Genomic DNA, 72,089 nt, shown 5'->3' with positions numbered 1-72,089 from the left:
ATCCCCTAATCTCGGAATTCCTTCCTCATTATCCTCCAAGCGAGATCTTCTCCTGAATATCTGGAATTTAATTATTTCAATCCTAAATTTTTAGGGACCGAGCACGATCTTTGAACCGTAACCTCTGTCCTTAAATCGTAGGCTTCTAATACGAATTTCCTTGGAAGTGGTTGATATATGAGTTTCCAGGCCTTTGTTGGCTAAATTGAATCTCGGTCCCATGATGTCTACATTCTTGGAATCCAATCTGACTATATCTTCTGTTTTGTATTCTTGAAAATAACTACTTAGTGTCTATCTCCAGGGATGAGATTATCCCGGGAGTCCTATTATCTTGGATACTTTGTATCTATTGTATATGTTGTTTCTCCTTCTTGAGCTGGTACTGACTTGAAGGTTGGTTTGAACATAATTATTCCCAACAATGCTTATTCTCAAACAATGGCTTATTCTGAGCCATATTTTGTACTTCAAATTCTTTTTTGACAAAGATTTTTTTTTCAAACTAGATTGGAGGAACTCCTCCAACCTAACCTGTTAAAAAGCATGTGAGATGCACATGTTTTTTTTTCTACATATAAATTAGAAGTTCAAATCCTTTATTTTTTGTCCATTATTTTCCTTTATTTGCTCGCAAAAATTTTCCCCTGTTTTGCAGTATATTTTGCATGTCGTATTTACTTGGATAGGTGGACTTACTTCCCCATTCATGCTTGAGAAGAAGCCAACAAGAACCAGATACGTACCAAATGCCACCTAGAGTCAATTCCTCGCAATTTGAAATCCTTGAAAAATTGGGAATTATTTTTAGGAGTTGACAATCAGATAAATCCATAATTCTCATGCTTTCAAAATTCAGTCGAAGAAAAAGGCTTTATGAGAGAACTTAAAGGAGGAAATTTTAAAATCAGAGAAATTAAGTTTGTAAGAATATTCGGTATTCGGTTAGGGCCTTCGGCCTTGAGTTTATGAATCAGCCCTAATGGGCTGAGCTGTTAGAAGGTTAGTTGCACTAGAGTTAGTGGGTTGGGTTGTTAGTAGTTAGTAGTTAGTGGGTAGTTACAACTTACAACTGAGAGGTTGTATTTAACCCAAGCCCACAAGTAAATCTGTATCGAATTTGTCAAATGTGTAATTGTTTCCTTGGAGTTTAAGCTTTTTTTGAATAAAGCCTTGGAGATTTTAGACCTCTCAAAGTGTTCAGACTTGTGTTTCTTGTTAATCTTTCTTCTATATTCAGTATTCAATATTACAAAAACAAGAAATACATTACAAGTGGTATCAGTTTAGTCACCGATCTCGGAGAAAAATGGCAGACGTCACTCGTGTATCTGAGCTGGCAGAAACTAAGAACAAAAACAAGAAATACATTACAGTCTTCTCTTCTGTTGTGACGCCTCCAACAAGATACATATGACCAAGTCTCTAGACTTTACACATTTTCAGTCTTCTCTTTGAATCTTTTAGCTGGATGGATATCCCTACATCAGAACACCCAAGTGACCAAGTCTTTGGGGGTGACGGTGAGATATATCCCTAGACCAAGAGCACCCAAGCGGCCAAGTCTATGCACAATAAAATAAAGCTACATTTTTTCTTGTTTATATTTTAAAAAGTTTATCACAGTAGGAATTGGCCTGCGCATTACCTCGATCAACGCAATTTTCATTATTGTTGTGCTTATTAGTTTTCATTGCTAATTATATAACATCACGAGATAGGTCTTCCTTACATTGTTGATGTGAGCATTAAAATTGATTAAATGGTTAAATTTATTATTTATTATCAGATTAATAATAAATAATAATTTAATATGGTATGAAAGTTAAAAGTCCTAAGTTCAAATATTGTCTCAATCGTTCATCAACATTTCAATTAAATATTCTACGCGTTAAATCTCACGTATTAAAAGAGATTTTGAAACCACACGTGAAAAAATTTGAAATGGAGGGGAATTGGTCTTTTACTTTTAGAAAAAAAAAAAAAAAAAAAAAAAATGCCTCTTACACTGCAAGCGGCATAAATTTATGCCATTTATTTACGAGCAACACAAATCACAAAATTAGTGCCATTTACTATGAAAACAGCATAAATTACTGCCGTTTGCACAGTAAATGATATTAAATTTAATGCCGCTTCCTTTGAAAGCAATATAAATTTATGCCGTTTATTTACAAGCAGCACAAATTACAAATCGTTTAACATAAAAACAGTATAAATTACAGTTGCTTGCACAATAAATGGTATTAAATATAATGATGCTTACTGTGCAATTGGCATAAATTTATACCGTTAATTTACAAGCAACACAAATCACAAAATTGGTGCTGTTTAATATGAAAACGGCATAAATTGCTGCCGTTTGCACAGTACACATCATTAAGTTTAATGATGTTTACTTTTCAAGCAGCACAAAATTTATGCCGTTTATTTTGCCAGCGATACAAATTACAAAATTGATGTCATTTAATAGGAAAACGACATAAATCATTGTTGTTTGTACAATAAATAATATTAAATTTTCGCATAAATTTATGTAGTTTGCTGGAAAATAAAATAAAATTTCCGCCCTTTTTTTCCCCTTTTTTCTTTTTCTCACTTCATTTCTCCCGTCCTTTCTTCTTCTTCTTTATTTCGTTTCTTTCCTTTCTTCCATCCGACCAGAACGAGAGAGAGAGAGAGAGAAACCGAGAGAGATGGAGAGAATCAGAAAGAACTTGAGGGAGATGTGCGGTGGTCTAGCCAATGTTTGGGGCGGACGACGGCGCCGGAACCGGTGGGTAACGGCCCGACCCCGGTGAAGCCAAGGAGCTTATTTCTGGCGTTTTCTCGGTACCCAAACGAGTAGAAATCCATTTTTGGGTAAGGCTTTGATTTCCATTTTTTTAGTTTGTTTTGGAGTTTTTTTTCTTAAGAAAACCGAATGAGTATTTTGATTTGGGGTTGTTTTGTGAAGGGTTTTTGTAGATAACAAAATGGGTATCCATTTTTTTGGGTTGTTTATGAAGAATTCGGTAGAACAACCGAATGAGTAGGCGATTTTGTTTAGGTTTTCTTTTCTTTGTTGACAGAAAAGTTTCGAAATGGTTTTATTTTTTTTAATTTTTTTTGAACGGAATAGCATGTGCTACCTATAGATAAAACAGCCCGAAGGTGTACATGATGAGAAATGAGGGACAGACCCCTCACACTCTAAGCCAGAAGGATCTAGCTTAAAAACAGCTGCATAGCAGAATCACAAATTTCACTAGAATTACAATAAAGCCCCTAACTAAAAAATTCTAGTAAAACTTGAGGCACACAAAGGCAAACTATACATAGAAATAAGAGAAAATACAACACAAAGGCAGAAAACCCTAAATAAGTCGCCAGCAGTGGATAAGGGAGGCTGCTTCACCGGAGTGACGGCGCGTGTAGGACACGCGCCGCATCCGGACGCACCCGGCCGTAGATCCAACGCCGGAGACCCCAGACGCTGCCAAGCACGGCCAGAAAGTGCGGAGCGTGGCCTGCACGTGCAGATAGAAAACAAAGACGCCCTGGCGCGTGAGGGCCACGCGCCGAGCTCCGAGGACCCGCACGACCGCAACTTCCAGCACCCAGGGCGGAACACGGCAGGGACCTCGGCTAGGTAGCGCGTGTCCACCAGGAGTCAACGGACATGCGTAGATCTGGCTTCGAAAATTAGAGAAAAACCAAGAAAGTCCGGCCAGAAACACGCCGTCGACGACACCGAAACCGGCCTCACTCCACCTTCGACTTCTCTGTGAAGTTTTTGGTTGGTGGAAAAAAAGATTAAAGTTTAGGAAAAATGGGAGAAAATGGTTTGAAACGTTTCTGACATGTTAGGAAGACAAATAGATAGTCCACTAAAAGAGCAATTTTAAGAGTGGGTTAATTTATATCCTTTTAATCGGTATTTTGAATACAAACACCAACATATATTTCAGTTTGTTAAAGCTTGGATTATGAGTGGTTATTAAAATTGGGAATAATGATTATTTGGTCTTAATTACGTACACAAATCATAGTTAGCATGGTCTCAGAAAGATTTATTGAAACTCTCCTAAATTGTAGAACCCTCTGCCTCTAATTGTTTAACTAGTAAGATCAAACTTATGCTCTTCTTTTGATTTTAATTTTTATACATGTCATATATAAAAATATACTACAAATCATACATAATAACAATAAGAGATTGAGAATCACCATCAATCTAAAGCTCCAATACACCTAAATTTCACTATCACACAATAGAAATTATATATTCCTCAAATGAAAAAACAAATTAAAAAGAAAAAACAAGAATACAAACTTCACTTTTATTAGAAATAAATGGCAGTTGGTATCTCTTTTTTCCTCTCAATATTTCATGGTCACTCTCGGTCGACTCTTTTGTTGCGGCGCCTCCAACAATACACATATGTATTTCTTGTGTGATCCCAAAATCCAACGAATAAGCACTAAGCAGTGCCTCTCTCTTCTTTTACTCTTATCGCACAACCCTCTCCTTTTTCTCTCTTGTCACGAACTCTTCGAAAACCAAGAAGAAACAAGTCCTTTTTATAAGAGTTAAAGTTGATCACAATTTTCACTCTCCAACTTGGAGAAGGAAAACCAAATTAGATAGGACACAAATTCTCGTAGGGCCAACACACTTAATTAATGAAAAGGTCATTATACGTCAACAAATCTTCACCTTGATTTGAAACCCATCAAGTTTAACAATACGAATCTCCTTTAAATGTTTTTGTCAAAGTCCCTAAGGGCAATCACAATATTTATTTAGAGGTACCATTCAAGTTTAAGCATCTCTGGGACTCAAGCATAGTGGTTTAGATAGAACCCCACGCTTGTAATGCCTCGAGAATTTAGTTATCCGATGTTTAACCCACAACACGTCTCTTAGTCTTACTAGCTGAGGAATAAAACCACATAGATCTATATGACCTTCTTCAGAGAGCTTACAACGAAAGACCTTATCTCTTTTAATAACAATATGATAGGCAATTTATATCACCGTAAATACCACCAAAACATTTATAAACGTCAATTAAGACTATATAAAACCCACCAAAACTGCAAAAGACATATGGAGTATGTGTGGTAGTAAGATTCAAAAACATTGTATTGCAAATGAAGAGTTTATGTTTATTGTTAAGGAGCTCCAACGGCATGCGGATATGGACAACAGGGAGCTAATAGGAGTTTGGCAAGAAATTTGAGGCTATAATGGAATGCAGGGGTCTATGGGAAAACGGTTAGCCCTTACACTACATTGGTAAGTAATGCATATGACTCACTGGTTGCTTTTCGAGATGTTAATTCTAGAAAATATTCAGACAAATTGGCAGAGAATTTGGAGATTCGTTGGAAAGCTTCTCTAGAAGGTTTTGACAATGTCAATTGGGATGCTCCTATCAATAGAAATAAAATGAAGATGAGTATTAGTGTTATTATTAGAGATAAATGGGCGAAGAGCTGGCCACACTGTTAGAGCTAAAAGATTACATCATTGCACCAGATATTGCAGAAGCCATGGTGGCGTTAAGGACAACCAATTCAATAGTGAATTGGGGTTCTATAAAGTATTTCTAGAACGTGATGCTCTCCAAATAGTGGAAGAGCTGAAAAAAGAAGAGAAAAATACGAGTAAATATGGCCATCTCATTAAGGACATTCAAGGTATACTGAAAGGTTTGCAAAATTGGCAGGTTAATCATAATAGTCGTAATTTAAATGGTACGACTCACTAGATTGCTAAGCATGTATTATACTTGAGTGAAGAGCAATGTTTTCTTGAGGAAACCACCCATATATTTCTGATATTATTTCTGCACATCAATGTAATTAAATTGATTATTTATATAAGTTGTGCTCGATTCCAACAATAATAACCCAACAAAACTTATTAGTAAAAACTCTTCCTCATATATTAAAATACTCTAAACTGGTAAATACAATAAATCAAAAATTTTGAATTTGTCTCTAAGATATATTCATCCAGCAACATAATCAGGGTCCAACATATTTAGAACTTATAAACTCAAAAGTCTCAAAATACAAAATCTCGCACTTCTAATTAGACTCCAGAAACTTTCTCCCACAAGCAGCTACTTGAGTATCTTAACTCGAGAGACCACCTGCTCATTCTGAAAAATTTAAAAGAAATAAGGATGAGCTAAACCTAATAAGTAGCATAGCATAGATAATGGGGTTGCAGGAATTGAAATTTTAAACAAAATAATGTTTCATATTCCAAATTACTGTGAGCAAACAAAATCCTTATAAAATAATAATTTTTTAAGCATTTATCCAAGGTTACGTACATGATAAGGTAATCACTATTATGCCACAAAGACATCAGTTATGCTACCGAAAATATGCCACAAAGACACATCAATTATCACATGCAGACCAAGGATATATTTACGAAATACTCACATGTTTAACTTTAAATTTAAAAATCCATCAAGAATATTGATAAATTATATTCTCATTAAACTTCGATAATATCCAATCCTCAAAATAAAAATCAAACAATTCCCCCAAAAATACAAAGCAATGTATTAACCAAGTGCATATCAATTTTTGTAACAAGTAAAAGAAAAATCCGACAATATATTCATAAAGAATTTAATTCATACACAAGGTTCTCAAAATGATACTTAACAAAAGTATAAATAATTTTCCAGAAATTCCATTAGTTAATTAAGCTACTTACCTCGTTTGCTAATAAACCAAGTCATCCCCGAAAATTGCAACAAGTCACTTAGTGCCTCTCTACTATGCTAAAAATATGCACTCTCTAAAGTTTTCTAAAGTTTGCTTTTAACTTTTAATTTTCTAGGTTTTGTCTTGCATTTAAGATATTAAAAACACAAATATAAAAGCTTGACGAAAGACCAAAGTGGGGTGAAATAGGTGCTAGAGTTTAGGATTCATTTAATGTCTTAATTGTTATTTGTTTAACCTTTGTCTTTTGGTTTTTCTATATAAAAGAGGAAGAGAATATAAGGTTATGTTTGGTACATGGAATAGGATCCTAATGAAATGGATACTATCCATTTTAAATGAATAGTTTGTATTGAAAATGGAAGAATGTGAAATGAAATAGCCTTGAAGGAATTCATTCCTTCATGAGCAATGTGAATGGCTATTCCAAGTATTGGATCCTATCATATATATATACTACAACACTGACGCTATTACATTCTACCATCTTCCATTCCTAATAAAAGCTATTCATTTTTTTTAATGGAATAATCATTTCTCGTACCAAAGAATCAATAATAAAAGTCAACCCTTTAATTATAGAATTGAAGTCTAAAATAGTTAGGTCAATGGTAAGCCCAATTGAAACACTTATATTATTATAACCAAAGTATTGGTGTAGTTAAGATTCACCCGGTTGCATATCCTCTGCATTTGAAAATCTACTGCCCAAGGTTGAAGAATGCCTCTTTTGGTGTTGGTACCAATTGGATTCCAAGTTTCCATCTTCAACACGAGGTCTCTTAGTAACTTGAATATCATCTATTAAATCTATCTTCTTCTCTTCATACCTACGTATCAGATGGAATCCCCAGTTTTTAATAAACCTTGAATTTGAAGCTTCCTCTAAATGAAACTGAACTCGCAGACGATCATTATGCTTAAAAAATGTTGGACCATGGAAATGCATAAAAACATGATCTGTGTCCTTCACAAGCGTTCGATTAATGTTGCCATTATAGATTTTTACACCACCACGGATGACACCAAAATAAATATTGAGATCACCATTACATTTATATTCCTCTGTTCCAACAACAGCAACCGCGAAGGCAATTCCTGTGATCTCCCCATCCACGTCTACAGGCACATCAATATCTATTTCATACTTATCAGAATTACTAATTGAAACATCTTCACGATAGTTGAACCAATGTGGAATCTCATTTCCCGAAATCCAAATGTTAAAGCCAAAAGATTCCTGTTACACAAATATGACAAAAATTTAGTGATACAGAATCAAGAAATTTTAATCCATCAAGGAAAGAAGTTACGTACCCTCCATGGCTGAGGTGTTTGCAGAGCTTGCACATTCTGATAGGTTGCAGTAGAAGCATCAACACCAACATGAGCTTTGCGATCTGGAGTTATGTTATTGACAGAAGATGGAGATCCCTCTGGTTCTATACCGCTGCCCATAGGGCTTGGTGCCGAAAATACTGTTTCAACCCGTACAAGCTTCGGTAAGCACCATGTATTAAATACTTGTGATATTTGTGATTCTTCGAAAAATGTTTCCAATGACGTGCACCCCGTTGCATTCAGACGGAAATTATTTGGTGTAAGTGCTGAAATTTCTCTAAGTTTCTTGCAATTATGCAAGTTGAGTGTCTCCAAGCAAACAAATCTTTTGATGCACGCAGGAATGGTAACAATATCACTCCCAGATAGATCTAATTCTTCCAATGTGGAGGAGCAGTTAAATATCTTAAAGATATTTGATTCTGATAGGACACAATTTCTCAGATTCAATGTTATTAGTGCCGGAAAAACTACCGAAGAAGAACCATCATTAGAAACACTTGAGTTTGTAGGAGGTGGCAATGGAGGCAATTCTAGACATGGTGAAATTTCCGATTCCTTTTTAGATACAATAGAAGGCATGGATTGTTTGTTGTCCCCCATCTTCTCAGGAAACTTAACCAGTTTAAAACAACTGTTGAGATTAAGAGACTCTAAATGTTCCAACTGATAAATGCGACTTGAAAGATTCGTAAGGTTTATGCTTTCTACTAGATTTAAAGTTTTCAGTGAACTAGCAAACCGGAAGGATGAAGGCAGTTCTTTTATACGAGTTGTTAGGAAGATGTGTCTCAAACGCTCCATCTCACATTCAATTTCTGGAAAGTGGTTAAGCTTTGAGCAAAAAGAAAGTCCCAAGTATTCTAGAGATCTCAACCGGAGGCGTCTTGGAAAACTGTTAAGGTTATAGCAAATGTTAAGATTCAACTTAACTAGCTTATCAAGAAATCCAACAGATTGATGAACCTCAACTAAATTTGTACACGCTTCAAGATTCAACTCCTCTAAATTTGAAATATTTGAAACATCAGGGATCATTTCTAAGAATTGACAGTAAGAGAAATCCATAATTCTCATGCTTCGAAAATTCTGTCAAAACAGAATAGGAAATAAATTAGTTCAAAAGAAATTTACAACATAATTTAAAGGAAAAGATTTTAAAATCAAGGGAAATTATGACTCAACCCGCTCATGCTTTCGCACTTTTTGGCATTGAAACCTAGTTTCCAGTTTGTTGAATTTTAGACTAGTGCTAATTTGTAAATCGAGACCTCCAAAGTGTTTTCATTAAATAGTAAGCAAAAATAATACAAAAATACATTTATTCCACTCATACAAAAAAAATAAAATAAAAGTGAATTTGGTTGTGGTTCGGTGAAAGCACCTAGCCCTAGCTAGGGCATGTGATTGTGGCATCCAGCCCTAGTCGTGGCATGTGGCAATAGTTAGGCTTGTGGCACAAAGACCGGTGATGGATGGGTACGGTGTTGTCAGCTAACCACAACCAACCACTTTTTAAATTAAAAAAAAAAAAAAAAAAGCTAGAGGCATAAATGTATTTTAACACCATTTATGTTTATCTATTTGACAAAAAACACTAATTGAGGTCTCTATTCACAAATTTCCAAAATACAAAAATAAAATTCATTAAATTGGAAAAAGTCTCAATGTCCAAAAAATTCAAACCAAAACAAAAAGGCAGAATCACGATAGGATGGTGACATAATTTTCCAAAAACAGTAATTGTACCTCAACTCCTTTCAAGCTCTTGAGGGCGCTCACCCGCATTCTTAAAATAACGAGCTTCTTTCCTTGAAAATTGGATGGAAAAGATTCTAAAGGATACTTAGGCCAGACCAACATTATTAACTCCTCGGGAAGAAAAGTAGGTCCTCCTCTCGAAAAGCATAAAGTAGGTTCACTAGGAACGCATCCTCCATGAAAGTATTTGTTAAATTTAACTATAAGCACTCTAAGCATTTCCATGTTCTTGAAGGCCTCGGAACTCAAGTGCACCTTGTCTCCTGGAGGAAAATCTACCAATATGCCTTGAATTTTGTTTGTTCCCTAGTAAGGCAATGAACCAGTACACGCCAGCAAATTAAATCATATATAAACTTCTCTACAATTTTTTTTTTTTTGCAAGTACAATACAAAACACCAAACCGTCCATCTACAATCCGAAGTTTCCGAGTTCTCTAAATTTTAGCACTTTCTAGAATTATAGCTTGTATCTATATGCATATATAAAATACTTTGTAAAAAGGAAAAAAAAACTTACATTCCATCTATCTGTCTTTTAATGTTTCTTTTCCTTTTTATATTTTTAAAATAGGTAATTTTATTTTTATCTATTATAATGTTCCAGAGTGATCCTCATGTTCGGAAGGTCAAATATTTGACTTTCTTATTTTTTATTTTTACCAATTATTCTTATCTATTAAAAGACTATGCGGACCTTTGAAATAGAATAAAGGACAATTGTGTACAACGATTTTAATTATCTTAATTACAATAATTTTGCTTATTTTTTATATACTTGTATATAAATATATGTACTATATATTATATCTGCAGATATATTTGTGTATGGGTGTATAATTCTTCTTCATTTTTTTACAAAGAAAAAAAGTCAATATTTTTTTTAGCATGTTTACAAGTGAAAAAGAAACAAATATAAAATTAAAAGTCTCTTCTTACCGCATTATTCTCAAGGACACGACGAACATCTTCATGAAACCATAACCTACTGCGTTTGCTAGGGTCTTCAGGTGATTCTTGTCGAACAATTTCTCTACCCATGTCGCGCAATAAGTTGTGCATTTCAATTCTGTTCCAACCACGGGTTATGAGAGACCTCTCTTTAAGCACACCGATACCATCAACTGAGGAGTAATCAGAACTATCTAGCTTTTTAATATCATCTTCCCAGGAGCGAAAAGATATAAAATGTAAGAAAATACATGCAATGTCAAGAAAAATCTTCCTCTCATTTTCATGCAGTCCATCATAACTTATTCTAAGTCTTCCTAGGATATCTTGGTGAGGAATGCTTTTGTACTTATTCAATGCACTTTTCCATCGATTTATATCTTTTATAGAATACAGATATGAACCTAGTACTTCCAAAGCTAGCGGAAGGCCCCCAACATAACTTATTGCACCTTTCATTAGTTCCAGAAAATCATCAGTAGGTTCGTCATCTCTGAAAGCATTCCAACGAAAGAGCGCAAGAGCCTCCTTGAAGTCCAATTCCTTCACCTCATATATTAGATCATCATCTACTTCGTGGTCAGTCAATACTTTCCTGTCTCTGGTCGTTATGATGATCCTACTTCCTAAACCAAACCAATCAACTTCTCCGGCCAACATACGCAATTGGTACAAGTGATCCACATCATCAAGAATAAGGAGTACCCTTATAGAGCAAAGCCTATCCTTTATTACCATAACTCCTCGATCAACACTGTGAACCTCCATGTTACATCCTAGGATTTCCGAAAGAAGATTATTTTGTAGTATGAGACAAGTAGTTTCTCTAACGTTCGAAAGAAAACAACTACCTTCAAACTGATAAGCAATCGAGTTGAAGATATCTTTGGCAATACTTGTCTTACCAATTCCGCCGGCTCCTAAGATCCCTACCATAAATGATCTATCTTTCATCTCAATACTTAAAAGTGAATTGATCCACTGTACACGAGACTTTATTCCAACTGGATGCTTGGCAACGAATAAGTATGTGCGACTTACGATTCTTGAGACATTCTGAACGATATTGTCAATAAAATCAGCTTCATTCCTACCAAATACAAAATATTAGAAACATCTAATTATGAGTCGAATATATATATATATATATATATATATATATAGATATGTTTTTTTTTTTTTTGAAAAAAAAAAGATATATGTATGTACGTAATTGGAATCAGAAAAAAAGCAAAATCTATATCGAATGAACGAACTGATAAGAAATACCTGTTATTCTCTAAATGCCACCCGGACAAATTGGCGACTTGTGTTAGGGCTGCCTTCCACCTCTGCAGTTTGATGTCATCCTTAAACCTTTCTTCATGTTTAGCAAATGCTTCTTCAAAACTCTTCTTTTGATGTCGTACATCCGATGGGTCCACCTTGTAAAACACTGGTAGAACAATTTGTCCCTTTGTTTCTTTACACTCAAGGATTTTCAGTAGCTCATCCAAGCACCATCTGGATGATGCATAGGTTTGAGAGAACACAACGATTGAAATCCTCGACTGTTCAATGGCTTTGAGAAGTGCTGGAGAAATTTCCTCTCCCCTTCTTAGCTCCTCATCATCTATAAACGTGTTTATTCCCTTATAAAGCAAATTCCGGTATAGATGGGCAGTAAAATTGAGGCGGGTATCTTCGCCTCTAAAACTCAAGAATACTTTGTGCGTCCATCCAACGGTGGAAGAAGACGAGGAAGAGACTCCTTGGAAGGCCATGGAAGAAGACGTCCGATCCTCTCACTTGTACCTCGTAGAGATAATTGGCTTGAAGAAGCAGTTAATCGATACAGCAGTGTGTTGCCAGAATTTTGTTTTTTGCTGATAATGTGGTGGAGCAGGAGAAGTGTCCAATCGTCTCTACATAATTGCGTTGCAGAACCACTTTGGATGCTTCTTTGCATCATCAAAAGAATAGAAAACGCGTTTGTCACAGTGCATTTTGATTGATGGGGTAAAAAATGACCGTCTTGCCTTCTCGAATTTATCTGGCCATTTTTGTCTTTTGCTAGAAAAGTTAATAATAAGGGGGCTTGGGAAGAAGGTTAAGAAGCTTCATGGAAACTTTCCTAAAGGTACCCCGCAGGGTATATCTTCAATCAGGTTGCGGTAGAAACTATGATTTTTTTTTTGCCTTTTCAACGAGAGCTTGACACATCAATTTAGAAGAAGAAAATAAAATAAAACCAAAACACCCGATTATCTCATTTCTTCAACGTATGCTACAAAACAAAAATAATAATAATAATAATAATAAACTTCGATCATCTCCTCATATTCTCCCATTCTCTTTATATTTTTCAATAAATAATAACTTTTTATTTTTATTTTTCTTTTAAAAAAAAAAACCAAATAAACTTAGGGTTAACAAATCAAATAATTATATCTGGTTTGAACAACCCGATTAACCTACTCGTCAACTTATTAACTCCTTTAACTTAAACTTGACCCCATAATTTTGAATAGTATCAAATTCACAGATTGACTTGTTTATAAACGTATCACTAAATAGGTTAACTCATCAATTTCTTTAACTTAAATATAAATCTTATAATTTTATATAGTATTCTTATCAAATTACAGTTGTGTCAAAAACTTAATTTAATTTTTCTTCTTTGTTCATTGTCACCGACTTGTGACGACACATTCAATTGCAAAAAAGCATTCAAAGACTTGGACCTGCTTTAAAAATGACTTTCGATCGTTGTGTCCAGCACATACTTCCACTTCTTTCTTCCTCTTTTTTTTTTTTTTTCTCCTCTAAACACCTACAATTACACAACCGACAATAATGCCATTAAGCTATCCCTATCTTTCTTTTTCCCTATCTTTCTTTTTTTCTTTTTTTTAACAGAGCTATCCCTATCTTTCAATATGAAGTCTTAAAATTAATACAATATTTTTATTTATAAGCTATGATGTAATTCATTTTTTTTTTTTTTTTTGTATTTCTATCTTAAAAACGGACTTGCACTTGCTTTTAGCCTATTTATCTAGGCTAAGTATAAAATTTTCCCTATCAAAGAATGGGGGTTGCTACACTAAAATAAATACTGGTATTCCAAGAATAAAATTTATGATGTGTAGTTGAAACAAGCAATTATTCCAAATTTTACTTTCTAATTGAAACATAAAGCACAATTGAGGATTTCTAAAGTAATAAATGAAAAGATAATAAATTTGAACGGTTTAAATGTTAAAAAAATCTACATGTTATTTAAAGACGTTGGTCACGTTCACCGGATATGATAGTAGTCTTATTAATCTATATTGATATGCCCGCTGTAATATCGACTTTACTTTCATTTTTCTTAACAGGTGTGGAGTTCCAAATTTCCAATATAAAATTGCAAAAGATAATGATAAAGAATGAAAAGGCACGTTATATCAAACGTTTTGTTTTTCATCACTCTTTGTTTTTCCTTTTTTTTTTTTATTAAAAAAAAAAAATACTCCATCCATCAATCTATTGAACCGGCTGGAGAGTGAAGCCAAATTGGCTTGAGTCTAATCATGACCCCACTTGAGGAAAAGGAGTGGTTGTTCACACACCAAACTCACCAGGGTGGTAGGGTGCTACCTACGTGGAGAAATGCTAGAAATGCACCACTCATCCTTCCTTTGTCTCCTTTTTTTCCTTAAAAAAATTGATTCTAATGTCACATCAGAGACAACTTTTTCCTTCAAACCAATTTTTTTATTATAAAGAGAGGATGAAGGGAGATGAAGAGTGCATGTGTATCATCCTCTACCTACATGAGATAATTACCCTGCAGAACTACTTTTAGCTCCTCCTGATTCAATGTTCTGATTCATCGAAAGGAGAGAAAACGAGTTGGCTGTCCCTACTCCCACGTTCTGAACTTCTGATGGCCAAGTTGACGGTCAAGTCTTTCCTCAAGTTTGAAATGGTGGTTCTTCTCTCTCTCCTAACCTGTATTATAAAAAAAAATTATAGCATGAATTGGCAATCAAAACACACACATATTTCTATTAAGGATATAGTTTGGAATTCGAATTCATCATTTAATATAATGTTTATTATAGAATTCCATTTTTGAAAAATAAGTCTGACATTAATTAATGCTTAAGAATTTTTTATCCGTACCTTTTTTATTTTTTAGGAGTAGGGATTTGTTGGATGTTTTAAAAAATGATTCGAAAGATTTTACGAATGATTTAAATATATAGCATGCTCTCAAAAAGCAAATAAATTTTAGACCTTTATTCGATTTTTTATTTTTTATTTTTTTGAAGTTCATTAAAGTTTTTATTAATTGAAATTTCCAGTTATCTTGTAGAAATTTTGATATATTTTTTCCGTGACATGTATAACGTACCTCCTCTTCCAAGTCCACTCACAAGGAAAACAGAAACCTAAATTTGCTTTATATGGTATCAAACGCGAATTTGAACCAAGTACAGAATCCAAGCAGGGATGCCTAGGAATTAGGGGTGGGTGCGGGCTGAATTGGGTCGGATTTGCATGTTTCACACAACTCGCTCCGCAATAAACGGGTTTGAAAATCAAGATCTGTAACTCGCATAGTGAATGATCAACCCCCTGGGCCTTGGGTAGTGCGGATCAGGACAGGTTCATGCGGGTTCGGGTTTTTTTTTATTATTTTTTTTATGGGCCCAAAACCAGAAAAATAATTCACAATCTTGTTAACCCGGCCAATTCAAAATTTGAAAATCCCAATTAAATCAACCTCACCAGCAAACAATAACAAGAAGAAAGAACTAGAAATACCAACAAACCTAACTGAAAATAACTTTTTTATTCTTTTATGTGATTGTAGATTGAATGAGTATGTGTATGTGAGAATATAGAGATGAAAGTGTATATAAAAATGGAATAAGAATAGAGATGAAATGGATAGTACAGAATTGAATGAAATCAAAGGTACACAATATCGGCAATTTGTGAGTCTTATAATTTTTTTGGAGAAAATTTGATGAAATCAAATACACACTCCTAGTCATAATTCTTATAATTTATTTGAGAAAAATTTGATGATACGAGTATAAAGGGATTGCGGGGCGGGGTGGGTGTACGGATGAGAAAAAATTTAATACTGCAACCCGCCCCATAAATCACAGGTTGGCATATTTAGAATCCGCACTTTTTTAGAAATGTCTTATATCCGTTATTGACGGGGCGGATTAGTGCGGGGCGGGGTAGGTTCACGGCTGCGGGTGGGTTTTGCACACCCCTACTACGAATTGGTTTGAAGAGCATACATGTAAAGATATGAGAACAATGAACCAAATTAACAGGAATTGATTTATTGAAATTTTTGCACCAATTAAGAAGTAATTAATAAACGTGGCATGTGCCAAATACGTTATATTAAGTTCAGATTATGAGAAAAAAAATAGAAAAATCTTCTACTGCCCATGCATACACCCACATAATTAAGGACATATATACAATATCCATTCAGGGTTAATCAGATTCTTACCGCTTGTAATTCTTGCTCATGCTTTGGGATATTTTGGATTAAATATTTTATCAAACCAAGTCCACGGAAGAAATCATTCTGTCACATGATGCTCTACCTGAATCCCCCCAACCAACCCAAAAAAAAAAAAAAAAAAGATGGAAAAAAAAAAAAAAGCATTATTTACCATTTACTTGTGAGTAGTCCCCTAAATTTAAAACAGGTATGGTTTTAAACGTACTTGTTCAAGATTTCCATAAAGTAGAAGGAAACATCTTTCAATCTCTATTCTAAGAAAAAATCTAAGTAAACCGTGAAAACTAATTTAAGCGAATTCTACTTATCAATGGCATGGTTGGGTGATTTAAAGATCGATTGATTACCATTCACCAAATGTGATTTCTTCAAAGGATTAATATTTCTTTAATTAACGTTAGACTCCCCACCATTTTGTGGGTGGATCAATTAGCATGTTTGTTGTAGCATTCATATGTAATATTCTTTTAGGTGACTGGACTGAGTAAGTAATAAGAGTTGGATACCATTCATCCCCATAATTTTACTAACGCACCATGCCCAATTCACCATATTTTTGGAGTCAGTCCGCGTCAATTGCTTGGCGACCTGACTATAGAGGGATATATCTTTACCTTTCACCATATATAGTATGAGTGCAGGCCTGATTTTTTTTATCTGGCTGTTAGAGAGTGTAACTTCCAGAAAGTACAAGAGAAAAATCTAGTAAATTAAAAACTTTCATTGTATTGAAACTTTTAAAAACGGACATGAATAACTAATTTTAAGAGTCATTAGTGAAAGCATTTAAAATTCTTATTATTAATATTATAAATAGAATATATTCTATTTTTATTTATTATATTTATATATAATATATTCTAGTTTTCTTTATTATATTATAGTTATGTCCTCGTCATGAAAATATTTATAGTACACTATAACCGACCTTTGTATTTAACAAGATTAGCCTTGGGGAATATTACAATTGACAGCATTTTTTCTATAGACTACTAATACAACTGATACGCTCATACAGGATTAAACCCATGATTTGCCATTTGCTCCAAAGACCATTGGCATATAACATACGAAATCTAATTTGCATATATGGTGCTATTAATTAAAGTAAGACGATATAGTGTTTGAAATATTTAACATACTTAAAAATATGCTCATATAACATATGACTACAACATGTCGAAAGCAAATAAGTCCACACAATCCACATGATCACATATGTACATGCATACATGTCAGCAAACATTGCAAGCAAAATAACTCAAGCATATTGTTTATACACATAATGAAAAATATCTTGAACTATCTTTTATTCTAGTATTAACATAATGAAATTTCCGGTTTGTAGAATTCTTGTATAACAATATATGAAATTGAAGAAACGTGAGCTTCCACTTTGAATTATGGAATTTGATTGCAATGAGTGATTTTTTTTTTTTTTTTAGGCATACCGGCCTTGTCCTTTTTTCTTTTCCCTCTATCTCCTTATAATAATTCATCAAAGACTGGGTTTTATAATAGTGACAAGAGAGACAAAGACATGTTAGATTAATTATGTACGATCTTCAATTCAATACAATTCAATTTAACTACCCAAAAATAAAAAATAAAAAATAAAAATAAAAATAAAAATTAAGGATTAATATGTAATAAGAGCATTTTCATTGAATTATCTATTTTTACCTTTAGGGTAGAATAGATAACAAAAACTTAAAAAAAACTCACTTCATTAGATTATCTAAATAAAAGCCAGAATAGATTTCTCATCCATATGTGAAGTTTCACTATTCACATATTTAAAATTATTTTATAGTTTTTCTTTTACCTTTTGTCTTTTTTTACAATTAGAAGAATATTTAATTGTAAAAATGCTTAGTTTAATAAAATATAAGAAAATTTAAATAATCGAATAGAGAATGTCTTTTATAATTTATTAGCTAAACTAGATAAAATAAATTTTAATTAATTATTTTAGATTAAAATATACATAATCGGACGAAAATGCTTATAAAGGTCGCTAAGCTAGAGTTCTTTTGTTGTTAATTATGAGGTGGTGGCTACGATTGAATGCTGCAGCCTTGCATCTTATCTGAATTTGGATCCGTGGACTGGTGGCAAAGGAGAATTTTTTATGACTGATTAATTTTTTATGAACAGAATTTTTTGTGTATATATAAACACCACTTTGAGTTTCCATGTCCATGTCTTGTTCTGAGATTTCCAGACATCTCTTCCCTGCTGTTTGCAAATCCCCATATATAATCACCACAAATAAACAAACCTCCAATTAATATATATTAATTGTCTTTTTTTTTTCTTTTTTTTTTTTTTCTTTCCTTTAAGTATATAATAGTGTTATCTTATGTCGTATATATGGCCGCTTTTCAGTTGGACGACTGCCAGTGATTTTCATTATTAACCAACTTAATTTGTTGATGTAGTCTAAAGATTGACGTCAACAGAGTAAGATAGCAAGATAGCGGTAGAATAACTCTAAAAAAAAAAAAAAAGAGAAGATAGCGGTAGAATAAATCATAAATGAGTGGTTTTTAGTATTATTTTTTAAACATTAGACCACTAGTAGCAGTTACCCTATATTAGTTTCCTTTCTTATATTTAGAAAAAATTTCATGAAAAACATCAAAAAAATTTCCACAGTAGATACCCTATATTTAGATGAGGGGTTCGAAATGAATAGTAATTCCTTATATATACATGTTTACTATTCTTTCTTTATGTATTATTTTAATATAAAAGAAGTATAATTAATTGATATATGAAAGAGAGAAAAAGTAGGAAAGAGAGAAAGAATAAAAAAAAAAATATTTAATTGATATAAGAAAATGTAAAGGAATCCATTGTGGAATATTTTTTTATAAGAAAGTAAAAAGTAGTTTTGTTCTCTAAATATAGGAAAAATGGTTGAAAATCTACTGCTAGTGTTCTTAGTTCTTTTGTATGAAGTTAGTGAATACTAGGTGTTTGATGGAAGCTAAGAGACCTGTTGTATGTACATTTCTGGTATATCTTTCATACATTTTTTTTAAAAAATTAATCATTAAATCTATCTATAAGTACTAATAGTCGATTTTAAAAAAATATATATGATGATATATAAAATATGTAAAAAACAAAATTACTCATTGCAAACAAATTTCATACTTTACTTTCATTTTTTTCCTAGCAAATGTGGAGTTCCAATATAAAATTGCAAAAGATAATGATAAAGAATGAAAAGGCATGTGATATCAAACACTTTGTTTTTCATCCCTCTTCCTTTTTCTTTTTCTTTTCTTTTTTTTAAAAAAAAAAAAAAAAACAAACAAACTTTATCCATCAATCTTTTGAACCGGCCGGAGAGTGAAGCCAAATTGGCTTGAGTCTAATCATGACCCTACTTGAGAAAAAGGAGTGGTTGTTCACACACATCACGACCCTACTCGAGAAAAATGAGTGATTGTTCACACACATCACGACCCTACTTGAGAAAAAGGAGTGGTTGTTCACAACCCTACTTGAGAAAAAGGAGTGATTGTTCACACACATCACGACCCTACTTGAGAAAAATGAGTGGTTGTTCACACACTAGACTACTACCTTCAGGCATTATTAAAAGAAGGGGACATTCCCAATGAAATGTCCCTACTCCCACGAGGAAGTTGCAACAAGGACCCTTTTAATAGCCAAGTTGTCTCTCAAGTCTTCCCACAACTTTGAAATGGTGGTTCCTTGACTCCCTCTCTCTTGGCCTGTATTATTGCTTAAAAAAAAAAAAGAAAAAAAAGGAAGAAATGGTGATTCTGATTGGGGTTCCAAGAAGTTGCAAAAACGACCATTGAAGTTTCTGTCTTCCCTTAAGTTTCTGCCCTTTCACTCTAAACATTGAAATTTGTCTTCACAAGTTGACCGTCAAGTCTTCTTTTAAGTTGTTCATAAATAATTAATTTCTAAATACTAATTTAATAAAGTAATATGTATTGCTAAAACATGTAAGAAGTATATACTTTCTCATTAATGTTATTAAAAAAAATCTAAACAATAAATGCTATTAAAAAAAATAATAAAAAAAAAAAGACAAAAATTTCCTTCAATAGATATTATACTAATGACTAGTTTGGAAAAAAAAAAAAAAAAAAAGAAGGGAAAAGATATGTCTCTTGAATTTTATTAAAAAAATATGTGTATCTTACGTGCTCAAAGAATACGTGTCATTTTTATATAGTGGTTTGAAAAAAACTCTTCCAGCCAGAAAAATATATATATATATATATATATATATATATATTTAATAAATCTTTATAATTTTAAATCAATGACATGACTCTTCAGAATAATCAGACGATAGCATTTCCTTTTGTTATTATTAATATATTACCAAAAAAAAATGGTGATTCTGGTTGGCTTGGAGAAGAAGGTTAAAAGGAAGCTTCATTGGAGAAGAATATGTTTATGTTATGTTAGGCCTAAATTAGTTAAGTGAATTTTAGTGGGCCTTAGTTTGAATGGATCGACTTGGTTAGGTAGAAAGCTCCAAGTAAACCAACCGTGGCCCAATTTTTCAGATAATTTATGTCAAACCTTGTAGGAATTAAAAAGGGGCCCAATTAATCTGGCCGACATGCATTGGACTTCTAAGACTAAGAAAATGGGATAACCCAAAGGAAGAGGGGTCCAGTTATCCCATTCCAAAAAAAGTTTCTACCATATTGGACATTTTTGTTGAGAACAAAAACATGTTCCCACATACAACACCAAATTGTTGGTACAGTTTTTGAAATGGTTGTAATATCTCGCTCTTTTTGGGTAATCTCGTCTTCTTATCGCTGCAAAGCAAACAAAGTTAAAAGAACATGCTAGGGGTTAGCCGACATTTTCAAATGCCTAAGTCAATGTCTGAGTGTATAGTATACTTGAGCGTATTAAAAGCAGTCTCGTTTTCATACCTGAGGTCTAGGCCTATATATAAGCTGAGTGATAAATACCTTTGCTGTCTTAGGGTTTCGTCTTCTTTTTTCTCTTTTTTCTCGGCTTGGAATCATCTACCTTCCAAACCGGGTCTCTTCCCTCAATAGTCTCAAGATGAGATTCACGGCAACATATCCAGGATTAATGTCAACCTTGAATTTCTAAGGACGGGACGCGATCTCAAAATATTCGGGATCGTGTGTAACAGATTCCTAGTCCATTGTGTTATATATAAATAACCGGGTACTAAACCGGTTTCTTGGTTTTCTGATTTTTCGGTTACTTGGAGCCGGTTGGTGTCCGATTACGATTTCTTGACCGGTTATCTTTCAATATGAAGTCTTAAAATTAATATTTTATTTGTATTGTAAAAACAGACTTGCATTTGCTTTTAGCCTATTTATCTAGGCTAAGCATAAAATTTCCGTATCAAAGAATTGGTGTTTCCAAGCGTAAGATTTATGATGTGTGTAGTTGAAACAAGCTATTATTCCAAAGCATTCAAATTTTAGTACTTGTTAATTGAAAAAAAACAAAGCACAATTGAGGATTTCTAAAGTGATAAATGAAAAGATAATAAATTTGCACTTTTTAAATGTTAAAAAAATCTACATATTATATGGAGAATTTCACATTTTTTATTCATATAAATTATAAACTCAAATTAGAGTTTAAGTGTGTTTCATTGTATGGGAGGAGAAGTCCTTTTGGTTAAAGAGAAGTGGAGTAATTTTAAAAGTCTCTATTTTGTTATTTTTGTGTCCTTTCAAAAATAATGTGGTTTTTAAAATTATCATTGAGCTTGTGATTGATCACTATTAAATTCTGACTAAGTGGTGATTTTAAAAGTCACGTTATTCTCGGATGGACATAAAAAAATTAGAACACAAGAATAACTAAAATTATTCAAAGAAGTGAGACCCTATAAGAAATTCTGCCGGTCACCTCCGTTTCTCTCGTCCAATGTCCCAACATTATGTGTGAGTTCAAAAGAAGCATCCAAAGAGAGAGAGAGATTCAATTACAAGATATGGAAATGAATGAAAGAGCACTGAAACCAAAACTTACACATATACCCATCTAATAATTAAGCGTTAAAAGCCAAGAAAGAACACAGCTTGGGCAGAAATGGAAAGAGGAACGTTAATTTCAGATTTATTCCTCATTTACTAAATTAGGGGTTGGAGAAATATCTACAGAAAATTACCGTGAACTTGGATCAAGCTCTTATGCTATAGAATCATCTGCCTCTTCATCTGAAATTCTAGTGCCCAAGGTTGAAGAATGCCTCCTCTGTTTCAAGAACAGAAGAGAAAGCAATTCTTGTGACCTCCCCATCCAAATCTATAGGCACATCAATATCTATTTAACATGAATTACTATTTGAAACCTCTTAATTACCATATCTGAACCAGTCTGGAATCTTATTTACAGAAACTAAAATGTTGAAGCCCTTTTTCTCACGATTTTCCTGTTCACGAATATGACAAATTTTCAATGATTCGAGATGCCTCCAGACTTGTATATGAGAGAGAGAGAGAGAGAGAGAGGGAGAGAAAGCATACTCGTATAAAAGATGCCTCCAGCACTATACCGCTACCCACAGCTCTTGCTATTGGAATCCCTTTGCTATATTATATAATTCCAATGACATGGATCCCTTCGCTTCCACTCTATATGAATTTGGTGGAAATGCTAGAATTTCTTGAAGTTGCTTGCAATTATCCTAGCTTAAGTAGTTCAAGGCAACAAATTTTTGATACATGCAGGAATGGTAACAATACTACTCCCTGATAGCTCTAATCTATTCAATGTGGAGTAGCAATTAAATATCCTTAAGAAATCTGATTCTAATTGGACACAGTTTTCAAGATACAAATCTGTTAGTGCCGGAAATACTATAGAGGTACAACCACCAGTAGAAAAACTTGACTTCGTAGGAAGTGGCATGGATTGTTCGCTATCTCCATCTTCTCGGGAAATTTAACAAGTTTTGAACGACCATTAAGAATAAGGGATTTCTGTTAAAGTGTCTTATATTACTAAGATTTATTTTATTTGAACACTCTATAAGTTATGTTGTCATCTCCTCTCTCAAGACGTATTTTGAAAATGTTAATGGGCTCATGGACTTTCACATGGTATCAGAGCCACCGGTTTCTTGTGATGATGGGCCTTTCCCTCCCATTGTTGTCTACGTGTTTGGCTATTAGTTGACACACGTGAGAGGACGTGTTAAAATATTCCACATCGCTAAGATTTCTTTTACATTGACACTTTATAAGTTATGGTGTCCTCTCATCTGTCAATGCGTCTTTTGAGAGTGTCAATGAACTCAAACTTTCACACTTCAAATGTTGCAAAAGCTAAATGCTATTTGGAAGATTCGCAAGATTTATGCAATCTTCTAATAGTAACTGCCAGTACCTCCAAAGTCTACGGATGTTAAATACTCCATCCCACACTTTTTGACAGAACCCATTGCCAGTTTGATGAATTTTAGACTTGTAATTCAAGCATTTGTAAATCGTGACCTCCATAAGAATTTCGTCAAATACATAACAAAAATGATATATATGAAAATGCACTCATTCCTCTCATACAAAAAATTAAAAATACAAAAACAGTGGCTGATCGGGGTTAGGTGAAAGCACCTAGCCGCCATGGCTGAGGCCGTGCCATCCAGCCCTAGTCGTGGCATGTGACGATGACTTGGCCGTAGCACAAAGGACAACTATGGCTGAGCAGGGTGCAATCACACACCCAATACCATCAACTTTTTTTTTTAATAAAAAAAATTATGTTAGAGGCATAGATGTATTTTAATACCATTTGTGTTATGTATTTGACGGAAAACACTAATTGTAGTCTCAATTTACAAATCTTTCAAGCACAAATCTAAAATTCTTCAAATTTGAAACTACGGTCTCAAAGTCGAAAAATAAAAGGTCCAAGCATGAGGGGGTTGTGACATAATTTCCTTAAAAACAATAATTGTACTTGAATTCCTTGCGATCTCTTGAGATGGTTATTAAGCATTCTTTAAACAACGAGTTTTTCCCTATGAAAATTAGGTGACAAAGATTCCAAAGGACAATTAGGTCAATCTAACACTCTTAACTCATTAGGGAAAAAAAATAAGACGTTTAGAAAAACGTACATGATCGTTAACCATGAGCAGTCTAAGCCTTTTCATTTTGTTGAACGCCTTAGAACTCAAGCACATCATGTGTCCTTCAGGCAAATCTAACAATATGACTCAAATTTTGATTGTTCCCTAGAAAGGCAATGAATGAGGACACACTAGCAAAATTAAAGTATAAGGTTCACATTTAGAAAAATAAAAATAAAAACTTACATTCCATCTATCTTTCTTTTAATGTTGCTTTTCATTTTGAGATTTTCAAAAATAGGTAATTTTATTTTTAGTATTAAAATGTTCCAAAGTGAGTAATCACCATGCTTGAAAGGTCATATTTTTTTTTAAATTTTTTTTTACTATATTTAAAAGTCACTCTTACCCATTAGAAAAATAAAATACTAGAAAACTATGCCTACCTGAAATAGAATAAAGGACAACTACGTATAATGATTTTATTAATTTATTTTTCATTACAACCATTTTACTTATTTGAATTTTTTTATATATTTGTATAAATTTATGTATTATATACACGCCTCTCAAGTATGAGTGTACATGCAGAATGATATAAAACAACCGCATTTGCAATTCGCAATTATTCGCTATTCACACATGCTGACGTAGTTAGCAAAAACCATTATCCGCATATGCAGATGCAGATATCGGTTTTAAGGTATGCAGATACAGTTATAACTGCATTGGTATTTCTTTTCTATAATATAATATATATATATATATATATATATTATTTAATAAATTTACCAAAATGACATCGTTTTGGATTAGGTGTATGTTATGCTTACATTGGTTTGGTTGGTTGTATTGCTTTTTCGTGTAACACTTGAAAAAAAAAAATGCAAAATTAAGAAAAAAAATCATATTTAATCCTTTGCATTTTAAGAATAAATAAAAACTATAGACAATATATAATTTTTCCTTAAAAATATTTGAAGTAGGTTTGGTGAAAAGTCTTTTAACTATTTTTTTTTTTTTTTGAGAAGAGATTAAACTTTTCATTAATCAAGACCAAAAGGATGGTTCCACAAGTTACAACCAAACTGAGTCAAGATGGACTCAGACTATCACAGACAGTTGCTACAAAGAAATCCAGTCAACAGAATGATGCATCTGCGTCAACATAAACCTTTGCTTGAACTGGGAGTAGGTCACACATTCTAGACTAAAAAGCAATGACCAGGATTAATCTAACAATCAGAGCAAACTGCCAAAGGATCAACAAAAAAACAAACAAAGAAAAACAAAACCAAAAACAAAAGCACCCAACACAGAGCTGTCGTTGGGAGATCTGGTGTCACTGGATAAATCGGTGCATTCTGATCTTGGATCTGGTCTGCATGGTGGAAGATGACTGACAGAAGTGGCGGCGACGCGTGGTGGTTGGCGGCGGCATTTGGGGCACGTGAGAGAGACACGCAGAGACTTCTGGTGGCGTGTGAAGGTGCGTGATTGGTTGTAAGGTGGTGTTCTAGGCATGAAAGGAACGATCGGCAGCAGATCTGTTTGATGGTGTGACTGTCGAAGTGTCGGAGGACTGTGGCGGCGCGTGGCTGAACGGGCAGAATCTCTGGGCGGTGAGTGGTAGCGTGTGACAGTGATATGGTGGTGATCTCGGTAGCGATGGGATCGACTGCTTCAGATCTATCGATTGGCTCTGGCAACAAGGTGATTGGACGACTTTTGAGGGGAAAAAAACCAACAAACAAAGTTTCATAGCCTTAAAAGGACTAGGAGGACATAAACCACCACCGGATCTAGTCTGAGAGGACAAAAACTCCACAGCCCTAATGACTGAGAGACTCTAGCTTCCACTGGAACAACCCAGGGAACAAACAAAAAACCTCCTCCACCCTAGAAGGGCTAGAAGGGAACCACCACCGGGAGGAGGGAGGCATGGAACCCCCCCCCCCCCCCCCCCCCCCCCCCTCGAAATCTCTCTTGCTCTCAGACGCTCTCGAAAAAGTCTTTTAACTAAATCAATTCAATGACTATACTAAAAAAAAAAAAATGGTGACGGTGACACGTTGAAAGCAAAAACATAGTGAACTGGCAAGCCTTTTCAAAAATAGAGCGTTTGCGAGTATTAAATATATATATTTTTTTTAACATGTCCACACAAGAGGGGGAGGGGGGATTCGAATTAGTGACGTACGATTCATGAGACGTGATCCCAACCGATTGAGTTACCCCTTAAGGACTTAAGTATTAATTAAGTTAAACAAGAGTTTTTGTCAACAAACCACAAAAATATTAACAGAGCGTTTTGGAGTAATCATAATAGGCCATCGTCTTCGTCTTTGTCTAACCTAAAAAGCCTAAAACTCTAAAAAAATAAAAAATAAAAAATTATGAATCAAGACTTCATCCGACGTGTAATGATCACTAGACCTAGTGAGAAAAAAATTAGAAGAACTAAGAAGCATGGAGGGGTGTGCGTGGGAGGAATAAGGAAACACGTGTTTGTTTTGCTGAAATATTAAAACACAAGCAGAGGTGGAGCCGGCATTTGAAATTTGGGGGGTCCAAATTAAAAAAAAAAAAAAAAAAACAATTGGGGGGGAAACTAAAAAATAAAAATTAAGGGTAAAGTTTCAATTTTTTTTTGGAAAACCTTGAGACTTGAGGGGCTTGAACACACGTGTAATAGAACTTGTAAGGCTAGTTGTAATTAGTTCGGACATTTGTAATCTGTTAAGCCAGTTGGACTTAGTTGTTAGAAGGACAGTAGGAGTCGATTGTAAATAAGTGGGGTAGGCCCAGTTATTGTAAGGCTATATAAGCTATTGGGCTTCCTAGAAGTGAGTACGAAAATATATGAAGTCATTTGTAGTTTTTCCCAATTTGGAGCTTGAGATTGGGCTCAAACCATTATCCTTTATTCAATATCCATTCAGTTTCTTTTTTACCATTCATTCTCATAATCACTATATTTTATCCTCATTCCATTAATAATTCACGGAAAATACAAGAGTATTACAATTAATATATCATTACACGTCGTTGCATGAGTCATTTGCCTCTGATGACAGTGAGTGGTTCCTTGTCCGCATACATCTATATACAACTATAAAAGCTAGAAGAACCCATAGGAAGAAAAATAACCACCAAAGCTAATGCGGCAGATGGATTGATGACAGCGAGACCAGTAGAAGTGGTGCTGAAAGTGCCCGAAAACTGTCAATGATTTGAGAGTATGTTGCCCAATGAATCCCTTCAAATAGAGCACAACAAATAGCAAAATGGGTCACTTCCCATAAATTTTCTCATGCTACTCCAGTTGTATCTATTTTAAAATCAAAATTTCTCGATCTCCTTAGTTGACCTATATTTTTCAGTTTTCATATGTATTGTTAAACTTTTGAACTTTTTGGGTTCCAGTATCCTCAAATTTCGTTTTCCCTCGTTAAAACTAATCAAGAATATCTTTGCAATATTTCACTCAAAAATGTTTGTGCCATATTAAACTATTCAATCAATGATTCTTATTTAAGTATGATTTTCATGAAATCCAATGCAGAAATCATGCATATATAATACTAAATGATTTTGGGTGGTACAGATTCCTCACTAATTTAGGAAGCTTAATTTTTTATTTTATTTTTTTAACTAAACAAGGTGTTTTTAATTGACGGGATATACATAATTATCCAAAAAAGCACAAAATTAAACATGCAGAGTGACAGAGATAGAAGGAAAAACAACCAACAAGAAATTGCATAAGCAAGCAAGGGTGGTTGAAGTTTAATGGTCGATGGAGGTGGAGGTGGAGGACAGAGAGAGCTTCCCCTAGGTCCAGTTAGTAAAGTGAATTTTAGTGGGCCTTAGTTTGAATGGATCGACTTAGTTAGGTAGAAAGTTCCAAGTAGACCAATCGTGGCCCAATTTTGCATACAATTTATGTCAAACCTTATTATAGGAATTAAAAAGATGCCCAATTAATCTGGCCAATATGCATTGGACTTCTAAGACTAAGAAAAGGGGATAGCCAAAGGAAGAGGGTTCCAGTTATCCAATTCCAAAAAAAGTTACTGCCATATCGAATATTTTTGTTGAGAAAGGAAACACATTCTCATAGATGACACCAAACTGTTGGTATAATTTCCGGTATGGTCATGATAGCTCACTCTTTCTCGGTGATCTCATCTTCTTATCGCTGCAAAACAAAGTTAAGAGAACACGCCGGCAGTTTGCCGGCGTTCGGCCGGTGTTCCTCCCTCTGATGCCTAAGTCAATGTCTGAGTCTATAGTATACTTAAGCGTAATAAAATCAGTCTCGTTTTCATACCTGAGGTCTAGGCCTATTTATAGGCTGCATGATAAATACCTTTGCTGCCTTAGGGTTTGTCTTCTTTTTCTCCTTTGACCTAGGAGAGTTGCCGGAATTTGATCTCAACTTGGAACCATCTACCAAACCGAGTCTCTTCCTGCAATAGTCTCAAGGTGAGACTCACGGCAACAAATCCGAGATTAATGACAATCTCGAATTTATAGGGACGGGACGCTATCCGAAATATTCGAAATCGCATGTAACAAATTCTCAGTTCGTTGTGCTGGTCCTGAGACAATAACTTACTGAGGCTCCTGCATACCCATCCTCACAGACTCATATCTGGTGGGCCATGAGCCCATATTTTCACATGAGCTAATGTAGGCTTAGAGGCTCGTAGCCCCTGACGTGGGCCGGGCCGAGTGAGATTATTCCTAACACACATGAATTATTATTTGATACCTCTTTATGATATCTGAACCATTCGGAAATCTTATTTCTTGGAAGTATACATCTAAATATGTAAGTCTCGTCCAAAATATTCGAAATAGCATGTTACAGATTCTCAATTTGTTGTGTTGGTCCCAGGACAATAACTTACCGAGGCTCTTGCATACCCATTCTCGTAGACCCATATCTGGTGGGTCACGAGCCCATATTTTCACATGAGCTAATGTGGGCTTAGAGGCTCGTAGCCCCTGACGTGGGCCTGGCCTAGTGAGATTATTCCCAACACACATGAATTGTTATTTGATACCTCTTTATGATATCTGAACCATTCTTAAATCTTATTTCTTGGAAGTATACATCAAAATATGTAATGTAAGGATGTTCTTGTTACACAAATATGACAATTTTCAGCGATACGAGAGTGAGAGAGAGATACCTCACTCGATTAATGCACTTCCAGATCTTTCCCTATATTTCCAAGCAGTTTATGACATTTGGCCAAGTCAATCATCTAAGCCTTGACAAATAGCGTATATTGAATTGAAATCTTTCCAATGACATGCATCCATAAGCAAAAACGGATTCTACATTTGGTCCAAGTTCAGGAATTTCTTGAAGTTGCTTACAGTTACGCATGGCAAGTGTCCTCAACCCAACAAATCTTTTAATGCTTGTAGGAAGGCTAACAATATTACTTTTGGATAGATCTAATAAGGTCTGCAATGTGGAATAGCAATTAAATGTCATAGAGAAATTTGATTCTGATACCAAAAATACTGTTTAAACCTGTACAAGCTCTGGTATGCAGCATGTATTAAATAATTGACATCTTTGTGGTTCTTCCAACAATGTTTCCAATGACCTGCACCCCTTTGCATCCACAACTTCTATATTTGGTGGATGTTCTAGAATTTCTTGAAGTTACACTTGCAATTATTCAAGTAAAGTGACCTCAAGCCAACAAATCTTTTAATGCATTCAGATTCGGTTACAATGGTACGCCCTAAAAATCGGGGATTACTTTTAGGAGTCGACAATCAGAGAAATCCATAATTATCATGCTTTGAAAATTCTGTCGAAGAAAAAGGCTTTATGAGAGAACTTAAAGGAGGAAATTTTAAAATCAACGAAAATTATGTCACGACCTCCTCATGCTTTTGCACTTTTGACATTGAGACCCCGATTTCTATACTTCTAGTTTGATGAATTTTAGACTTGTGCTTCAACCATTTGTAAATTGAGATCTCCGTAAGTGTTTTCATCAAATATATATGCACTTATTCCTCTCATTCCAAAAACACAAAAGCATGTGAGAATGACACATGACATGAGTATTATAGGCATATTTTAACAAAATTAGTCTTTTTAAAACTTTTTGACAGTTTAGGAAGAGTCCAAACATTAATAATTTAATAATTCGTGAAACTCCTTGTAAAATAGCTATTAGTTTGGGAATCTAAATTATAATTTTTTCTAAAAATAAACTAAAAAATGTAAAAGTGGGGCAGAGAAAGAAGGTGGAAGTTTCATTGCAAATGAGATTAATCATGACCCTACTAGAGGAAAAGGGCTGGTTCAGCCTGGTTGTTCACACACCAGACTACTACCTACTTGCATGAGATAATTGCCCTGCAGAACCACTTTTAGCTCCTGAGTCAAAGTCGGTGTGCTGCTATGTATCAATCATCATCAAAAGAAGAGAACGAGTTGGCTACAGGCATATTATTAAAACAGGATTACGCGGATTACTCCCTCAGAGCCAACTCTTCCCTCAAGTTTTTGTCCTTTCACTCTAAACATTGAAGTTGGTCTTCACAAGTTGACCGTCAAGTCTTCTTTTCAGTTTTTCTAAAATAATTTATTCTTACAGACTAGTTTAATAAACTGTGATATGTGTTATTAAAACATATGAGAAGCATGAATTTTCTTATTAATTTTATTAAAAAATGTACAGATCACATGCTATTAATAAAAGACAAAGATTCCCTTCAAAAGATATGATACTAATGATTAGTTTTCCTCCGAGGATAAAGATATCTAATGGTTAGTTTGAAAAAAAAGTTGTATAGTACAAAGATTATAAACATAACATATATCTTCCTTCAAACTGGATTTGGAAAAACTTTCTTCAATCTAATCTATAAAAATGACATGTGTCTCTTGAGCATGCGAGATGCACATTTTTTTTTTAATAAAATTCATTCCAATTTTGTTCATATTATTAAAAAAAATATGTGCATATCACATGCTCAAAGAACACGTGTCATTTTTATAGACTAAATTGAAGAAAGCTCCTCCAACCCAATACGGAAAAAAAAAATCTGTACTTAATGAAAACGCCCTAATCAATCAGCCACCCCCTTTCTTCTACTCAAAAATTCAATCCCTCCACCGAGTTTGAGAAGTAATATTTGTATGTAATTATTTTTCATTCTTTAAGCTTTATTCATAACCGTTATGTTGTTTTGATTTGAATTTATTTGTTGCTACTTGAAATTTCCTTTAAAAAAATATATTATGGTCAACTTGATTTTGATTTTAATTAGAAAAGAGATTATAAACGGATTACATGTTATTTTAACGGATTAAATTAACAAACTAAGATGAATATGTGCATATGTAATCATTTGATATTTTCATTTTTTTTTTTTCTTCCAAGAACACACACAATTTTGGCCAAGGAAAGAAATTTTTCCCTAGCTGAAAATCATGTTGTTCCAATTAGTTTGTTAATTATTTCCAATTTTGTTAATTAAAAAAAATAAAGTTGTTTTCCAAAAAGTTTTATAAACACAAATAATGGTGGAATTAGCTTGTGATCAATCTAGTTTTCTAAAGGGAAAAAGACACTTTGTCCCCATGATTTATCCATGGCCTGGCAATATATCCTTCAATGTACCAAAATTTAGATATGACCCCCCCGAACTTGCCAATGCGTGGCAAAAAATACAATCCGTCCATTCGCCCGTTTGTTTAGACGGAAAGTCGGTCACGTGAAACAAACATATCCCCTACCCAAAATACCCCCGCCTCATCCAGCCTTTATCCTGTGCGTGTGTCTTTTGTTTTTTATTAGTCTCGTGCATGCATTTGGTTCCCACTTAGCACTGTCGAAGGTTTTACACAAAGGTTGACCCACCCAGACTTTGTCGCCGAACTCCACACCGACAACGAATGATCTTTCGGAACCTATCAACTCCAAAAGGCGTTCATAATCATTGTTAAATAAAGGTCAATGTCTTTTTTTAAATGGTTAAAGTATTTTTTTTGTAGGCGATTTGGGAGGTTTTGTTAATCTAAGGTTTCGGATTTGGGAGTTTTTGTTAGTTTATGGTTGTCGGATTTGGGGTTTTAAACTTTTTGTTAATATTATTTGTTAAGTCTCATGTTTTTATATATAAATTTACTACTATTTGGGTATAAAAAAATGTTATGGTTTCTCGAAATTTGGGGGTTTTTTGTTAGTTTATGATTGTCGGTTTTAGTGTTTTTGTTAATGTTGTTTGTTAAGTCTCATGTTTTTATATATAAATTGACAGTGATTTGGGTATAAAAAAATGTTAGGGTTTGTTGGGATTTGGGGGTTTCGGTCCATGGGTTTTATAGTCATTCATGGTGGTCCCGGTATGTCGTTTTTTTCAATATTTTGGTATGCTTGGACTGAGACAGTGATTGGAATAAAGTGCTCCCAATCTGTAATTTTTTGCTAAGTTTGCTTTGTCTCTTTTTGGCTAAGTTTGCTTTGCACTAGGGTTTGTCGGGATTTTGGGGTTTATATGCAGTGGGTCCATTCATAATGTATGGATGCCACTTTATATGCAGTGGGTCCGTGTGTATGGATGCTTAATAAATTATTTTGATGTACTGATGTTGGAGCATTATGTAGGACCATTATTTTGATGTTGTATTGTGCATTGGGCCCTGATGCTATTGTGTATATTAGTTGCATTGGCTTTTATTATAGTGGTCCCCTTGTCCCATTGATAATGTATTTTGTTGTGTGCATGTGTAGGATGAAGTTGGTGTTTGAGATACTCTATGGGGGTAGGTTTGATAGAAAATGTGGATGTATTTATGTGGGGGGTCAAGTGGATATGTTCATCACGATAATGTTGATCCGAATAATATGACATTAGTCTTGATTGAGTCTATTTTGGGACAATATGGGTACAGTCCAGGTGATTTGATTTACGTTAGGGATCCTACCAAAAAATCTAGCGGATGGTTTACAACTAGTATCCTCGAATTATAATGTGGCTTATATGGTTGCCAAACATGTGGATACTCCTGTTGTAAAGCTTTATATTGTTTCTTTCAAAAGTAATGTAGGTGAGGATGAAAAAGATTGGGAAAATGATGAAGAGGAAGATGATGGAGGTAGGGTTAATTATCTATATATTACACATATACAAATTATTATGCATGCATATAAAATGCAAATTTAACATAGGCAGTATTTATGGTTAATTAACATGTGGAATTTACACAAGATGCATGCATGCATTTCACTATACATATATATGGCTAGTCATCATGCACAACAATATATTATTTAAAAATATAGATATAAAACGTAAATTATTCTAAAATATTAGTTAAAATTTCTTACCTATAGATGCAAGTACACTGTGTGACAGGAATGTGAAGGATTGGGGGTGACACTGACCGCGAGATCTGGAACAGTAAATTAGCTTGCAGAGATCGAAAATGGCTGGCCGGTTTTGTTGCGAAAATGGGAGAGAGCTACAAACGTACGGTGGTTTAATTTTTAAGCAAAAATTAAAAAGAATCAGAAGAGGGGTAACTCTGTATTTGGGGCATCTACAGGTAGTCCCTCTTTAGAATGTTGTCTACAACATGTTCATCTATGTATTTAAGAAGTTTATGTTACAAAGAGCTGTGAAGATGTCTAATTTTTGCTTCGTTGATTCACAAGCATTAGAAAAGAAAACTAGTTACTGCTATGTTATATAATATATAGGGATGTCCTGGAAGACACTTGGAGCCTATGATAATTACAAATGTTTTGAATCTTGAAATGACCTTGTTATAGCATCCAGGAGAAAAAATGCAGCAAAATGGAACCCCTAATATCAAAATTGAATTTAAACATGTCGCTTTAGAGAATTAATTTTTAACCACTCCCAATATCAATCCCATATTACCTAGCTGCAAAATCTATCTTATATTTGGATGGCTTCCTTCTATTCTTATGAAAATTGGTGGTGCCTATGGCTCTTAATAACTCCTATAAAAATTTATTTTGAGGATTTTTTGTTGAGATTTCTCAAGCAAGTTTAATTTTGTTTGATCTGAATCTATATTTTTGTTTTATGGATGAATCATCATCAATTTTTTTTTTTGTCAAACCAAATTTGTGAATGGATATGTGTCCATGATGTTTATGGAGTAAACTTTTATAATTTTGAAGTTCAAGAAAAAAAGGGTTGGTAGAATTTGATGATTTTTTTTTTATTATTTTTTGGTGGAATTTGAGCTATCTGGGTTGGGAGAATTTTGATTAAATTTTAGCATGATTAACTTAGTATGGTAAAATTGAACTGTTACACTTACGAGGAGTGAATGAACTTGGTTTTGATGTTGGTGGGGAGTAAATGGTGCTATTGTACTTTCTAGAATTAGCTTTATGTTATATTTCGTCGTTAGTAGTTTATAACATTTTTGCCGACCTTTTTTTTTTTTTTTTTTTTTAATGCAAAAAGCCGGTTATTGTGATTTTTTTGAGTGGGCTGATAAGGTGATGTCTACATACGAGAAGAGATTAGCGCGACATTTGAAAGAAATGGAGAGAAGACATGCTGATAATGATAGAATTGAGGAATTGATTGAAAAAATGTATATGTTTTGTATAAGTTGTAACTAAACTGGCCTCTCAGTTTGGTTGGTTCTGCTTGTTTAAATGTAAATACAAATTCATTTTGAATGATACGTAAAGTTGGATATAAATCATCATTTTCTTTCATGATATGAGAGGTTATTAATTAATTACCTTTGATTTTTCTGCACATAAATTTGCTCACAAATGCATGAATAGTTTATAAGTATTCTACAAATCGAAAAGAGCTATCATGGTTTGCTACCATGTTTCTTCCATCACCAAACTATGGTGTTTATCTACAATGTTAAGTATCAGTTCACCGGAAATAACTGATTGTATAAATTGGAAATTAGCAATCGTCTTTTGTACAGGTTTTGTTTAGGCACACTTTTACACTTATAATTTCACATCATAAATATTTATTTGAAAGTGAATAAATTGAAAGAAAATAACAATAGTAAGAGAAAGCAGACCCAGAAGACGAAAATCTATAGACAATAAATTTGAGATTCTATATTACAAATCCAGAATTTCATCAACAACCCAACAATTTCCATCACGAAATTGATACCCATTCCACCCAGAATAACCAAGTTTGGAAACACTACAAATGTTAAAAAAATTACAAACAGCTTCTCCTCTTCAAATGTTAAAAAAATTACAAACAGCTTCTCCAAGAGGATTAACAGTACACATGGGCTACCCCAAAAAAGGAGAAAGAATATACAAAACCAAATCGCTATACCCTGATTAACCAGATTCAAATATTTATTGAATGCCTGTCCTGTAGAAGCAGCTTTTGAGTCCTCAATATTTAAATAGCTCCAAGATGAATGTGTCTCCTGCCACATCAACACAGTCACAACAGAGCCCCAAGAATCCATGCTTAATAAATGAATGCATACGCCAACATGCATACCTATATGTACATTAGTTATACAAATTCCAACCATTGTCTTGGTGCATATTTATACGTCTTATAGCAGCAAAATGGCTATCCTTACGAATTTTACATGTTGAAATAAGAAAGGTTCAGAACTTTAATTTAACCACCAATGTCATAAAGACCAGACCAATCAAGAAATAAGAATCTTCTAATTTTCACAACACCCATTTTTAAAAGCTTGCCTAGCATCTCTCGATGTACACATATATACAAACAATTCATAAACTTTTTCTTTTGCTTCTACTGTTAAAGTTCCTAATAAGTTAAATTCCAAAGAAAGATAACTATTAGGCCTGCAAAGGAAGAAACAAAGAAAGCTAAAGAACTCTTGCATGTGTCAAATCAACAATTTCTTCTAAAAATCCAGGCTATGGCAACATACCAATGCTAGATACCTTAGCTTGATCAAGAAAAAGTCCAATTTCATAAAACTGTGTGCAACATGATAGTATTTACAGACAGCCAAAGCAAAGTTTCTATCCGATCATCATAAACACTTCTCAGTCCAGCACCCAAAATAGCAAAAAAGGGTAACTTCTTGAGTCACACCTTTCATTTAAGCTTCAAATGTCACTAAGCCCCAAATCTAATGATCCGTCTTCCATATGTAAAGATCTTACAAAGTACTGGAAGCTAACACGCTTCACATTTTTTTAGCAAGCAGTTCAAAATTCAATAATTAAGAGATAAAATAAAAAGAAAAAAGGAACCTTACTATTATTTTTGCTGCATTTTTTCTCCTGGATGCTATAACAAGGTCATTTCAAGACTCAAAGCATTTGTAATTATCATAGGCTCCAAGTGTCTTCCAGGACATTCCTATATATTATATATATTATATAACATAGCATCAACGAGTTTTCTTCTCTAATGCTTGTGAATCAACGAAGCAAAAAATTAGACATCTTCACAGCTCTTTGTAACATAAACTTCTGAAATTCTTAAATACATAGATGAACATGTTGCAGACAACATTCTAAAGAGGGACTACCTGTAGATGCCCCAAATCACAGAGTTACCCCTCTTCTGATTCTTTTTAACTGTGATTCCCATTACCACATAATCAAACATAGGAAGGGCATCATCAAACAAGAAAAGTAGGTTTGCCAATAATTCTTGGGCAAAGAAAAGGAGCAATGTTAAAGCACCCAACTAAAACACCATAATAGATTCGGCCGAGCAGCACCATATCAAAGAACTCATATTCAAGATCAAATTATTTTCTCTCTTTTTGTCCTCTCTTTCCTTACCGTTTCTCATCAACTAAGCAGAGCAAAAGTGTACACATTTTAAGCAATTCAAAACTTCTACATAAATTACGAAAACCTTTACTTTGAAGCCAAGTTCTTCAAAATTTTAGAATACATATTCAAGAATGATAATCTAACAACTTGCAAGCTATGCTTTACCAGTATAATATTACATGCTGACTTTAAGCAAAAGCCAAAATCTGTTCAAAAAAAAAAAGAGGAATTTAAACACACCTTTTGTCAAGGCAAAAAGATTACTGGGGTTGATTATTTCTAGGAAATTAAGCTTAATGAATAACTAAGTCGATTAGTGAATGATTGGTGGAGGTGAAGAAAGTCTTCAAATGCTGCAGCATTAACAAAGAACGGGGCAGGCATTAAAGGACAAGAAAGAAGAATTTTAAGGAGGGTTTTTTTTTTGTTTGTCTAATTCTACTTGATTAGAGACAAAGCAACATACCAAAGCACTAACCACCACTTTAGAGAGAGAGAGAGAGAGAGAGAGAGAGAGAGAGTTTCTAAATATAATTAACACTAAAACGAGGTTTAATTAGGTAAGATTTCTCTATGATCCATCTCCAATAAGAACAGCTCCAACACTTTTGGTACTATATAGGTGAAGATCAATATCATACAAACTTGCCTAAAAGCTCATTTTTTTCTTTCTTTTATTCAATCACCCATCTCTATTTCACAGTACCAAGAACTCTTTTACAGTAAATCCACGAAACTTGTTTACAGTACCAAGATAACTCGAGACAAATTACATAAGTTTGTTTTATGCAGGAATCTGACAAGAATCAATTTGGCTTGCAGGATTCAAATGTAAGTTGTTTGGATTTGGGTTTGTGCTTAAAAGGCCACAATGACAACCTTGATTCTAGGAAAATGGCTTTGCCTACAATTAAGTTGTAGGCTGTCTTCTAGGAAAATGGCTTTGACCATTTTAGTGCCTGTATATGTTGGACACCTCTGTAGCTAACACATACTCATGCAACATAGTACCCAGAAAAAAAAAACTACATAACCCCGTTCCGAAACCCACCAAAGAACAGAAAAAAAAAAAAAAAAAAAAAAAAGAAAAAAAAAAGAAGTTGGATGAATGTGGTATTTTTGTTCGATGTCTCAAGCTCCAAAGAAACCACAAATCACAGCAAGCAACTAAAAAACCAAGATCCAAAAACAACTCAAAAAACAAGAAATGGGGGAGATCGGTACTGGTGTCGGAAATGGGAGAGGGAAATGGTCGTAGGAACTGTGGGAGCCCAAATCTCAGCCAACTTTGTCCCTCCAATTCCTGCATTTACTCAGCCAAATCTCACCCATAAAAAACTAAAAAAAACCTGATCTGGAGAGAAAATCAAAAGGAAAGATTAAAAAAAAAAAAAAAAAAAAACCTTACGGGGAATGGGCTCATCGGCGATGGTGGTGGTTCGGCTGGGGCTGCTCGTGGCAGTACGGTAGTTGGGTCGTCAGAGCCGAACCGGAGATGGAGAACCATGGTGGTTGGGTTTTGGCCGGAGATGGAGAACGAAGGTGGGGGGCTCGTGTGAAAATGGTCGCCGGAACTAGAAGACAGCCGGAGATGTAAGACGGCCGGAACTGGAAGACTGCCGGTTGTTGGGTTTTTGCCGAAGATGGAGAACGAACGTTGGCCGAAGATGGAGAACGAAGGTGGCGGGCTCGTGCGTGGCGGGTCGTGCGTGGTGGTCGACAGTGGGAAGAAAATGGGTAGATGGAGAAAGGGAGAGAAAATTTTGGGGAAGCCTGGTGAGAACAGGAATGAGAAAATGAGGTACTGCGCTGGTTTTGTTTTCAAATTACGAAATTTTTTATTTTTTATTTTTTATTTTTAAAAAATATATATAAAAGTGAAAAGGCCCTTCCCACCTAGGAAAGGGTCGGGCAGGTCCCCTGCCTATCATTACTCTAGAAAATTTTTGCCCCAAGACTTTCAAAATCTCCAAACCCAAACGCTCCGCCACTGCCGCCCAAAGCCGACCATCGTCGACCATCCGTCGCAGCAACCTCCAAGCACCGGTGACCCCTCCGACCCAACCTCCAATGACCTCATATCTGGTTTTCACCCAACTCGTTCACTGACTTGGGATCCGTATATCCCTTCCCCTTTCATTTTCACCTAAAATCTCCCCAAATCTCTCCCTCCATCTCCATCTTCCCTCTCCCCCCACCGATCGCCGACCACGAGCATCAACGCCGACCCAATGGCCGAGCACTGGTGACACAGCAACTCCATCTCCGGCAACCACAAATTTCAATTTTTTTTCCAACCGTGCCACCTCTCTCTTCAACCATGCTCCTCCCTCTCCCCCCTTCACCACTGACGATCCAGGCCACCAAAATAGGTAAGGTTTTCTCCATTCTTTTCATTGATTTCTGACACGTGCACTTCACTTTCTCACTTTGATGTTGGTAGATGCTGGGTTGATGGGTTGGGCTGGGTTAGCCTCTGGACTATCAATTCAGAATTTTAGTCTAAAAAAGTCTGCATTTTTTTGTTGAATACTCTATTGCTATAGTGATTGGAAGTAACCAAAGTGATAATCTGAACAAAGGTTTTTTTTTTTCTCAAAAAAAAAAAAAAATTCTCTCTTGCTTAGGGTTTGTGCACATCAAGAACCTTGGATCTAAGCTTCTGATTCTCCTAAACGTTGCCAATACTCAACTTCTAACGAAAAATTTGAAAAATAAGGTAACCTCTTTGCACTTTGTTTGGTTTTTCAGAGAAACCTAAGGAAACTGTTTTAAAAGGTCATGGAAGAGATGGGAATGATTTTTGGGTGTTTTCTGTTTTGGGTTGATGTTTTTGGTAGCTGGTAGTTTTGCATGGATAGAACCGAATGGAGGGGAGGGGAACAATATTTTTGGGCGTTATTCCTTTTAAGGATTTTGGTTGTGGCAGGGCCGAATTGGGGGTGATGGTTGTTGTGCATTTTTTTTTTTTCCTGTTGAAATTTCTGGGTTTCTTACTTTGTTATGGCCGAAAGATAATGGTTTTTTCTGTTGAAACTTCTAAAGCGCATTAATCATGGTATGTTAATAACCCATGGTTGTATTCTTTCTTGTTTGCGTTTGCTGAATTATGATCTTTAAAAACAATATAAGTCTTACAAAATTGTGGGAACTCAATTCTATGGAGAATTTGATTACTCTTTTGTATTGGTTGTAACCTTGGTCAATTCAATCGATTAGCATGAATGTATGAGACTATAAGACAGTGGCCATTTGCATGCTGGTTGTCCTCCAAGAAACCTCATTCGGGAAAAGTTAAGGGTGCTGTTAACTTGAAAAGCCACTAACTATGCTCAGGAGGAGATTCAGAAAAAAAAAAAAAAAAAAAAAAAAAAAAAAAAAAGAAGAAAAAGAAAAAGGGTGAGATTTTGGGGATATCTTATGCAAATTACATATCAGGTTTGTCCATCTTTGTAGCCTGTTCTGGAAACTAATGACAAGATTTCGCCTACCAATTTTAATTGATATTATTTTCTCTAGACTAAACGATAATCATATAGCTAATAGCTAAATGGATTACTGGTCTATAAAATGCTACTAAAAGTGGCAAAAGTAGCTTCATTTTTGAAATCTTTTGTAGGTGCTTTGTATTAAGGAATGCTCTTTTTGAGTTTTTGTTTGAAGCTAGTGTTCGATTTTCAACAGACTTGTTTAGGTATTTGGGATTGATTTTGTTGTGTAGGTAAATGAGTAAGTTTTATTTTCTCGTAAATAAAGTTCTTTCTTTTCGTTTTGTGTGAATTTTTTTAGGTGAAAAGATCAAAATTAGTTGCATGCAGATGTGGGTTTTGTTGTATAGGTTAGTGGGGATAATGGGTTAGTTTCAAACACGCATTCTTCTATGCTTGAATTACATTTTTTTTTTTTTTTTTTTCAGGTTGTAAGAACAGTAGGCAGAAAAAAATTTCGTTAGAAGTTTTTCTTTTGATTTGTTTTTACTCATCTTTTGCTTAAAAAGTAGGGTTTGTCTGTACATGTATTTGTTTGTCTATGCAATATATACACTTTTCAGATAATTGTATGTGGTTTTAAGTTTTGGATCCTTGTGTTAGTTAAGAACCAATTCTTTTGAAATATCTATTGATTTTCCCCTTATATGGCATTTGGATGTTATAAATGTATAAGCTTTTCTTTTTAGGGCATATATCTAGACTAGTTTGATCATGAAGGAGTTGATTGATTTGATCATCTTCTAACATCTTGGAATCTCAGGCCTATTTGGTACTATGACTGTAAATGAGGTGCTATATATACCTTAACTCATTTTCACTACTTAATACAGTTCTAAGCTTTGGAATGGGTTTGAGACTTGTTAAGCTATTTAGTTGCTTTGAGCTTTGGAATGGTTGTTTAAGTGCAATATGTTGTGTGGTGTTTCAGATTTTTTGCTATTTGGGTCCTCTTAGTTGTACTTGTATTCCTTCAATCATTTTTGACTTGTTCATTTCACTATGCTTGTTTAAATGTTTAAAGTGTTTGTTCTAATTGCGTATATAGGTGAATTTGGAGGCACTGTCCCCATCAAAAGCTCTGCGATTTTTTGAATTTGTATAATTCTTGTTTGGTTGCTGAGAAAACTTTCGGGAAGAGGCAAAAATAAAATAATGAGTTTTATGATTTATGTTGTTGTGCTTCCTAAATAAATGAAAGGGGGTGTGGCTAGATAGTTTAGTTAGAGGAGGCTTTGTTTCCTTAGCTTTCAAATGGCGTGAATTATTGGAATAGTGATTTTGATTTCTACTGTTTTCTCATATTTTCCTTATAAATCTAAAATGATAAGCATGTAAATTTACAGATGGAAATTCAAATGCTAATGCAATATAAATCAAGTAAAAAAACACATTACCATTGAGAATTGTTCAAAAAGCAAATAAGAAACAAATTCACCAGACACTGAGCTATTTGTTTGTTTTGCAGGTAATGTTGAGAAGTTGTTTGAAGAACTTACAAAAGCTAGGTGTACCAGGTATACATTTGTATACAATACTTTGCTCAAAGCATATGTGAAGGCCAAGAAATATGATCCAAATTTTTTGAGAAGGATGATTCTAGGAGGGTCTAGGCCAGACTCTGAGACCTATAGCCTGATTTAACTTGCTGAGCAGTTTCGGAGGTATTGTAATCTGCTATAATACTCGTTTTCCTTGATTTTTAGTGCAAAGATGTGGCTTATCAAATTTGTGAGTAGAAAAGAAGTAGGAGATTTGGGAGGATCGTACAGTTATTCTAGTTACAGCTGGGATTATAGTATAGATGCTTAAAGAATAATATGCAGTTTTACTTGTGTTTCTGCCCCCACGACTTGGTTGGATTGAGCGAATTCTGAGAGAACGAGCCTTGTACACCATTGTACACGACAACTAATTCCATAGAGAGAAAGGGAGGTGCATGCGTTGCGTTTGCATCTAGCTTCATTTTCAGGCTTCACTCTGTTTTTGTCTTCATTTTCAGGCTTCACTCTGTTTTTGTCTTCATTTTAGCTACCCTTTGGTAGAAGCTTCTGACTTTTCTAGCAATTCTTTATGTTCCAGCATTTGTTTGCAAAACATGATAAGGCACAATCGATTATTCCTTTTTCTGTTCTTTTGAAAAAGGCCTCTTAAACGAACCCTAGAGGCTCAAAACAAAATTCTTTGACAGAGCTAGAATGCGCAGACTTTGAAGTTTCAATGCATCTTTGTCACTTTTGTACAACTTGGTTGAAACTGTATCACCTGGAAAAGAATAACGTTCCCATGTTTCACGCATAGATGTATCGTAGAAAAGACTCATTATATAAGGGTAAAAAAGAACACCCTTTTATTTGTTTGGCTAGGAAAGGAATGAAAAAAAAAACACCTCGATTGACTATTAGCATTCAGTACGTTTGTATTACAAACTTACAAATTCACAAGAAAAACAGACCAGACAATTCTTCCTCAGAATGAGCAGAGACACAAAATGAGAATTTTAGAAACATCAGTTCAGGTGAGATAGTTGAGGAACTCCGCTGCAGTTACAATTGCACCACCCGTAATGGCATCCACCACAATTTTGTCTTTGTTATTGTTGCTGGCTGCAGATACCATAGCACCTGTCACCGCACCGCAAATCATGGCATTCTTCTGCAATACATCCAAAGAAAAGAAAATATGTGAAGGAAAAATTCTCAGTTGAAAATCAAAACTGCAAGTGGATCTCTCGATTGAGTAGGGAAATAGGAAAATGTCTCGTGGTTGACGGTTTCAAAAAAAAAAAAAAAAACAAAGAAAAAAAAGAAAAGAAAAAGGAAATCTCTCTTTTTTACAGGTTCTAGCATCAAATCTCAATGATTAATAGATAGGCCATGACTAAGTAAAAGAATATGTAAAACACAAAGAAAAGGAACTAAACCGATTCAATCAAGGCTCCACTAGCAAGAAACACATCTTGTCAGTAAAAAAGTATCAACTTATTGTGCGGCCAACAAATTACTAGTGGGGGTTATCTGGTTATATTTCCCTGATCTAATTTCAGAAGCTTCATAAACAGGTTAAATATACCGAAAAATCATTAGGAAACTAATAAGTGGCCATGTTCTGAACCCAGAGAGAGAAAAATTGTGCATGTGTGGACAATAGGAAATTCAATTAGCACTTTATAGCAAACATACCCAGTCTCTGGTGCCACGAATCCTCTTTACTCCATACTCCATTCCCACATAAACTCCGGCCACAGTTCCTGTAAATAAAAGGGATTTCTTAGTATGGCTCCTCATTTTGCAAAATAAAATCAACAGAAGCATTTACAAAACAAAATTGCATCATCTCATTGATAACAAACATTAAATACGACTCGTACTTACCCCAATAAGCGCCTTCTTCACACGTCTTCTTCAGTTGCAATAACATTACTTTTCATTAGCAGGGCAAGATTGGCATGTCACATTCGTCTGTTGCTTAACAACTTTGACAATATTAGCAACACAATTACTGGGAGTCTACTTGGAAAGATTAGTGACTAAGACCCCCAAAAACCGACATCCTCAGGCAACACAGAACCTATTGATCAAACAAGTAACATTGTACCAATCTGTATGTTCCTGTCAACGTGTGAAGTAAAAATGTAGCTACTTGGAACGTCAATTGAGCTTGTGCAAAACGAATAAAACATAGTGTAAAGAACTCAACTATGAATAATAACATTTACTTTAAGATATGTTATAAAAATTAAAAGTAAGCATGAAACAACTAACATACCATTTTGAGGGTCCATTTCGATGGGCACATCATCAACTTGTTCATGCGTCAACGAACATTCATCTTTGCATTGTGAAATCAAGGCCAGTTGTGATAAGTCCATCTAAAAATTTCAGTAACAAATAAAGATTCATATCAGTGCAATAATTAATATCACCCACATCCACGGATAATATTAATATCAGACAGCCACAGAAAAAAAAAAAAAAAAAAACATATGAATTAAAGCTAGAAAAAAAAAAAAAAAAATCAACAACAAGAACATTGTTAATCTAAGATCCAAAAGGCCCAAAAAAAAACCTACAAATCCACATCAAAGAACAATTACATAATAAAAATAAGCAAGTGCATACGTATAGATTAATTTGATCATTTAACAACAATAAACCTTAATGCTATGCCTGGTTACCAATAAAAGGCTTTTTATTTTTTCAAAAAATAATACTAATAAAGCTTTGAACTTACATTCCAACGTAAACAATCCTCAGGTTTACTGATAAAAAAAAAAAAAAAAAAAAAAAAAAAAAAAAAAAAAAAAAAAAAAAATTCATTATAATTTCAAATTAATCAAAATTTGTTTGCTCATGTTGGACTAGGGCTATTAATTATTTTGTAAAATTTTGTCTATTGTTGCAAAAATCTCTCCAACATGCAATAGCCATTCTAGAACATGTCATCTGGGGCAACTTAATTCTTGCAATTCGAAGTGAAGATCAAGTCTTGCCCATCTATACTTAATTCATTATCTTCTTAATCATTCCAATCCAATTTCATTATAATTTCAAATTCAATCTTCAGTTTCATGAACTGTAGGCAGAGCAATATGCTACATTTATAAAACAATAAGTGTAAGAATACGATTCAAGCTTGTCATATAGCACCTTGCGGAAAACTAGCCATAGAGCCTCATATCTTTGAACTTTTTAGCAATAAATACAAGATTAAAACATCAAAAAGGTTCTACTGACCTCTAACTCTACTCAGATTCAATGAAGTTATTCAGACCTCTCCTGGCTAGCTGCAATATCTTTCAGCTTTTCCTTCAGTTCACCAGTTTACACAGGACAAACCCCACAATATTAGAGCAATGCACTACCAATTGGAAAAGCAGAGTAAAATGAAGTTTGAAATAAGAAGTAAACCTGGTGCAAATTGAGAATAATTGGGTTCTATCAGTTGTTCAAGAGGAGTGGACTGCTGAAGTCTTTGACAAGTCCCTAATTTCAGAAGGCGCAAGTGAAGAGAGGCTGCTAAACTTGCTGCAGGTGGCCATTAAATGTGTTAACAATTCACCCTACGCAAGGCCAAGCATAAACCAAGTTGCTACCATGATCAACACACTAAAAGATGAAGAAGATAGATCCATGTCTTTTGTACAATGACAAGAGTAATCTCTTGCTTATCAAAGTCGGACTCAAGTTATAAAACATTAGAAGAAACTTGCCAGAAGAAGCAATATTTTGTTTTTTTTCAACCAATAATTGAAAGATAAAAACAAAACTTTATCACAAACCCATTATTCAGAAACCCGAACAGTACTCAAACCAGTTAATGGGGGGGAGGGGGGGAGGACGAGGCCGAGGAAGGAGGGTTTCAAACCAAAGAAACCTTATCAAACAATTACTAGGTATATAAGGGGGTATATATAAGGATAAGGAGTATATATATTGATAATTATTTTTTTAAATGATTGTTCAAAAAATTACAAAACAAGTTTTAAACTTAAAAAATGAGTTTCAACAACTCATTAATTTGGATTAAAGATCAAAACGCAATGGCATAATGCTTGATATGAAGATATTAGAATTATCAAATCTGCACATTAGTTACCAAATATTGCACATTAGTCACCAAATATTGCACATTAGTCACAAGTGTCCCTGGACAAGTATCCAATTTGTCCAATTCACCATCAGGAAACGGGGGTTCCTCATCAGGGAACAGGTATTTCTTACCGGTCTTGTGCATTCACTATAGATTGATAGATTTTTTTATTTATTTATTTTTTATGATACTAATTACAATACATTCTCATAAGCACAGGTGCATACATACATACATACAGAATATATCCTATTCATAAAGTGGGTTAGGATTTAAAGTTGATTCATCGAATGGTATACTTGATTTCATAATATTTGAATTTTTAAAAAACCTGCCAATATTAACTTCATATATGCCGTTAGATACACAAACTTTAAATCTTAACACACTTTTTAAAATAGCTCCTGAATTTTCAAGTGTGCTAAAGTGACCTACAAAGTGTGCCAAAAATGCAACTTTTTTATAATATTCCTATAATATCTCGATTCTCTTAAAAAGTTAAAAAAAACTAAAGTAAACTATTTTTTTTTTTTAGAAAAAAAAAAACTGTAAATGCAAAATCAATCTCTTTAGTTGGCCTAAATGCAAAAGATATTCTTGATTAGTTTTAACGAGGGAAAACGAAATGTGAGGATACTGGAACCAAAAAAAGTTAAAATGTTTAACAATACATATGAAGACTGAAAAATATATGGGAAGTGACCCATTTTGCTATTTGCTGTGCTCTATCATTTGCACCGAGCATCTGTTTGAGTTACAAGTGTTTTAGTTATGTTTTTTGTGATTGTACAGTGAGCAAGGGAGTAATTCTTCCATCCTTTGTTCCATATCAAGCAATTTTCCCTTCCTATTTTTGATTGCAACAGTGATTGGCCTACTCCAATTGAACGATCTGTTTGAGACTCACCCTGCAAACATGTGGATCTCTGAAGCTGCCTTGTTCATGTTTGGCTTGTCACATGCAACCCTGAAGAAGATTGATGGGACTGATTTGGCAAAATACTCTCAAATCATTGACAATTCTCGTCACCTTTCAGGAACACTTGTACTGGTCTCATTGTTGGAAAATATTAGATTTACAACACCAACACAACAAGTGCACAACAACCCCTCACATGAAGGTGGGCTCCACACACTGGGGCCCACCTTCATGTGAGGGGTTGTTGTGCACTTGTTGTGATGGTGTAATGCAAGAATCAAATCCCCTCATTATTATCAATCCATCTGCCACATCATCTTTGGTGGTTGCTTTTCGCCGTATGGTTTCTTCTGGCTTTTATAGTTTTGTGCTGCATGTATTTCCGCCGGGGTGGATGGAAGGAAAGTCGGTAGGGGTCAACTGTCCTCGCTTATCACTCCAGAAATTTCTTGTTGATTCTTGGTTTGCATTGAATCCATTAAATTTCTGGAGTGATAAGCGAGGACAGTTGACCCCTACCAACTTTCCTTCCCTCCACCCCGGCGGAAATACATGCAGCACAAAACTATAAAAGCCAGAAGAAACCATACGGCGAAAAGCAACCACCAAAGATGATGTGGCAGATGGATCGATAACAATGAGGGGATTTGATTCCTGCACTACACCATCACAACAAGTGCACAACAACCCCTCACATGAAGGTGGGCCCCAGTGTGTGGAGCCCACCCTCATGTGAAGGGTTGTTGTGCACTTGTTGTGTTGGTGTTGTAAATCTAACATTTTCTAACAATGAGACCATTACAAGTGTTCCTGAAAGGAGACGAGAATTGTCAATGATTTGAGAGTATTTTGCCAAATCAGTCCCATCAATCTTCTTCAAGGTTGCATGTGACAAGCCAAACATGAACAAGGCAGCTTCGGAGATCCACATGTTTGCAGGATGAGTCTCAAACAGATCGTTCAATTGGAGTAGGCCAATCACTGTTGCAATCAAAAATAGGAAGGGGAAATTGCTTGATATGGAACAAAGGATGGAAGAATTACTCCCTTGCTCACTGCACAATCACCAAAAACATAACTAAAACACTTGTAACTCAAACAGATGCTCGGTGCAAATGATAGAGCACACCAAATTTTTAATTTAAAAAAGAAAAAGAAAAAAGAACAAGGTATTATGACGAAATTTAACTACAAAGAATAAATTGTAATTTTTTGCCTACCTTGAAGACTTTTGAATTATTTTTTATTCCGCAATTAGCGATTTATAATTTAGGCCAACCATAAGGATTGATTTTGCATTTATCTTCTTCTTCTTTTTTTTTTTTAAAAAAAAAAAAAAAGAGAATAGGGATATGATATGAATATTATAAAAAAGTTGCATTTTTGACACACTTTGGTAATTTGATGGATCATTTTAGTACACTTAAAAATTAAGGAGCTATTTTAAAGTGTGCGTGTGTTAGGATTTAAAGTTTGTGCATCTAACAGTGTATATGAAGTTAATATTGACAGGCCTTTTAAAAATTCAAATACTGTATAAAATTATGTATATCTTTAAATACATCAACTTTAAATCCTAACCATAATATAAATAGTATCAATTTTTTTCTTTTCAAATTTGAAATCAAGAGGATCCTATTCCGTATGTATGTATGTATGTATGCACCTGTGTCTAATCTATGATGATGTATTGTAACTGAAATCATAAAATAAATAAAATCAATCTACAGTGAATGCACAAGACCAGTAAGAAATACCCGTTCCCTGATGGTGAACTAGACAAATTGGGTTCTTGTGCAGGAGGCTCAATTCTGATGGTTAAATCTGGCACTTGTACAGGAGACACAATTCCAACCGAACTTGGGGAACTGGACAAATTGTCGGGCAGTTGTACAGGAGACTCTATTCCAACTGGACGCTTGGACGTGTGATTTGCGATTCTATTAAGGATTTGGTCAATAAATTGAGATTCATTCCTACAAAATACAAAAGATAAGAAACATTTAATGAGTTGAACTTTTCATATGAAAGAAACTTAGGAACATGATCACTAAACGCCTACCCTTATATATAAATCAGATAGATATTTCTACTATATATTTAATATAAAGGCAAGAAAAATTTCATCTCTCTCTCTCTCTTTTGCGTCTCTTCTCCTTTGTTTTTTTTTTTTTTTTTTGGCCTATGCTGGAGGGGAAAACGCAAGAACGAGTGGGAACCGTCGGGTGTGGCCCGTGTGGGATGACTCATCCCCCACACCCACGGATCAGGGTTTTTTTTTCCTTTGAAATTTACCTTAAAGCCCTTAAGTTTTCTAGATATTACATCCTAATTAATGGATCAATCCTTATTATTATTTAAAAAAGAACTGAAATTATTTAGCATAAACCAAACAAAAGCTAAGACAAAAAAAAAAAAAAAAAAAAAAAAACCATATATAAAAAGCAGTTATCAACAGCCAGTTATGGATTTTAATAACCACTAACCACCGGTTATAAAATAACTGCTAACCGAGCGGTTGCGACTATTAAAATTCAATAATAGTCATCCCCGAGCCACCCCAAATCAACACCAAACCCCCTGATCACCATCGGGCCACCCCGACCACCGTCAGATCCCCACCAAGCACTACCGGACAAACCCCAGGCAATTCCGAATCACCACTGAGCCATCCCTAGACTATTGTCGAACCACTATCGAGTCAGTCACCTTCAGTCACCGACAGGCCTCCGACATACCACTGCCGAAACTCAAATTATTAGGTTAATTATTTTATTTATTTTTTATATTAATATTTTTATGTTATGAATAAAAATTTATGTTTACAGGTTAAATGATTGAATGAAAAAAAAAATTAAAATTAAAAATTGTGATTTTTCGAACATGCCAAATGCCGAAAAAAGTTTTTTTTTTTTCCTACGGAACAAATTTCATGCATAAACAAATCTTAAGTTTCTCTCCTAAATTTCTCTTTAGCTTCTCACTCCCTAGTGCAAGATCTCAAATATATATATAGATACAGACTCGATCAGTCACACAAATAAATGTATGTATGCACGTATTGTAATTGGAATCTAAATAAAAAAATACAATGAATACACACTACCGAAAAGAAATACCTGTTATTATGTAAATGCCACCCGGACATATTCACGACTTGTGTTAGGGCTGCCTTCTACCTCTGCAGTTTGATGTCATCCCTAAACCTTGCTTCATGTTTAGCCAATGCTGTTTCAAAACTATTCCTTTGATGTCGTACATCCGATGGGTCCACCTTGTAAAACACTGGTACAACAATTTGTCCCTTTGTTTCTTCACACTCAAGGATCTTCAGTAACTCATCCAAGCACCATCTAGATGATGCATAGGTTTCAGAGAACACAACGACTGAAATCCTTGACTCTTCAATGGCTCTGAGAAGTGCTGGAGAAATTTCCTCTCCGCTTCTAAGCTGCTCGTCATCTATGAAGGTGGTGATTCCCTTATGAAGCAAAGCCTGGTGTAGATGGGCAGTAAAATTGTGACGGGTATCTTCGCCTCTAAAACTCAAGAATACATCGTACCTCCATCGACAGGTGGAAGAGGACGAGGAAGAGACTCCTTGGAAGGCCATGGAAGAAGTCGTCCGATCCTCTCACTGCTACCTAGTAGAGATAATTGGCCTGCAGAAGCAATTAATTGACGTTCAGTAACTTCTCCCAGGTGGAGTAGCTGTGCAAGCATTCCTATTGAACTAGTCAAATTTTAAGCAAATTTTAGCTAGAAAATTCACTTTTGTTATTTTAGCTAGCTACTTTTCAAAACTCTAAATACCAAATTCTAAATATTCTCTACTTTAAATAAATATAATTTTTTATATTGGTTTTAAAGTACCCACTTCCAATCACTTTCAACAACCATGAAACCAAAATGGAATATCAAACATCAACCACTTCAACAACTCTGACAAACTTCTGTATAAACTTTTCCGAATACAAATTTCATAATAACTGAATATAAGGCAAATGAAAACGAAAGAAGAAAAAGGAAAGGACTCCGACAAGTAAGGCATCATCCCCCCAATAAGAACAATTCCAGTTAAAACAGTGGCACCAAATAAGAGCATGAAATCAACCTAAACCAATCAAACCCAGTGGCACAAAAAGAAAACCTATCATGTACACAACTCCCAGTTAAACATTCAGATCAACATAAGCACTCTGAATATGAAGTGGTTAAGGCGATAAGCACAAGCAACCCCCTTGAGTATGCTTCCAAATGTATACCCATCAAAATCAAACCCATATCTCTTCATGGTTCTTAAAATTTCCCACACAATCTCGGAATTCCCACAGTCTACATACCCACTGTGGGGCATTTCCTCGAACAACTTGTGAGCAACGCATAAATCTCTGCATTTCGCATACCCACATAAAATATCCAAATCACTTCTGCAAAATCCCTAAAATCACCAAAATCGAAGACAAAACCAAAGACAAACCCAAATCACCAAAATCCCTAAAATCTTCTCTGATCAACAAAATCCCCAAATCACTTCTGCAAATTTTCGGAATACAGTAAACTCCATGAACAAGAGGCCGGCACCTCCACAGTCCAACAACAAAATCCCCAAATCATTTACAAAAATCAAAGCTTTTTCGTTTCTTCTTCCAATCTTCCATGAAAATCATAGCTATTACACACAATCCATGCGAATCCAACCATAATCTCCAAAACCCATTACAATCTAAAGCACAAGCACAACAACAACAAAGTAACTTATACCGATCGAAGAACCTGAAACCGGCGCGAAGGTCGCTCGGCTGAAGAGACAATGGTATCTGACACTCGGCTGCTTTACTGTAGCAGTAGAGAGCTTGTTGCAGAAGTGTTCTTGAGCAAAATCGTCTGTTTGAAAACGCGTTGTCAACAGTGCCTTTTGATTGATGGGGTAAAATGACTGTTTTGCCTTCTTCAATGTAAGAGTTTTGAGAATTTATCTGGCCAGTTTTGTCTTTTGTTAGAAATGTATCGGAACCAGATGCATCCGACCAGGCGACCACATGCATCGTACTTGAATACAGCTGGTTCCTTCACATGCATGTACCAGAATCATTCACGGACGGGATCAATTTTTCTGAATCAAATCTTTTACTGTCCGTCAACATAATCATGCACGTATTGCCTTGGCACTTCTCTTACCAATTCTGTAACGCCTCTCATATCACGTCTTAGCTGGACCGTCACGAAAGTCTCGTGAAAATGGACTGTACAAGACTGGCAGTCGGTCATTATTATGATGCGTCACCTTCCTCAGAGCCAACTCCTCCCTTAAGTTTCTGTCCTTTCACTCTAGACATTGAAGTTTGTCTTAACGTTTATAATCGGTTTACATGTTATTTTAACGGATTAAATTAAGAAAATAAGATGAATATGTGCATATGTAATGATTTGATATTTTCAAATTTTTTTCCTTTCAAGAACGTACACACACAGTTTGGCCGATGGAAGAAATTTTTCCCTAGCTGAAAATCATGTTGTTCCAATTACTTTGTTAAAAATCATAAAGTTGTTTTTCTAAAAGTTTTATAAACGCAAATAAAATACATGCACATGGCCGAAAATCTGATGGTGGAATTAGCAGGCTTGTGATTGATGAATTTTCACCGATCAAAAAGATGCAAAGTGGATTTTTACTCATTTTTTAAGGAATTTGATGTTCTCGAACAAATTTTCATGAAGACGAGTTTCAATCTAGTTTTCTAAAGAATTTTTTTTAGAAAAGTGTTCTTAGGGTCTTTGATCCATTTTAATTGTAATTTGGACCATATGTAGAATATGTTTATGTTATGTTAGCCGTAAATTAGTTAAGTGAATTTTAGTGGGCCTTAGTTTGAATGGATTGACTTAGTTAGGTAGAAAGTTCCAAGTAGATCAATCGTGGCCCAATTTTTCAGATAATTTGTGTCAAACCTTGTAGGAATTAAAAAGGGGCCCAATTAATATGGCCAACATGCATTGGACTTTTAAGACTAATGCCTCATTTGATTTGTAGAATGTTTATTCCATTAGAAAAATAAATAGTTATTTCTAGAAATAGAAAGTGGTAAAATTGAATGACTATTCATAATTTTTAGTTTGGTAAGAACACATATATTTTAATTAGAATTCAATCAAAATTATTAAAAAAAACTCCATATTTTTTTAAAAAAAAAAAATCAAATTATTAAAAAAAAAAAAAAAAAAAAAAAAAAAAAAAAAAAACCGTGGGTGGCCACAACTACCTCCGGAGTGGTCTCCGGGGGTGGTCGCGGCCACCCCCAAAATACTCGTCGGGGGTTTTTTTTTTTAAAAAAAAAAAATATAATAATAAAATACAAAATAAATGGTTTTTTCTGAAAAATATTATTTTTACCCCAAGAAATAGCTATTCCATTCATTTTTGAGAGGAATATGTATTCCTTTTCGTAAGGAATAGGTATTCCAATGAGAATAACTATTCCAAGAAATAGATCACTACCAAACAAAAATGACTATTCCATAGGTCTATTCCGCGAACTAAATGAGACTTAAGAAAAGGGGAGGAAGAGGGGTCCAGTTATCCCATTCCAAAAAAAGTTACTACCATATCGAAAATTTTTGTTGAGAACAGAAACATGTTCCCCCATACGACACCAAATTGTTGGTACAATTTTCAATATGGTTGTGATAGCTCGCTCTTTCTTGGTGATTTCGTATTCTTATTGTTGCAAAACAAACAAGGTTAAAAGAACATGTCAGGGGTTGGCCGGCGTCCTCCAATGCTTAAGTCAATGTTTGAGTGTATAGTATACTTGAGCGTATTAAAAGCAGTCTCGTTTTCGTACCTGGGGATCGTGTGTAACAGATTCCGACTCCGTTGTGCTATATATAAATAACCGAGTACCAAATTTGTTTCTTAATTTTTCGATTATCTGGAGCCGGTTGGTGTCCGATTACAATTTTCTGACCGGTTATATCCAGCTTGAAATTACACCCTAAATGCAGCAATTATGATCAGCTCAGTCTCCTTAACTCCTTGCTTCCTAATGCAATTCGTTTTTCATTCTTTCAACGGTCAAATGTTTCTCTCGTAGTCTCGTTTCTTTTACCAACAAATTAAAAAAGCTTATAACTTTACAGGTGCTTGCAAAGATGTCCTCGTACTTGACGTTTTATTCGTAGAGGGATTCACATTTACAGTGATTTATGTACGAAAAATGGTTAATCAAAACTCATTTTAAGAGATTCAAAGAGACGAGAAGAGAGGTATAAATTAATTTGGATATGCTTAGTCAATTTGGAGTGCATTCACAAAACCATTTTTCCTCTACGTAAGGAATAAAATTATTTTTTTTTTCTCTTTAAAAAAAACACATCACAGTAACTTCTCTTTAATTTTTCCTATATCATTAATATATATATATATATATATATATATATATATACTTTTACTTTAATTAAAAGTAGAAAGAGAAATAAAATAGGAGAGATAATATATTTTCTGAATAAACAATTGAAAGAGAAGTGAATAGTACTTCCCAATGCATTATGAAGTACTATTCACTTCTAAGGAAATGAAAATTTTAGGAAAGCTACTGTAGAGGAATTTTTGTAACTTTTTTTAAAATTTTTTCTAAAATTTAGGGAACAGACTCCTTTTAAGGAAGTTGTTGTAAATATTCTAGCAAACTTGATAAACCCCCATGACCCCCCTCTCCTCACTTCCTTTTTTTCACTTCTAAAAAAAAAAGAAATCAACTTCAAAGCATTTTCATTTTTTCATTTTTTTTTATCATATCAATTATTTTATATTACTATTCAAATTTTTTTTTAAAAAAAAATTCACTGCAAAACAAATTATTTTCACTTTTATATATATATAAAAAAATAATAATTCAAACTGTCCTATTTCTACATCACAGCAATCACATTTTAATCTATTCAAACAATAAATTTTCTCTCATCAATCGTTACCAAACGGGCCTTGTTTGCTAACATTTTTTAGAACCGTGTTTTGATTTTTAACAAAAAAAAAAAAAAATTAAAACATTTACAAATAATTTAACTCACAAAATTATTTTGAATCTTACATCACATTACAATAAAATAAAAAAATGGTTAAATATCCTATTGGTACTTGAATTTTATGTTTTTTTAAATTTAGCATCTGAATTTTTATTTATTTCATAGGTGATATTTGAATTAAGGTATTTAACCCTATAAAAAAAAAAGAACAAAAAAAAAAGAAGGCACCTTCTAAAAAGTACTAGCAACGCCTATAGCAAAAGCCTGAAATTTTGTTTGGAATGGCGACGAGAAATAAAAAATTTTGTCCGAAACCAAAGGCTGAAAGAGCTTTTTAGCAAAACCATTATTTTCAAGCTTTTCTAAAATGCAATTTTTTAGGGCATGTTTGTGTATTTTATTATATTTATTATGTTTGAAAAAGTTGTTTGGGTGGATTTTTAAAGTTAAAGTTAAAATTGTACTCGAGTTTTAATTGATTCGCTTTTCGATTTGTTTTTAACCCAACTCAAAAATAATAATTACAATTAAAAAAATTAAAAATAAAAAGTCAAGAGTGGTCAAGACACTCATTGGCGTTTGGGGGTGGTAGTCGAACCATTCCAAGTGTCTTGATCCTTGAAATTAATGAGGGGTGGTCGAGCCACCTCTGACTAGTTTTTGAGGTAGTTAGTCTGATTTGGGAGCAACTCAACCACTTCCATTAGATTCGAAGGTAGCCTATCCACCCACAGATACCTGGGTTGTGTTCTATTTACCCACAATGACCATCTTTGTCTATTATCTTGTTGCCCTTTCACTTCATGAGTCATAACAAACAAAACGAAAGTTAGAGAAAAAAGAAAGAAAGAAAGACTTTTGGGGGTAAATTGAATAGAATTCTTTCAAATTTTCCAATTCTCTCTCTTTCTACACAGGTTCGCGTTCATTTCGCGCGTCTTCCGGCCTTCCCTCACCTCCAAATACATAATTAGAATATAGACCCTCCCTTGTTTGTTTTTATTGCATTAAATCAAATACAAGTTGGTAGCATACAGGGCCCTGCAAGAGAGAGAAAGTCTCGTTTTCCTTAGCTTAGAGAAAGAAAGTTTTTCGGAGGGCTGCTTTTCTCCGGGGGAGGGAGGCCTCTTGTCTCCCTCCTCCCGGTGTTGTTTTTCTCCCTCTAGTTCCTTTGGGAGCTAGGGCGGTTTTTGTTTTGTGTCCCCTGGCTTGTCCCAGTGGGAGTTTTGTTCCTCCCGGCTAGTTTTCTGTGGAGGCTGTTGTTCTCCTAGCTGTTGGGGCTATGGAGTTGTTTATTTGTCTCTTTGGTTGTTGTTTTTATCTTCTTTTCTTGGTTTTTTGACAGCGACTTTTCGTTTAAGTCGTCCATGGGAGTGTTCTTTGTTCGTGTGGTCTCCAGCAATCTTCTGTGTTAGATCTACTTCGTTTCGATGGAGTTCTTGAGACACGACTCTCCCCGTGGTGCTCGTCGGCAGTCTCTGATCCCGTCGCCTCATCCTTCGGCGGTGTCGAACTTTCACGCTCGGAGCGTGGCTTTCACGCGCCGAGATGTTGTTTGCGTGTGAGGGCCACGCGCCTTTCTCTGGCCGTCTGGATGGAGTTTTTCGGGAAGATCTGTTCAGGCTGCAACAGGGGAGGCCCGGATGCGGTGCGTTCTGATTTCATTTGATGGTCAGGGAGGATCCTCCGATTGCCGGCTTGCGATTTGTTACTGTCTTTGTATATTCTTGTTTCCTCTCACAGCTGACTTATGTAATGGGTTAAATTTACATGGGCATTTTGGTGGCTTCGTTTAGCTAGATCAGGCTCTTTCACATTAGGTGGTTTGTTCCTTATTACTTAGAGAGGGTCAAATGTTTGTTATTGTATTTTATCTTGTTGCATTAGTTAGCTGCTTCAAGTCAGGCGTGTTACTGGCTTTGTGTTTAGGGATTCTTCATCCCTATTCACTACCTTGGCCCTTTGGGCTCTTGTTCAGGATTTGGGATGCTGTGTTGCCTTCGGGCGTTTGTATTTGCCTTCGGGCGTTATGCTGTTAATGAATTGCTCCCGTTCAAAAAAAAAAAAAAAAAAAAGTTGGTAGCATACAATACACACAATCGGATGCGTTGGAAGTTTCGTTTGTGTTTGACATATATTGCAATATATATGTAACTTCGTCGTTCTCATGTCTTGAGGCTATATATGACGATTTATCCCAAGTATATCCCAACTATGCATATTAATATATTTGATAGCAAAGTTCCTTTCACTTTTAAAAATGATACATATAATATTGCAAGGCATTTAGAGGATGCAAGCGGTCTCTCATCCTAATCAATACCATCAACGATGGAGCCAGTAGGTTAAATTTTTATTTTTTATCTTATATTTTTATTTTTATATTTTTTTTTGAATTTATTTTTCAACCTTATAATTTTATTTTTTTTTAAGAAATTGGACGAATATGTTAGGAAAATTATGGAGTATATACGTGTGAGTGTAAAAATAATTAAGTCTCACATCGAAAGAAAATATATGTATAGTCAGACCAAAATCCGTAAACTTAAATTTTTTGGTTAAATGGATCTCCATACAGAATATAGTTGGGAACAAAGTCAATGAGGGTAAAGTCTTAGCCCCTCAAAAATTTGGAAAAACAAAATATTTTATAGATTTTTTTTATTTTGACCATTTTACTAATGGTGCCCCCAAAGAAATCTTAGTCGATCTAACATGTTCTCCCGAAACAAAATTAGGGCTGGTTGTAGCTTAAAGGTAAGTTAAGTGGAAGGTTTGTTTTTAATTTTCTCAAACAAGAGGCATCTAATTAATTGTTTCTTCTAATAGCCAATTAGGGCTCAACCGAAACTTGGAGTGATTTGGGAGCTCGTTTTTGGACTTGCTTACCCTAACTTACACCTATAAATCAATTACTCACCGCTTTATTTAAATTAAGGGGTGGTAGCGGAGGGGTTCCATCATATTTGAGGTGGCCATCTTAAATTTGACTTTTTATTTAAAAAGAAAAATTAAAAAAAAAAAAATCAACGAAGAAAGAATAAAAAAATAGTATGGAGAGAACCATCGAGTCTATTAATCTATTATCAGGTTTGAATTATTGTGAGAATATCCATTGAGAATAAAGACATTATTCATGGTTAGAGAGAGATATGATATATGTTTACAACCCTTTATAATTCTGGTATAACTTCAACAACTTTTTTAAAATTAACCATTAAATTTGTTTTCCTACGTGTAATTAAGTCCTACATATCCGATAATTAATTTTTTTAAAAAAAAAAAATTGTTTCGGGTTTGTCAGATTCTTACCGCTTGTAATTCCTGCTTGTGCTGTGGGATAAAAGCAGTATCAACCTTGGCATTTCTAAAATCCTGTCATAAAATGGCAAATATTACAAATTAGATAGTTCCACAAAGGAGGGGAAGGAACACAGGCGCAGAGAAACAGAGAAAGACAACTAAATAAAAATTGCAAAAGAAAGGACACGTTTATATATATATCAATTAAAGCTTGCCTACCTCTGCATCAAGGATAAGTTTGTGGTATTCAATGGTCGTAGGGACCCCTGTGGAAAAGTGTTCAAAGGAAAAATGCTAATATTAGTTAAAGAATCCAAAGGGAGGACTATTCAAGAGTGGCAAAAAATGCTTTCTTAAATTAAGAATCCACATGTATAGTCAGGATAAACATGGCTATCCAATATTTTATTGTCTGCTAAGGATTTTTTTTTTTTTAAAAATTTTTGGATTATATAGTTTATCCAACCAAGTCCACCGAGGAAATCCCCTCATTTAATTACTATGACTGTTATATATATATTAGTTACTAATAGCGTTGAAAATAATGCCATTATGCCATCCCTATCTTTCAGTATGAAGTCTTAAAATTAATGTTTTATTTTTATCGTAAAAACGGACTTGCATTTGCTTTTAGCCTATTTATTTATCTAGGCTAAGTATAAAATTTCCGTATCAAAGAATTGGTGTTTCCAAGCGTAAAATTTATGATATGTAAAGTTGAAACAAGCTATTATTCCAAAGCATTCAAATTTTAGTACTTTTTAATTGAAAAAAATAAAGTACAATTGAGGATTTCTAAAGTGATAAATGAAAAGATTATAAAAAAAATCTACATGTTATAAGGAGAATTTCACATTTTTTATTCATATTAATTATAAATTCAAATTAAAGTTTTAAGTGTGTTTCATTGTATGGGAAGGAGCAATCTTTTTGGCTAAAAAGAAGTGAAATAATTCTAGAAGTTACTCTTTTGTTATTTTTGTGTCTCTAAAAAATAATGTGGCTTCTAAAATTATCATTAAACTTGTGACTGATCACTATTAAATTTTGATCAAGTGGTGATTTTAAAAGTCACATCATTCACAAAATAATACAAGAAAATTAAGACACAAAAACTTCTAAAATTATTCAAAAAAGTGAAACCCTATAAGAAATTCTGCCCCAACCACCTCCGTTGCTCTCATCCAATGCCTCAACATTACGTGTGAGTTCAAAAGAAGCATTGAAAGAGAGAGAGAGAGAGAGAGTGAGAGAGAGATTCAATTACAAGATATGGAAATGAATGAAAGAACACTGAAACCAAAACTTACACATATACCCATCTAATAATTAAGCGTTAAAAGCCAAGAAAGAACACACAGGTTGGGCAGAAATGGAAAGAGGAACATTAATTTCAGATTTATTCCTAATTTACTAAATTCGGGGTTGGAGAAATATCTAAAGAGAATTACCGTGAACTTAGATCAAGCTCTTATGCTATAGAATCGTCCGCCTCTTTCATCTGAAATTCTAGTGCCCAAGGTTGAAGAATGCCTCTTCTGTTTCAAGAAACACCAGAGAAAGCAATTTTTGTGATTTCCCCATCAAAATCTGCAGGCACATCAATATCTATTTCACATGAATTACTATTTGAAATCTCTTAATTACCATATCTGAACCACTCTGAAATTTTATTTACAGAAACTAAAATGTTGAAGCCCTTTTTCTCACGACTTTCCTGTTCACGAATATGACAAATTTTCAATGATTCAAGATGCCTTCAGACTTGTTTATGAGAGAGAGAGAGAGAGAGAGAGAGAGAGAGAAAGCATACTCGTATAAAAGACGCCTCCAGCACTATACCGCTACCTACAGCTCTTGCTATCGGAATCTCTGGTAACCAGCATTTATTATATAATTCCAATGACATGGATCCCTTTGCTTCCACTCTATATGAATTTGGTGGAAATGCTAGAATTTCTTGAAGTTGCTTGCAATTATCCAAGCTTAAGTACTTCAAGGCAACAATTTTTTGATACATGCAGGAACGGTAACAATACCACTCCCTGATAGCTCTAATCTATTCACTGTGGAGTAGCAATTAAATATCCTTAAGAAATCTGATTCTAATTGGACACAGTTTTCAAGATACAAATCTGTAGTGCCGTAAATACTATAGGGGTACAACCATAAGTAGAAACACTTGACTTCGTAGGAATTTGCATGGATTGTTCGCTATCCTCATCTTCTCAGGAAACGTAAAAAGTTTCCAACAACCATTGAGAATAAGAGATTTACGGTAAAGTGTCTCATATTGTTAAGATTTATTTTACTTAGACGCTTTATAAGTCTTGGTATCATATCCTCTCTCAAGATGTCTTCTAAAAATATTAATGAGCCCATGAACTTCCACATGGTATCAGAACCACATGTTTCTTTCTCTTTTGTTGTTGTCCACGTGTTTGGCCATTAGTTGACACATATGAGACGGTGTGTTAAAGTGTCCCACATCGCTAAGATTTTTTTTACATGGACATTTTATAAGTCATAGTGTCCTCTCATCTCTCAATATGTCTTTTAAAAATGTCAATAAGCTTATAGACTTTCACACTTCAAATGTTGCAACTGATAAATGCTATTTGGAAGATTCTTCTAAGATTTGTGCAATCTTCTAATAGTAACTATTGAAGCCCAGTGAGTAAGATTTATGCAATCTTCAAATAGTAACTGTTGAAGCCCAGTGAAAAACTGGATGGATGATGATAGTTCTTTTATACTTGTACATCCTAAGTCTACGAATGTTAAATACTCCATCCCACACTCAATTTTAGGAAACTTGTTAATCCTTGAGCAACCATTAAGGCCAAGATAATTTAGATATCTCAACTTGAACCTTGATGGGAAACTGCTAAGGTTATAGCATCCATCAACACTCAATTAAACTACTTAAGAAATCCAACATAACCATGAATCTTAATTAAATTTGTACAATCATGAAGACTCAAATCCTCTAAATTTGGAATTATTGAAACCTCAAGGATTGTTTTTTGGAATTGACATTCCACGAAATCCTTAATTTTCATGTTTTGAAAATTCTGTACAAAAAAGAAAAAAAGAATAAAAAAGAAATTAAATTAGTTTGAAGGAAATTAACAACAGAATTTAAAAGGAGAAATTTTAAAATCGAGAGAAATTATGTCACGACACCCTCATGCTTTCACACTTTTTTGACAAGAACCCCAATTGCCAGTTTGATGAATTTTATACTTGTAATTCAAGCATTTGTAAATCGAGACCTCTATAAGATTTTCGTCAAATAGATAACAAAAATGATATGAAAATACACTCATTCCTCTCGTACAAAAAATTAAAAATACAAATACAAAGAAATAAAAAGGTGTGGCTGATTGGGGTTAGGCGAAAGCACCTAGCCGCCATGGCTGAGGCCGTGCCATCTAGCCCTAGTCGTTTGACTAGGCTGTAGCACAAAGGACAACCATGGCTGAGCAAGGTGCTATCACCCATTCACCCAGCCAATACCATCAACTTTTTTTTAATAAAAAAATATTATGTTAGAGGCATAAATGCAATTTAATACCATTTTGTGTTATGTATTTGACGGAAAACACTTATTGTAGTCTCCATTTACAAATCTTTCAAGCACAAATCTAAAATTCTTCAAATTGGAAACTAGGGTCTTAAAGTCGAAAAATAAAAGGCCAAAGCATGAGGGGTTTGTTACATAATTTCCCTAAAAACAATAATTGTACCTAAATTCGATCCCTCCAATCTCTTAAGATGATTATTAAGCATTCTTTAAACAATGAGCCTCTTTCCACAAAAATTAGGTGACAAAGATTCTAAAGGATAATTAGGCCAATCTAGCACTCTTAACTCATTATGTAGAAAAATAGGATGTTTAGAAAAGCATACATGACCGTTAATCACACTACAAGAAATTTGATCATTAGCGGCCAACGCATAGTGGCCGCTAATGATCATATTATTAGCGGCCACTTCTAAAAGTAGCCGCTAATAATAAATTATTAGCGGCCAAACACAACTGCCTGCTAATAGTTGCCGCTATTTGTAAACTATTAGCGGCCACCTAATTGTGGCCGCTAAAAATTGACGCTAATACACAAAAATATTAATATTAGCGTCGAAATTTGGGTTGCCGCTAATAAGTGGCCACTAATAACTTGGCGGGGAGTTACGGGAAACTATTAGTCGCCGCTAATAATAAAACTATTAGCAGCCACTTTTTTGGCCGCTAATAATATTTTTACTTTTTTCTTTTTTTTTTTTCTTTTTTTTTTTAAAAAAAAATCTTTTTCATTTTTAATTTTTTTTTTGTTTTTCTTTAATTTTTTTTAATTTGTTTGTAAAAAATAATTTTTTTTTTTCAAAAAATTGGTTTTTTTTTTAAAAAAAATAAAGTTAATTTTTGGTTTTTCTTTCAACTAAAAAAAATCATTCTTTTTTCTTTTTTTTTTTTTAAAAAAAAAAAAATTAATAGAAAACTAGTTTTTCATTTGTTTTTTTTTTTCAAAAAAAAAAAAAAATTGTTTTCATAATTAATGCACTATGGTCAATCAGATGGTTTATCAATTATATTAATCGATCAAACCTTCATTGTGTGAAGTCTGATCAATCGAACTCTATCACGATCGATCAAAGGATCTATCGATCATATCGGTCTATCAAGATCAATCGATCATGATCGATCGAATGATTTATTGGTCATATTTATTGGTTAGGATTGATCGGATGATCTATCGGTCCTATTGATTGATCACGATCGATTAGATGATCTATCGATCCTATTGGTCTATCAAGATCGATCGAATGATCTATCGATCCTATTGATTGATCACGATCGATCGGATTATCTATCGGTCCTATTGATCGATCACGATCGATCGGATGATCTATCGGTCCTATTGATCGATCACGATCGATCGGATGATTTATCGATCCTATTGGTCTATCAAGATGGACGCTAATACACAAAAATATTAATATTAGCGTCGAAATTTGGGTCGCCACTAATAACTTGGCGGGGAGTTGCAGGAAATTTCGGAAAACTTTTTTGGCCGCTAATAATTGATTATTAGCGGCAACTTTTTTATATGGCCGTTAATAATATTTTTTACTTTTTTCGTTTTTTTTTTTTTTTTTTTATTATTATGTTTTATGTTTTCAAAATTTTAAGTTTTTTTTTTGTTTTTCTTTAATTTTTTTTTTTAATTTGTTTGTAAAAAAAAAAAAATATATATATATATATATATATATATATATATTTTTTTTAAAAAAAAAAAAAGAAGTTAATTTTTGGTTTTTCTTTCAACAAAAAAAAAATCGTTCTTTTTTCTTTTTCTTTTTTTTAAAAAAAAAAATTAATAGAAAACTAGTTTTTCATTTGTTTTTTTTTTAAAAAAAAAATAAATAATTGTTTTCATAATTAATGCACTATGGTCAATCAGATGGTTTTTTAATCATATTAATCAATCAAACCTTCATTATGTGAAGTCTGATCAGTCGAACTCTATCACGATCGATCAAACGATCTATCGATCATATTGGTCAATCAAGATCTATCGATCATATTGATCGATCACGATCGATTAGATGATTTATTGGTCCTATTTATTTATCAGGATCGATCGGATGATCTATCGGTCCTATCGATCGATCACGATCGATTTGATGATCTATCGATCCTATTGATCGATCACGATCAATCGGATAATTTATCGATCCTATTGATCTGTCAAGATGGACGCTAATACACAAAAATATTAATATTAGCGTCGAAATTTGGGTCGCTGCTAATAAGTGGCCGCTAATAACTTGGCGGGGGAGCTGCGGAAAATTCCGATAAGCTATTTGCGGCGACATTAGTCGCCACTAATAATAAAACTATTAGCGGCCAAAAAAGTGGCTGCTAATAATACTTTTACTTTTTTTAAAAATAAATAAATAAATAAATCTGTTCATTTTTATTTATTTTTTCTTTTTCTTTTTCTTTTTTTAATTTTTTTGTAAAAAAAAAAAAATGAAAATTTGGTTTTTTTTTTTTTTTTTAAAAAAAAGTTAATTTTTGGTTTTTCTTTCAAAAAAAAAAATCATTCTTTTTTCTTTTTTTTAAAAAAATTTAATAGAAAACTAGTTTTTCGTTTAAAAAAAAAAAAAATTGTTTTCATAATTAATGCACTATGGTCAATCAGATGGTTTATCGGATGATCTACCATGATTGATCGGATGATCTATCGATCTTATTGATCTATCATGATCGATCAGATGATCTACTATGATTGATTGGATGATCTATCAATCCTATTGATCGATCGGATGATCAATCAATCATATGAATCTATCATGATCGATCAGATGATCTATCGATCCTATTATCATGATCGGTCGGATGATCTATCATGATCAATTGAATGATCTACCATGATTGATCGGATGATCTATCGATCCTATTGATCTATCATGATTGATCGGATGATCTACCATGATTGATCGAATGATTAATCAATCCTATTGATCTATCATGATCAATCGGATGATCTATCCATCTTATTGATCTATCATGATCGATTGGATAATCTACCATGATTGATTGGATGATCTATGAATCTTATTGATCTATCATGATCGATCAGATGATCTATCAGATGATCTACCATGACTGATTGGATGATCTATCGATTGGATGATCTATCATGATTGATCGGATGATCTACCATGATTGATTGGATGATCTATCGATCCTATTGATCTATCATGATCGATCAGATGATCTATCAATTCTATTGATCTACCATGATCGATTGGATGATCTATCATGATCGATCGGATGATCTATAATGACTAATCATATGATCTACCATGATTGATCAGATGATCTACCGATCTTATTGATCTATCCGGATTGATCAGATGATTTATTGTGATCGATCAAATGATTTACCATGATTGATTAGATGATTTATCGATCATAATGATCTATCAGGATGAATCGGATGATCTATTGATCGTGATAGAGTTTGACTGACCAGACTTGACATGGTGAATATTCAATCGAACATCCGATAGATCATAGAGTAGTAGATTGATCAATCATGATAGAACAATATGATCGATAGACCATCTAATCAATTATAGTGTATTAATTAGTTCGATCAATTGTTATATATAAACTGAAAACACATCAAAAAATAATAAAATTTAAATTTAAAAATAAAAAAAAAAAATAAAATTGAGAATAATCTCAGTTGATTAAAATTTTATTTTACTTTTGAAATAAAAATATGAACTCATTTAAAAAAAATTATATTTAATTCTTTTCGTAATTTTTTTAAAAAAAAATATTTACATAATTTTTGTCATATATCAAAAAAAAAAGTTTTAAATTTTTAAAATTTTAAAATTTTAAATCTTTTAATTTTTTTTTCTGTTTTTGTTTTTAATTTAAGTTTTATATTAATTGGAGCTTTTTTTTTTTTTTAGGGGGGGTGGTTGGCGCGCGGGACACAAAATTTTTCGTGTCCCGCGCGCCCCCTGTTTGTTTGAAAAAAATTTCAAACTCTTTTTTTTTCTTTTCTTCTTTTCTCTTCCTTTCTCTCTGGCCTGCCCTTTCTTTCTTCAATTCTTTCTTGTTCTTCTTTTCTTTTCTTCTTCATTGTTCTTTCTCCCGGCTTCACATAGAGTGGGTTTGAGAGAGAGAGAGTGAATCAGAGAATGAGAGGGATCGAGAGAGTGAGAGATTGGAAGAGAGAGAGATGTCGAGAGAGGGAGAGTGAGAGATTGGGAGACAGAGAGAGATCGACGGGAGAGGAGAGAACCAGGGGCGATCTGGCGACCTGCGTTCCCACTTCCGGCGATGCAGGACGGTCCGGCGGTTCCTGTGGAGCAGGGTTGACGCCGGAGGAGCAGGAGGCTTGACGCTCGGTGCTGGGTCGTCGGTCGGGGGCCAGAGACGCTGGATTTTCCGGTGGGTCGACGGAGGTGCGATTTCCGGTGGCCAAAACAGAGATCCGGCGAGGCAGGGAGCGATTTCCGGCCGTTCCAGAGGCGATTTCCGGCGGGATGGCTATGGGTCTGGCAGTTTGAGAGATGATTTTCGGTGGAATTTTTTGTGATTAAACAGAAAATTCTTAAGGTAAATTCTAGACGATTTCTTGTAATTTCTATTGGGTTTACCATGGATTTCTTCTGGGTGTTTGAATGGGTAGAACCCATGCAGTGAGTACGTGTGTGTTCGGCCTAGTGGAGCCGTGGCTTGTTTGTGATGTGTTGAGGGATTTTTATGGGTATTTTTCTGGTTGTTAAAAACTGTGTTTGGCCATGTGATCGTCTGTTTATGCTTGGGTTCCTTGTTGGAGAATTGGTGTATGGTGTGGTTGTTCTTGGTACGGAGCCGTTCAAATCAGGACCATGACTCCATGAGCTTTTTTCCTCTCTTTCTCTGAGGCCTGAGATTTTTGTGGGATTTAATCTGTGTAGGTAAGCTTTTTCTGTTTTTCGTTTCTCGGGCCTCTCTGCATTTGCTTTCTATTTCTGAACACTACATACCGAAGTTTTTTTTTTTTTTTTTTTCTTCTTTGAATAATTTTTGACCAGCTGTTAACCTTGGCACGTAGATTAATGTGCATGTATATAAGCTCATGATGTGTTTCTTTATGTTCTTGCAAGATTCATTTTGATTAATCACAATTCTTGGTCCGCTAGTTTTTCATGACACTTACCTGTATGCCCACTAACTGTTTGATGAAATGCCTTACCGAGCCGGGTTCATTTGTAATCTATTAGAAAGGTGCTAAAAGAGTAGCTCTTTGTGAATTTAGACAGAAGGAGAATAAAAAGCACTTTCGTGATGTCCTCTTTCGTCATTTGGTTACTCTGGCAGTGCTAAAGCACTTTTAGATTCCAAACACATAAACGGCTCTTTGACAATAACTCTTCTTACAAAAGCGACATATGCTATACTGATCATAATTTTACAGACAAAAAGACAAAGGCAAATGCTCGTGATTGTAATTTCTGTTTCTGTAGGAAAATGCTCGTGATTGTCATATAATCAAAAGCATGGTTACAATGTTGGAAGATAATGCAGATTCGAGGTAGGAACTTGTTGTATGTGCAGTAATAGTGAAGTGTAGATTTGTAGCCAAATGAGAGTATGTTGTACGGTCGGTCATCCCAACAATGTGATACAATTTGCAGTGCTATGTATTCCATTCTGTAATGAACAAATCTTTTGTTTTGTTTTTTTTTTTTTTTTCTTTATGGATAAAACGTGTTGGGCTTTCTAAGTCAATCCAAGAGCTGTAACTGTGATGACTGATGAGATTTTTTGGCTTGATTACTTGTGGCGTCTCTTTGAAGATTTAGAATATTTTCGGTCTAAGCTGAACTGTAATTAGTCCCTATAAGCCTGAGCAGCCACACAAAATGACCACAAATAGTATGCTAATGCTAATGTGCACAAAATGACCACTATAATCATATGCTTTTGATTATATGACAATCTGACCTGTAGTTCTCAATTTACAGTATAACATTGTTTAGTTTCTTGATCCATGTGTTACTATAATTGAAAACACACACACACACACACACACACACACACACACACACACACATTTTTTTTTTTCATTTTTTAATAGTATTAGTTGCATATAGAGATTTAATTAATGCAGTGAAGATGAATGGATCTAATTAATATTTTTTTTAAAAAAATAATATATATATATATATATATATATATATATATATATATATATATATATATATATATATATATATATATATATTTCATTTTTTAATAGTATTAGCGGTCACAAATGTGGCCGCTAATAATTAAAATACTCAGGTATTATTAGTGGCCACATATGTGGCCGCTAATAGTCTAGTATTAGGGGCCACACATATGTGGCCGCTAATAATACTAGAGTATGTTAACTAAATGTGGCCGCTAATACTACGCTAATAATACTAGAGTATTTTAACTATTAGCGGTCACAAACGTGTCGCTGCTAATAGTCTAGTATTAGCGGCGACTTTAGACTCAGTTAACAAAAAAATTGTGGCGGATAAAATTATTTTTAGCTGCCACAAAGTTTGCCGCTATAAAACAATTATTAGCGGCGAGTCAAAAAAGTGGCCGCTAATAGTCTTTAGCGTCGGACTATTAGCGGCCACTCTTTAGCAGCCAAATAAATAGCGGCCAAAATAACATTATTAGCAGCTAAATTTGCTGGCCGCTAATGAGCAAATTTTTTGTAGTTCATAAGGAGTCTAAGCCTTTTCATTTTGTTGAAGGCCTTAGAACTCAAGCACATCATGTGTCCTTCAAGCAAATCTAACAATATGCCTCGAATCAATATTAAAAAAAAAAACAATATGCCTCGAATTTTGATTGTTCCTAGAAAGGCAATGAATGAGTTCACACTAGCAAAATTAAAGTATCACATTTAGAAAAATAAAAATAAAAACTTACATTCCATCTATCTTTCTTTTAATGTTGCTTTTCATTTTGAGATTTTCAGAAATAGGTAATTTTATTTTTAGTATTAAAATGTTCCGAAGTGAGTAATCACCATGCTTGAAAGGTCATAATTTTTTTTTTTTTTACTAAATTTAAAAATTACTCTTACCCATTAGAAAAACAAAATACTAGAAAACTATGCCTACCTGAAACAGAATTAAGGACAACTACGTATAATGATTTTATTAATTTATTTTTCATTACAACCATTTTTCTTATTTGATTGTTTTTTATATAGGTGTATAAATTTATGTATTATATATACACCTCTCAAGTATGAGTGTACATGCAAAAAGATATAAATCAACCGCATTTGCAATTCGCAATTATCTGCTATTCACACATGCATACGTAGTTAGTAAGAACCATTATCCTTGTATGCGGATACAGATATCGGTTTTAAGGTATGCAGATACAGTTATTAACTGCATTGGTATATCCTTTATATATAATATATATTTAATATATTTCTTATATATATTATTTAATAAATTTACCAAAAAACAACTTTGTTTTGGTGTTTAATACCAAAATGACATCGTTTTGGATTAGGTGTATGTCATGTTTATATTGGTTTGATTGGTTGTATTGTTTTTTCGTGTAACACTTGAAAAAAAAAAATTACAAAATTAAGAAGAAAAAAAATCATATTTAACCCTTAAGTTTTTATTTGATTTGAATTTAATCTTTGATTTTCAATTTTAAGAATAAATAAAAACTGTGGACTAAATATAATTTTTCCTTAAAAATATTTGAAGTAGGTTTGGTGAAAAGTCTTTTAATTAAATCAATTCGGGGACTATACTCAAAAAAAGAAAAATGTTGGTGACGGTGACACGTTGAAAGCAAAAACATAGGGAACTGGCAGGCTTTTTCAAAAGTAGAGCATTTGCAATGTTTAAATAGCGTTTTTGTCAACAAATCACAAAAATATTAACAGAGCGTTTTGGAGTAATCATAATCGGCCATTGTCTTCTTCTTTGTCTAACCTAAAAAGCCTGAAACTCTGAAAAAATAAAAAATAAAAATTATGAATCAAGACTTCATCCGACGTGTAAAGATCACTAGAACTAGTGAGAAAAAATTTAGAAGAACTCAGAAGCATGGAGGTGTGTGCGTGGGAGGAATAAGGGAACACGTGTTTGTTGTGCTGAAATATTAAAACAAATGCAAGATTGGAGCTGGCATTTGAATTTTGGGGGTCAAATTGAAAAAAAAAAAAAAAAAAAAAAAGAGAATTTTTTTTTGGGGAAAGCCTTGGGGCTTGGGGGGCCTGAACACACGTGTAATAGAAGTTGTTAGGCCAGTTGTAATTAGTTCAGACATTTGTATTTGTTAAGCCAGCTCGACTTAGTTGTTAGAAGGGCAGTTAGAGTCAATTGTAAATAAGTAGGCTAGGCCCAGCAATTGTAAGACTATATAGGCTATTGGGCTTCCTAGAAGTGGGTACGAAAATATATGAACTCATTTGTAGTTTTTCATAATTTGAAGCTTGAAATTGGGCTCGAACCATTATCCTTTATTCAATATCCATTCAATTTCTTTCTTACCATTCATTCTCAAAATCGGACCTGGATTCTCTCCAGTTGAACTCAATTGGAGAAGAGCCAGTTAGTTATAAATAAAGGTATTTTGGTAATTTTAAATTATGTGAAACTACTAAATACCCTTGCTTATAACCAACTGGCTCCTCTCTAGTTGAATTTCAACTGGAGAGGATCTTATTGCCTCAAAATCACTATGTTTTATCCTCATTCCATTAATAATTCACGAAAAATACAAGATTATTACAATTGGTATATCATTACACGTTGCGTGAGTTGTTTGCCTCTGTCTGAGTGGTTGAGTGCTGATGGTCCCTGATGAGTGTTAAGAATGAGCAACTGGGACATTTGAAAAATTTCCTATTAGAATAAGACAAATTTTTGATGAGATAAGGGAAGACGTTTGACCCCTATCGACCTTCTTTCCTTCACTCCGTCTCGGGGTAAATACATGGCATTTGAATCCTCAAGAGCTGGTTAGTTTAAGTGGAATGGCAAAATTGTTAAAAATATATATATAAAAAATAACAATTTTGCCCATCTTTTTATGCTAACTAGCTCATCTCTAGTTCATTTAAACTGGAGATAATCCTTATCGACATACATCTACATACAACTATAAAAGCCAGAAGAACTCATAGGGCGAAAAATAACTACCAAAGCTGATGCGGCATATAGATTGATGACAATGAGACCAGTAGAAGTGCTGCTGAAAGGGCAGGAAAACAGCTAATGATTTGAGAGTATGTTGCCCAATAAGTCCCTTCAATCTTCTTCATGGTTGCACGTGACAAGCAAAACATGACCAAGGCAGCTCCGGAGATCCACATGTTTGCAGGGTGAGTCTCAAATTGATTTTTCAATTGTTGTAGGCCAATCACTGATCCAATAAAAAATAGGCAGGGTAAATAGCTTGATATGAAAAAATTACTCCATTGCTCACTGTACAATCACCAAAAACGTAACTAAAATACTTGTAACTCAAATAGATGCTCGGTGCAAATGATAGAGCACACCAAATAGCAAAGTGGGTCACTTCCCATAAATTTTCTCATGCTTCTCCAGTTGTATCTACTAAAATAAAAAATCCTCGATCCCTTCAGTTGACTTATATTTTTCAGTCTTCATATGTATTGTTAAACTTTTTAACTTTTTTGGTTCCAGCAGTATCTTCAAATTTCATTTTCCCTCGTTAAAACAAATAAAGAATATCTTTTGCAATATTTCACTCAAAAATGTTTGTGCCATATTAAACTATTCAATCAATGATTCTTATTTAAGTATGATTTTCATGAAATCCAATACAGAAATAATGCATATATAATACTAAATGATTTTTGGCGGTACAATTTCCTCACTAATTTAGGAAGCTTAAATTTTTTTAATTAAACAAGGTGTTTTTAATTGACGGGATATACATAATTATCCAAAAAAGCACAAAATTAAACATACAGAGTAACAGAGATAGAAGGAAAAACAACCAACAGGAAATTGCAGA

General features: G+C 34.1%; 2 protein-coding genes, 2 long non-coding RNA genes and 1 pseudogene across 7 annotated transcripts; 2 read left to right on the top strand and 3 right to left on the bottom strand.

Annotated features, from left to right (window-relative positions):
* Nucleotides 1-2,599: 2,599 nt before the first annotated feature.
* Nucleotides 2,600-5,872, top strand: LOC133867004 (uncharacterized). Its single transcript, XR_009899967.1, has 3 exons — nucleotides 2,600-2,862; nucleotides 5,163-5,260; nucleotides 5,355-5,872. It is a non-coding gene; the product is annotated as an uncharacterized LOC133867004 (long non-coding RNA).
* On the bottom strand, nucleotides 5,809-12,739 carry LOC133867001 (TMV resistance protein N-like). 3 transcript variants are annotated; one of them, XM_062303676.1, is made up of 6 exons: nucleotides 12,058-12,739; nucleotides 10,777-11,878; nucleotides 9,826-10,143; nucleotides 8,053-9,165; nucleotides 7,789-7,975; nucleotides 5,809-5,834 (listed from the first exon to the last, which is right to left on the bottom strand). In XM_062303676.1, coding segments are annotated over exons 1-6 (3,216 nt in total). In that variant the 5' UTR covers nucleotides 12,552-12,739; the 3' UTR covers nucleotides 5,809-5,832. The 3 variants fall into 3 exon arrangements, with proteins under 3 accessions (XP_062159660.1, XP_062159657.1, XP_062159658.1); XM_062303673.1 differs by lacking the exon at nucleotides 5,809-5,834 and having other exon boundaries at nucleotides 7,294-7,975; XM_062303674.1 differs by lacking the exon at nucleotides 5,809-5,834 and having other exon boundaries at nucleotides 7,294-7,975; nucleotides 9,859-10,143.
* Nucleotides 12,740-39,098: 26,359 nt separating this feature from the next.
* Nucleotides 39,099-42,507, top strand: LOC133867003 (uncharacterized). The gene is made up of 3 exons (XR_009899966.1): nucleotides 39,099-39,555; nucleotides 39,811-39,902; nucleotides 42,140-42,507. It is a non-coding gene; the product is annotated as an uncharacterized LOC133867003 (long non-coding RNA).
* Nucleotides 42,508-42,879: 372 nt separating this feature from the next.
* On the bottom strand, nucleotides 42,880-44,559 carry LOC133867002 (outer envelope pore protein 16, chloroplastic-like). Of its 2 annotated transcripts, XM_062303678.1 has the most exons (4): nucleotides 44,440-44,559; nucleotides 44,046-44,282; nucleotides 43,854-43,921; nucleotides 42,880-43,326 (listed from the first exon to the last, which is right to left on the bottom strand). In XM_062303678.1, exons 2-4 carry the CDS (start codon nucleotides 44,089-44,091, stop codon nucleotides 43,186-43,188), a joined length of 255 nt encoding a protein of 84 aa, XP_062159662.1. In that variant the 5' UTR covers nucleotides 44,092-44,282; nucleotides 44,440-44,559; the 3' UTR covers nucleotides 42,880-43,185. The 2 variants fall into 2 exon arrangements, with proteins under 2 accessions (XP_062159662.1, XP_062159661.1); XM_062303677.1 differs by lacking the exon at nucleotides 44,440-44,559 and having other exon boundaries at nucleotides 44,046-44,355.
* LOC133866310 (disease resistance protein RML1A-like) lies at nucleotides 44,201-52,094 on the bottom strand (annotated as a pseudogene).
* Nucleotides 52,095-72,089: the final 19,995 nt, after the last annotated feature.

This window comes from Alnus glutinosa, chromosome 4 (assembly GCF_958979055.1).
Source record: "Alnus glutinosa chromosome 4, dhAlnGlut1.1, whole genome shotgun sequence".
In the NCBI taxonomy this organism is placed as follows: domain Eukaryota; kingdom Viridiplantae; phylum Streptophyta; class Magnoliopsida; order Fagales; family Betulaceae; genus Alnus; species Alnus glutinosa.
The sequence above is the reverse complement of the archived record's forward strand: the minus strand, read 5'-3'. Positions and strand labels throughout refer to the sequence as shown.

Bases quoted from the DNA above. Each gene is read 5' to 3' on its own strand.
- LOC133867001 (XM_062303673.1), bottom strand. From the start codon at position 12,551: ATGGCCTTCCAAGGAGTCTCTTCCTCGTCTTCTTCCACCGTTGGATGG. The intron at 10,144-10,776 runs GTAAGAAGAGAC...TTGCCTTACTAG, and splicing joins GTGTCCTTGAGAATAATGCG to GGAACAAACAAAATTCAAGG. The intron at 9,166-9,825 runs GTACAATTACTG...CTGTTTTGACAG, and splicing joins AGAGCTTGAAAGGAGTTGAG to AATTTTCGAAGCATGAGAAT.
- LOC133867002 (XM_062303678.1), bottom strand. From the start codon at position 44,091: ATGTTATTGCAACTGAAGAAGACGTGTGAAGAAGGCGCTTATTGGG. The intron at 43,922-44,045 runs GTAAGTACGAGT...TTTTATTTACAG, and splicing joins TGAAGAAGGCGCTTATTGGG to GAACTGTGGCCGGAGTTTAT. The intron at 43,327-43,853 runs GTATGTTTGCTA...GATGTATTGCAG, and splicing joins TTCGTGGCACCAGAGACTGG to AAGAATGCCATGATTTGCGG.